The sequence below is a fragment of the Capsicum annuum genome, chromosome 5 (assembly GCF_002878395.1).
Source record: "Capsicum annuum cultivar UCD-10X-F1 chromosome 5, UCD10Xv1.1, whole genome shotgun sequence".
NCBI classification, from domain to species: Eukaryota; Viridiplantae; Streptophyta; class Magnoliopsida; order Solanales; family Solanaceae; genus Capsicum; species Capsicum annuum.
The window spans coordinates 99,505,379-99,577,467 of NC_061115.1; the positions used below are offsets into that span (position 1 = coordinate 99,505,379).

Consider the following 72,089-nt stretch of genomic DNA (forward strand, 5'->3'; position numbering starts at 1 on the left):
ATTGTTGGGTCGGGTTGACCCGCAATCCCCGACTTGGTAAGCTTAGGTATGACTCATGTGTACGAATCGTACCCAGGCTTATAGGTCTTTTCTTCTACTCTTAAAGACCTGGAACCTTACCTAGGTTCTGAATTCGATTCGACTCCATGTGATGAGTTGTACCTTAAGGGTACGACTCATTCTGAGAGTCATAAAGACTCTAGAAATTTTTACCTAATTTTAAATTATCTCCTAGGTCCTTATGAGTCTTACTCACGATTCATAACCTAAAGGTACGACTCGTGAAGAGTCTGTATGACCTACTTTCTTGAATTTTCTGGCTTTTTTCTGTAATCTTTAGCCCTGAACACTGAGCAAACATATTATCTTATAAATAAATAAGTACAAAAACATAGATTGCCTCCCATGTAGCACTTGATTTAACGTTGCAGCACGACATGGCTAAGATAGATACTCGGATTTCACCAACTAGCCTTATGGATTGCCTCCCATGCAGTGTTTGATTTAACGTCATGGCACGACGTAGTAGCCTTGGTTACTCAGACTTCACCAAGGTCCATTTTAAAAATCATATTTATTTACCTAGTTTTACCCATGTAGTGCTTTACTCTTTGCCCATTAACCTTGAATGGGGCTTCACCATCTTGCTTCAATTGCAAAACACAATATGGGAACACTCTTAGCATAGTAAAGGGACCATACTATCTAGACTTCAACTTACCTGGAAACAAGCAAAGTATTGAGTTGTAGAGTAATTCCTGGTTATCTTTTTCGAATATTCTCTTCTTAATATCATGATGCAGCTTCATATTTTCTTTGTAAAGTATAGAACTTTCATATGCCCAGAGTTGGAATTCATCCAACTCATTCAAACTATTCATCCTTAAATTGGCTACATCTTGCCACTAAAAATTCAGCTTCATCAAAACCCATAATGCTTTATATTCAAGTTAAACAGGCAAGTGACAAGCCTTACCATACACTAACTGACAAGGAGAAGCATCAATGGGTGTCTTGAAAGTTGTGTGGTAAGCCAATAATGCATCATCTAACTTTCGTGGCCAATCATTCCAATTGGCATTTACTGTCTTTGACTAGATGGACTTGATTTCTCTATTGGACGCCTCAGCTTATCCATAAGTCTCCGGATGATAAAGTGTTGCCACCTTGTGTTTCACTCCATACTTCTCAAGTAGACTTTTGGATAGATAGCTACAAAAATTTAGCCCATCATCACTAATAATAGCACGTGGTATGCCAAATCGAGAAAAAATATGTTTTTTTAAGAATGCAATGACACTATGTACTTCATTAATAGGGAGTGTAATTGTTTCTACCTATTTAGAAACATAATCCATAGTCTCAAGTATATATTTCATGCCAAACGAACTCATAAAAGGACCCATGAAGTCTATACCCCATACATCAAATAATTACTATAAGATAGGAGTCATAGGAAGTTCATGGCGTCTAGAGATGTTACCTTGATCACAAACAGAAGAAAAATCCTATGCATCTTTATAGATTGTTGGCCAATAATACCTATATTGTAAAATTTTATAGGTTGTGCGGGTTCCTCCATAATGAACCCCAACTGGCGGAAGAATGACAAGCCTCAAGTATACTTATTATCTCCACCTCAGGTATGTATCTACAAATAATCCCATCCACATAAATTCTGAATAAAAGAGGCTCATCCCAAAAAAATTTCCTTACTTCATGCATAAACTTCTTTTTCTACTATAAGGAAATATATTTCGAGATTAGATCACTTGCTAGATAATTTGCATAGTCTACAAATCATAGAATTAGATCTTGGGAAGCTGCTAATATTTGCTCATCTGGAAAACTGTCATCAATCTCTAATCTGCCTTCAACATTCTACATAGCTTCCTCCTCAAGTCTAGATAAATAATCTGCAACTTGATTCTTAGTGCCTTTTTCTGTCCTTGACCTAGAAATCAAATTCTTACAGCAATAGCACCCTTCAAATTTAGCAACTGGATCATAACACTGGTAATGTCAAATTTTACATTGGGGTGGAGCAGGGGGATGATAGATCTTGTCTCAGCAGGTTCAACATATCCTATGTGTTCCTCCTCATCATATGGTTGAAGATGCTGATAAGAGGAATCGTCAGAGCTTTGCCTCTTTGAACTATAACATGTTGTGCAGGCACTTGTCTTGCTCTGGCTAGCGCTGCTGGCTGGGCTGGCCTAGCCTCTTCATCTAACCGTGCTTCCTCAGCTAATCTAGCTTCCTTAGCTGTTGTTGCTAATAGTTGTTCCTTCTGTCTGTCAAAAATATTTTGTAGATCATCAGGTAGGGAGGAGAAACATTATGAGGGTCTTGAACCCCAATAGGAACACTATCACGAACTTGCTCTACCATTCTTTGTAGTGTTTGAAGGATTCTTTCCGGCTCTGGATCAAAATGGAGTAAGGGATTGCCTCTTCTCTTAGTATTTGACATACACCGGCATATGCCAAATCACAAACAGAAAATAAAACCTGTAAACTTCACCAAATTCAATCAACAAATCACACCATCTCCCCCAGCAATGATGCCAAAATTTGTTGTCGCCCAAAACTAACCTCCAAAGAACTATGTTGCGATCGATGCCAAAATATAGTAACCCAATTAGGTTAAGGTTGAACCCACCGGGAAAATGTTTAATAGTTGCTTAAATTGATGGAATTCACAAGAGCGCGGAAAAGTAAATGGGGGAATTTGGAAGTAATCAGCAAGTAGTAATCGGACTTGAATGCATTGGGTTGTAAGAAATAGAAGACAAACACTATGACTGTTTTCCCCCTGGCTTCTTAACTTTGTAAGTTTCTCCTGTTCAACCCACCTATTCTGCTGTGCTATATGTAAAGTCGACACGCAATGTATTATCAACAAACTTGTGAACGGGTTGATAAATCTCACCATTCACCTTGTGATTCTTAGGGCATCGCCTTATTGCTCCTTGTTTATGACTTCAATTCAACTCTCACCTTTTGAGTCTAGAGTTGATTAGATAAGATGGTGGAATAATAAGATGGAAGTGAATCTCAAATTACTGTCTTTATCCTCTTTTCCCAATCACAAACTCCCTTGTGAGGACGTTTACGAATACAGGTTATCCCCAAGCTTTTGCAGTAGCTTTAAGGTCAATTATGATGAAGATTACTAAGATACATGCAGCTACTTTAGAATAGATAGATCTCCCACTTCCCTTACGTGGTTAATCCACTAGGTTTCCCACAACCCTAGTCAGGGAAGTTAGCCACTCATGTTCATACAAGAATCCATGATTATCAATGAAGAAAACAAGTAATTAATTGCAAAAATAAGATGAATAGAATCTGAAGTCTTCAATTGAATAAAAACCCAAAATCTCAAGAATAATTGTAAAATATGTAATAGAGTATAATAACATGCAAAAAGATGTTAAAGAACATAACCTAATAAAAAATAAACCCTAGGGTATTTATAGTATCTCAAAAATACTTAGACCTAATAAAAATGAAAAAGGAAAAGTTATGTCGGCATATAGTACGACTCGCTCATTCACTCGTATGCTCTTCTTAGGAGTCGTACTGTGACTCCCGTATCCACTCTTGTGTCTTATCTCTCGAGGCTTTAACTTTTTGTTCTTCTTACGAATTCTACTTATGAGTCGTACCTTGACCATACGACTCATGGCCTTCACTCATATCCACCTGGGACTTCTGTCTTTCCAAGCTTATATACTGATCTGCTTGTTGTTTGATCATAAGGTCATTAGATATAAGCACCAAATTGTTATTCTAGTGATAGACAATGCATATCAATAAATGCAACATAAATCAATAGTAAACCATGTCCAATTCATGAGCCATAATGTAACAAGTGCATACACATCCTCTAGCTTAGTAGCTCGCTATGGAAGGAACTATGGAGACCACCTTCTCCAGCATTGTGGCTCATGAACCAAGGGCTCAATAGGGGACTCAAAATATCCGAATACTCTACCTAGTCCCCAACCAGGACTTTTAGTATTCATCATAACCAATCTACTTCATTCAGTATCGGAGGGATATAAATTTATAATAAATGCTCGAACTCGAACTAAGACTAAAAGAGTATAAATCTATAAATTCATTACCCGAGATCAAGTTCGGGACTAAATCAACAAACTAGCATTAAAAGGGTTGGGATCTCTATCCACTGAAGTAAAAAGTATGGTAAAAGAGTAGATTAATAATGGACCAGAATCAATCTCAGTCTAATTTCTAACATAGCACATTTAGTTCTAAAAGCTCATAATTCATTAAATAAGGTGGTATGATTTCCACTATAGAAGAAATCTATTTTTAAAGAGTAAAATTAGGATAAATCCCTTATTAGGAAATAGTAGCAAGTTCAAGGGTTTGGTGGAATCATACCACTAAGTGAGAATGAATGCGCCGAAAAGTTTGTATGCTATCACCAGTATCCAAATAATGCAACCATAAGAGCCTAATATGTATAAACTAGAACATGCCCTTTATAAGGATAGGATGCTAATTTGGAGTCCAATTGTTATTGTAACCTGGCCTCAAGCCCAAGAGTATATTATTAACATAATAAAGCCTTATAACTCGAGAAACTATGGTAAATAAGGGCGTAAAGTTACTAAAGTATCTAATAGGGGAAATATCGTCTAATTTAGTAAGTCAAATGGTAAATCTTATGCTAAAGGGATCCTTAACATCGAGCTATAGTTAACATACTTAAAATCAAGGATAGTAGGATTCTATGGCCATAATGAATAGCCAAACTAATGTTCGGGTCACATTGCTATACCAAATTTCCTAAATAAGCTATGTCATGATATACGAGTCATCAATCTATCCTATAATCCTTACCTAGCATGCAAATACTATACATAATTTCATAGAGAAAAGTAGACTAAAACCTACCTCGATGTCGAATCATAAATCTTGAGTCATTCATGAATCGTTATTTTTGTTCCACCAACTCAAAATATCACTACGCTATGAGAAATAATCTACACAGCAATAGGAGTAAAACGATATTCATATTGCTATATAAAACTCCAAGCCCAAAATCAAGTAAAAATGAGCCCGCAAGCCTCAATAACAAAATTTCAAAATTAAATTCATCACGAGGTCTCTCGAAGGACAAGGATTGTATGCTCAAAAGTTGAGCGCAAATGGAGTATAAATCGGGGCTCAAATCAGCCCTGAACGATAAGTAAAAAAGTGGGAAAAACAAGAATTAGATGGAAAATTTGGGCAGAAGACTTACAAAGAAATTAGTGGAAATGATCATCTCAACATCCTCTACACGTCCCGAATTCCAACTTATGATTTCTCATTCTTCTTTAAGACCTAGGGATTAATAATGATGGATTGGACATAGAAAATGAGAAGAGATTAGGAAAGGCAATAATACATAGGCAGAAGGGTTAGTCATTGCAAGCACGAGGATCCCTAGCCTTGATCGCGACATGCAGAAGGATTATTCATTGCGAATGCAAGGAACACGTCAAAAATGCAAAGGCTTAGTAAGGCAGACTATCGTGAATGTGATGAGAGGTGTTGTGAATGTGAAGAGGGAGAGAAATCTTGTCCTACATTATGAACGCGAAGAAGAAGGTCCGCAATTGCGAAGGTCAAGAGTTTGACCCTCCACAGACATGAGCAAAACTCGATGATCGCAAGGAACAATTAGAGTCTGCACCAAATCATGGAAACCAACAAAAATTTAAAGTCCTAAAAAACTCCAACAGGGTGATCAGGATTCATTTAAAACCCTGTATGCACAAATAAACTATGCTACTATGCCAAATTCAACATTCCAAACTCAACGTAACCATAAAAACTTTCATATGAGATTGTTTAAATTAAATGTGGATCCCACACCTAGTTCTATTTTAACCAAATTCTACCCAATAATTCAAAATGAGTCTGAAAGCCTCGAGATCAAAACTAAGGGTCCCCCAGCCTAAAATTAATATTTCGGAGCTGATGGGGCTGACAGATTTCTCATCTAACGACATTTATTAAGAGTTCTATTTTGAGGCCAATTCACTAACAATGAAATCTCTAAAATAGGAAATTGAGCCTAAAATCCAAATAAATTGTCCAATCACCAAACCAACAATTCTGGTAAGTCATAAATGACTTGTAGCTACTGGGGAAAGGCTAAAAAATGTCAAAAACACAAAAAAATCGAGAAATGACCCAGAGGGTAATTACACAGACCACACAAGGATTCCAATATATTACTAAGTAACTAGACCACACAAGGATCTCAAATATATGAAACAATATTATAACCTGGTTCACTCAAGGAACCCAAAACAACAACGATAATATAATTCAGTTCGCCCATGAAACCATCAAACTCATCAATACCTTGTACACACATGCTAAGGGTCTTATGGTCACCCACTAGCCATAAACTGTAGGAAACAAGCTCTTTTCCATGTACTAAAAATCCCAAACATCTAGTGTCTGCCAACCTTATATTAATTGATCACGTGAAGATGCCAAAATACCGATACATCCCACAATAATAAGTATAAATTCCATAACTCTAAATACTGGTACATCCAGTAATAATGAGTATAAATCTCGTGAATATGTCCAAATATTGGTACACTCTACAATAATAAGTATAAATCCCGTGAAGATGTCCAAATATCGATACATCCTACAATTAGCAACAAATATCACAACAATCATAACCACAATGAGAATAAAAGACCATACTTATACAACCAATAAACCTTTAATATAACCTTATTATATGTGATTAACACTTAGATATCATTCAACAATTACACCCTTTAAACATGCATTGTAAAAAGTAGACAAACACTCTAAGTACTTGTTAAAACTCAAGTTCATCATTTCATGTAAGCAATGATTATTCTTTAACACATGAAATCACAAGTATGCCCGAGGGTCAGCCAACAACTTATAATCCAGGCCTTATCAATCCATAATCTTCAATTACAACATGTACAGAGATCAATCCATGACTTATTAAAGTAAGCACTATCAAGCCATATTCATCAAATTCAAGTATTCACTTTAGGAGTGCACATTCAACCAAATGAAGTCTAACTACAGCTCAACATTTATAAATTCATTCTTATCTGGTCCTTTATTTTTGTAGAGACCGATAAATTCCACTATTATCTAGTAACCCTTAAATTCAAGTTATTAGTAGGTTCAAGAGCATACTTTATCAGCCAACCGTTCAATCATTCAACTAACCATTCTAACTTTAGTTATATACCATTACACATCTTACTTTTTAACTCTTACTCTAACTGACTATAGGTTCTTAAGCCACAACACATTCCGCTCATAGAAACACTACTCTTAATAATATTATGACAAAAATATCACATATTCAAGGCATGTCCAACCTCTGCTTCACACTTTTAATGGTATTTAGGCCTAACTATTGGATTATAAGATCACATGATTTCCTTATCTTCATTTATATTCATGACAAGACTCGAACCAAGGCCTTTTCATAATGGGCATCCCAAGTCTAACCAGGACCGGAGACCACCCCTGTTACCCAACCCAACTTCTAAATACGCATACTCTAAGTCGAATGAATCCCGAACGTATAACAAGATAGTGTTTATTACGATCCCAAACTCTGGGATAGGTCTATAACCGTGACTAACCCAAACAAGTCCAACCATGAATTACTAACCAACAACCATAACCAAACCAATATAGAAACAAAGTTCATGTCCATAACATAATATCAAAGGATAGAACAATCATAAATTCAGTCAAACGGTATCAGCTACTATACCAATACTAATACTAAGGTTGACACCAATACCGACACTGCCCATTCCAACACATAGTAGTCATACAAAACCTCTAACCAAAAGAAAAACAATATCTGGTTGGGACATGCCCCCAACCATAGATAAAATCAATATCCATAAAATGATAAAAATATGTCAGGACATCTATGATATAAAATAGAGCCTTCTGAAATATGGAAGCTCACCACTTCAATTCAATAGCTGATCCCAAATTCGATCACTAAGAATAAGGAGTAGTACAGCTGATTCCTGCATCGCGTGGGGATACAACCGCCCAAAAATGGGTTAGCGGGTGAATGCTAGTATGAACTTTGGATAAGGATAAAATAATGTCATCTAGTAAAACCAAGTAAACCATCTATATGCATAAAAACCGTGCATATATATAACCATACCAGGAAAGGGAACCGGGTTTATTATACCTTTAATACCATTAACCTGGGTATGTGTAGCTTAACCATTCTAGAACCCACATGGGCTACATGGGTCCAGTATAACCCCTGAACGGGCCCCGATACATATAGCCGCATGGATTAGAGATACTATAACAGTAGGGGATTCCCAAGTACCCTACGCTCTCCATGATACATATGTATAGTGTACTTAGAGGATTTTCGTGTACCTCATAGTATCATATATGGTCCCTATGACCAACCGCTATATCAGCAAATATGAGTTTCCAGTGTTCATTTATTGGACTCGCACCTTCACGGTTAGCTATCACACCCTTCCATTGTTGCTCAATTAAAACTATTACCATTCAACAAAACCATTATTTTATTATTATTAACCAAGGCTATAAGTAGTGGTATCGTCATACCGACTATAGCTTGCAAGCAATATCCTAAGCCAAGATTTTTATGTAAAGTGATTCCCATATACCCATAGATTAAATTAGCAAGTTAACTTGGGGGAATCTCATGTACTCCACAAGTGTTCCAATATTATATTTGCTTGGGGGAATCCCATGTACCCTATAAGTTGTTCATTAACATATTTATTTAGGGGATTCCCTTATACCCCACAAGAAAGTTTAATTAACTATAACCATGACCACCAAACCTTATCATTTAACCATTCTAAAATATTTAAACCATTTAGGGTTCCATTATCAAACCATACCATGGAATAGTTTCATTAAAAGTCCAATAATATAGTAAAAGCACTATCACAGGCATTTTATCAAACATGTTGGGGCATAGTGTTTCCAAAACCAATTCTTATATGAAAAAACCTATAATCACACAAAACAAGGAGAATACAACACTAAGAAACAAGACAACAAATGTCTTCAAGATAACAAGAGGCAATAATAACAATTACAATAAAGAAAAGATAGATAGTTTAACATAAATTACCAAAAACCCAAGAACCAAAGTGTGTCTTAAATACTAAGACCCCTAAATATTGTGATAACACTACTAAACTCTTACGTAGACACAAGAGGAACGTCATTCTCCTCAAACACCAATGTTTCTAAGCCAAAATGCAACACTAGTGATTCCACACTAAGTGCTACCCTAGTTTCAGTTCCACTCTCTCTCTCTCTTAAGAGATAATACTTGTTATTTCAACAATCCATATCAAACATCAACTAAAGAAATAAGCCCTAAAATATTCTACTTATAGTCTATTACAAAAGAAGACAAAATAACCAAACTAACCTTAATGAGAAGGGGTGTCTATGGAGTGTCTTTACAACAAGAGTAATCCCCAAAATACCCTTAATGAAGGGTGCTTCTTCAATGCTTCAAAACCGTAAGGTCATGCTTCAACATTTGTTGTCTCGAGTTGGCATCAAAGGTAAGCCCCCACGTAATCTTCCACATATGGGTTTGCTTTACTTCATGCTTAAAATGGGTCCTCCATGCATGTTCTTGTGTAATTGAGGTGACCAAGTCTTGAGTCTTTATGCGTTGCCCTCCAATGATGTCTTCAAAAGCATAGATGGCCATTTGGCTCGTATCATCCTCCCCTTCTTGAAAAGGATTCTACCTCCAAAACTAAAAAAAAAGGACAAACAAGCACAACTTCCTCATGGCATGAGGGTTAGGGTTAGTACAACAAATAACATTATCATGCCAAGGCGGTACATACTTGAGATATAACCATGAATCCTTTATCTTAGTCAAGAAAAGTTTAGTAAGAATGTTATAAAGGAAATGGCTATGACAAGTACTAAGAGATAAAGAAACTACAATGGCCATAATGGCATCACTAGAGACAAAAGGTAAGATTAACTTTACCTTAGGAGTCATAAGACATAATTGCTTCATCGCCTCTTTAAAAGACCACATCAAAAGTGGTGCCTCAATTGAAGTCAAAGTCCATAAAATACATATAGTAATGTCACTTAAACAAGTAGACCAACCAATAAATATCCTACCTCTGCACAAAGCCAATCCAAAACTATCATGGATGTCATTATAAGCAAAGAAGTAGTATAGAAAGGAATCAAGTGTAAAGGCACGGATGAAAACAAAGCATTCAAGCACATACGCATTCTTCCTTTTATTTAAATAGACAACTTGGCATCCACAAGTTGGGGTTCACTCAACCTAAGCACAAATGTGTCAAGAAAGAATGCACATTTAGAACCATTACCCCAAGGAGACTGACACTTTTGCTCTCGGGTCAATTTTCAAGAAACAATCACCTATTGGGTGTCTTAAATATTCAAGCAAATCAAAACTTTTATAAACCGATCGGTTATTCCTTTCCAAGACTAAACATCCCCTACCCTTAAGAGTACTCTCATCTTTCAATAAGAGATTTCTATCTTTAGGAGAAATGTTGTCATACTATAGAGGATTAGCATAGAGGCTATAGCCTTCAAGACAAGCTACACCTCCAACATCATTCTCATCACTAGGTTCATTAGGAGTGATTATACCATCTTCAAACAAGATATTATACCTAAAGAGAGAATAATTTATCTTGCGGGCAGATTTGGAACAAGTAAGTTATTCACTCTCTAAAAGATCATTATCAAGTTTCAAAGATATTTCAAGCACAATATTATCCCTATGAGCCAAGCAAACATTAGAATCTTTACCATAAGACAAGCTCATGGGTTCACTCTTATCCCTTGGACCAATATTTCATTTACATGATTTCTATGAGTAAAACTAATAATAAGGATTTCATCACACAATATGCTTAAAGAATCATCTCTAATCTCGTGATCAACTCTATCAACATCATCACTAACTTGAGCCTTATCAAATACACCATACACATGCTCAAGTGGTGAACTACGCTCATGAGTAAATTGATCATTATATACACCCTCACTAGTTGTCGGCAACTCACATAGCAACTTAGACTCACTTTGGTTTTCACAAGGGTCAACTAGTATGTGAATACTATCATTACCTAGCAATGAAACCTTATTCAAGTAACAAGTGCTAGCACTAGATGGACACAAATCATTCTTACGAGAAGAATCAAGTTTGTCATCTATAGGATCAACTAGTTCTTGCTTACTTACAACAAGAATTAGATCTTCTTTCAACCTAGCAATACTAAGAGTATCACAAAGGAAAGGCTCATGCAATCCTCCTTTAGTCAAACCACCAACTACATCCACTTGGCTACTACTAGCCATAATATTCTAAAATTATAGGAGTGTAAGAGATAGCATTTTTACCTTGTACCTCATATAGGGAGGACATTTGGTTTCCAACTCTTTTGCATGGCACCCACTCCATTTCTCATCTTTCAATGTCACGTGTGATAGCTTCAGGACGAGCCAAGTTGGTAGGACTAAATAGAGGAATTGGATTCGGGAACTAAAAATTTGGCGTAGCCTTTCAAGGTTCCATTTGAATTCTTCAAAAGGGTCCTTGAAAGCATTATTATCTAGGTACCTAATAAAAGACAGTAACAAAGATAACACACAAGTTAGCTCAAAAGTATCCTCACCATACTCTCACACCTTGACTACCTCACACTTGTCTTCACATGTGTTGAAATTTGGCTAGAAACTCATGAGAAGTTAAGGGATAAGTCTACTCTTATCCAAAATGAATTTTTATTTGAAAACTCAAAGAAATATTGTTCGGACTTGAGCCAAGAACTACAACGAATCACAAACGATAAAAAAACACACAAGGAACGCAAACACAAATAAAATGGACTTAAAACTAACTTACAATCTAGTAGGTGATTACTAGTTTGTCAATTAGTACTTAAAATCAATAAATTAAACTAAAGGAACAACAAAAAGGAACTAAGAATCTGAAAATTTGAGCCTTAGGTTGTTTTTTTTAAGGTGATGATGTGGCAGCCTTGGATTGGGTGTTGGAATGGTTGAAATTTGAACAATTTTTCTTGTCTTCAATTAGTACTGATCAATTTTTAATTTGGAATGGTGAAAAATCATATTTGGGAGGGAATACATAAGTCTTGAAGCCTTTTTCAATATTCAAAAAGAGTTGACCTTCCTTGCACCCTTTTGGCAAAATACCTTTTGGAAAGTCTTTTCCTCCTTTCCTCTTTTATTTGTCTTGGAAGATGCTCTTACTCCCTTTTGGTAAGCAAGACTTTTGAAAACCTTTTTGTTCCCTTTCTTCTTTTGTATCTTCTTGGGAATGTTTTCAAGACAAACATAAGACCACACTCTTCTTCACTTAGATTTTAGATCAAACACTACTTCCTTTTGAAGACTCTTCTTCAACAAGACATGAAGATGGTGAAGAACACCAAGAACAACACTTTGAATTTTGAAGTTCTAGGCTCACGTTGGGTTCACCACACATCAACAACACATTTTTAAACCCATAAAAGCACGTTCAAACTCAAATCCACAACAACAATAACAACATCAACAATATACGGCTAAGTTTGAATCTCCAGCACAACAACCTTCAAATTTCAAGAACAACTCGGAAATAGCTCAAACTTCGGATCTAGTCTCTATTAGTGTTAGCGAAGAAGGGGATAATACTAGAAACAACCAAAACACATAAAAATCTCCTAGATCTAAGATACAAATTTCGGCTAAGACACCAAAAAATGGGATAGATTTTTTTTTTTTGAGATTTTTTAGTTTTTCAATAATTCTTTTTTGTGATTTTCAAGCTAACAAACCCAAGATTGATCTCGTAGGAACGAAATCAATCCTTTCTTTGATACCAAATGATATGAAATAGTCCACAAACATATGAAATAAGGCAAATACAGTACTAAGAAACAAGACAACAAACGACTTTGAGATAACAAGAGGCAATAGCAATGATAACAATAAAGAAAAGATAGATAGTTTCACATAAATTACCACAAAAACCCAAGAACCAAAGTGTGTATCAAATACTAAGACCCCTAAATATTGTGATAACAATACTAAACTCTTACATAGACATAAAAGGAACGTCAATCTCCTTAAGCACCAATGTTTCTAAGCCAAAATACATTAGTGATTCCACACTAAGTGCTACCCTAGTTTCAGTTTCACTCTCTCTCTCTCTCTCGAAAACTTGTTCTTTCAATGATCCATATCAATCATCAACTAAGGAAATAAGCCCTAAAATATTCTACTTATAGTCTATTACAAAAGAAGACAAAATAATCAAACTACCCTTAATGAGAAGGGGCTCCTATAGAGTGTATTTTCAACAAGAGTAATCCCCCAAATACCCTTAATAAAGGATGTTTCTTCATTGCTCCAAATCGTGGGGTCATGATTCAACAATTATGGTCTCGGGTTGACATTAAAGGTAAGCCCCCACACAATTTTTCACACACGGGTTTGCTTTATTTTATGGTCAAAATAGGTCCTCCATGCATGTCCTTGTCTCCTCGAGGTGACCAAGTCTTGAGTCTTTATGAGTTGGCCTCTAATGATGTCTTCAAAAACATAGATGGACATTTGGCTCGTATCAAATTCCAATTACCAATTTACCATTCCCATGTAACCAATTGTACAAACCATCATTAAAGCATGTAAAAACATAATTAAAAGATGGAAAAAACCATAACCAAATATTTAATACCAAAACCCCAACATATAGTTGAAAATCCCAAACTATACAATAATTATGCAATAAACATTATTAAAACATGTCTTTAGTTGGAACTAACAATGAGAGAGGAGTACATGCCTTAGATTACGAAGATGATAGGGAGAAATTAGGACTGGGCATAGAATACCAAAAATTGAATTACCGAATCGAACTAAAAAATTTGGTAATTAGTATTCGGTAATTCGGTATTTGGTATGGTATTTGGGAGTAAAATTTTAAAATTTCGGTATTCAAGATTTGGTTTGGTACAAGATATTAATACCGTTTGGTATTCGGTATTTACCGAATATCGAATTTTATATAGATATATATATATATGTCTAATCAACTCAATAGACACTAGTATTAGTCATTCCAAAGAATCTCTTAGACCTTGGTAATATATTCATAAAAAGCAGCAAAAAGAATACTAAATAGGATTTCTGTTAAATATACCTTTGAAGTTTAGACGTACATTTGCATATCTCCAACTTTAATATGGTATTACCAAATACCGTACCAAACCGAAGTTTAATATACCGATTACCAAATTACCGAACCGATGTTTATAAGTATGGTATGTGGTATCAACTTTCAAATATTGATTACCAAATTATTGAATTTGAACTTTAAAAATACCAAACTGAATACTGAACGCCCACCCTTAAGAGAATTAGAGAGAGTTTCTAAGTATTTAAGATTAGAATAATCAGGTAAATGATGTCTTAATAGTGATATAAGTCGTAGGGCCTTAAGAGGTTAAGTGGGAAAATGTCCAGATTACCCCCAACCTAAATTGTTTAAAATTCCCGTTAGATGGTAAGACTCCCCTATACTAGTCGTACCCTTTCATACGAGTGGTACCCACCACTCGTACCCTAGGCCTCCCTATTTGACCCAACACTATCCAACATATGACTTACCCAAACTAAGTTATACCCAACCATACGATTAGTACCCCTAAACTGTATCCCTAACAAAATAGAATCAAAGGAAATTTGAACATTATTTACCATACGAGTCAATGGTACGACTCGTACCCTAACTTACGGCTCATGTTAAGCCACTCGTACTTAGATCCAAGTTAAGTTACTAAGTCTCAGACTAAGTGAAGGAGAAATTAAACCACACGAACTGTTACCCACCATATGACTCGTACCCACCCAAGCCATATCCATTTCAAAAACTAATCTAACCCACCAACCAACACTGGTTAACATACGTCCAAGAGCATACCAACCATACCACATTATACAACTGGTACCCACAAGTCGTATGATGTCCAAAATCCAGAAATCCAGGAAATTTTCTAAGGGTCCAAACCCAGGGTGTTTCAATTTAGATAATTCAAATTATAATACATCATAGAGTCATACAAACATAAAACACCCATCTATGATTCATATATTAACACATCAACATACAATTAGGTCTTTACTATATCAATTCTATATTTTACCTATTTAAACATCGTGCCTGCAGGCCTAAACATGATTCCTCCCATCAATTCTATATTATGAATATGATTTCTAACCACATTCTACTAGTCATAAATCATAATTTATTTGCGCGCTAAGCTGATGTAACAAGTAAGCTATACCATGAATAATATTCTATTTTTCTATATTTCAGAATGCTAAATCATCTAATAAACAAGCGATTGTAATAGAATTAATCAACTACTCTTTAAAAAAATACTTTGGGAATTCAAACTCACTAATTCTATCCTTATTTATGGTCTACAAGATTATCCAAAGGTAAATGAGTTATTAACTAGCTCTATCATATTCAACTTATCTCCATTAATAAGGCTTTAGAGCTATCCCATCTTTATTGAACTTTAGGTCCCCAACCATCAAAATTCATGTTCTTGAACCTCAATTTCATACTAGAAAAAGTTAATTTACAATTTAAAATCAATTCTAGGTGAAAATATACATACCTACAAGTTTTCCCACAATTTCATGAACTTACGATTCTAAACCACAAGAATTTCACCATAATTCTCTATTCTATTAATTCTAGATGAAGAACAGATTAATCGATCTTAAAAAGGAGTAAAAATCTTACCTCAACGAAGAATCTCCACCCCGATCATGAGCAATTGCCCCTCTAGAGATTAGGAATGAAAAATTTTAAGTTTATGAACTGAATTTCAGCAAAAACAAGCTTTTATCTGCCATCATGCCGCTATAGCGATCTTAACTTTTCAGCACAGACAATCTTTAGTAAAATAGTCGTAAATTTTACAGAGAAAATGGATTAATGAATGGTCGATTGTGTTGGAAAGAAGAATCAGAGATCCTTAATTTGATGGGTATTGAGCCCCATACCTCCTTATATTCTAGGTGGAGTGCTCGTTTGAAGTTAATTCTAGTTTAAACTTAGCTCGAAACTAAATCGGTAAGATACTTCCAACTTTACTTTGTGTTAAGGATATTGTAAGACCTTAATTCATATCTAATGCACTCCCATACCAAGAAGCGACACTAACACCTACGAAGAATGGGATTCTTATGCCTTTACTATAGATATTTTTAGTAACGACGAAATGGGTCATTACAAGTACATGAAATATACTGTATGTAAAATAGATAAATGAAACATGAGATAAAGGCATGACTACTGTAGAATTATGATGGATGTCCATAACTTCTACAAAGTTACTTCTATTACACTTCTCCACAATATATAGTTAATCATCCTCTACATCTTATCATTATAATATTAATACCCACACCTCCATGCTTCCTCCTGAACTTCTCCCATAGCCTTCTTAGTTAATGTCATACTTTTAACAACCTTTTGTATACCTTTGTGTAACACTATAAATTGAGGCATAATAGTTCATATATATATATACTTGAACACTTGATACTTAAAAAATTGAGAAAACTCTCTTCTCTCGTCTCCATAGTTTACATATATCCACATTCATAACACTTTTTTTCTTATTCTTTTATCTTTTAATTTACTACCGCCGACAATAGTTTAAAAAAAGAAAATGAAGACAGAAGAAGAAACTAGAAAACATGGGGCGAGAATGCCTTTTAAGTTTCCAATTAATTAAAAGGGATAAATGAGTCCGGTAATATTAATTAAGTTAGAAGGGATAAGTCCTTCAAATAACTACACATTATTGTTCGATAACTTCATTAGTTGTCCCAATAACTATTCAATTGTACAATTGTTGAACAACTTCTTTAGTTATTGAGATAAATTTTACCATTATTGAGGTAAAAATGTCAAAATAAAGCAGCTGAACTTTTTTTAATAACCTTTAGCCAATTTTTAAAATTTAAAGAACCATTAACAAATTCATTTGTCACTTCTAGCTGCATTTCTCAGGAACCTAGTTTGAAGTCGCGTGACATACGAGCCTTTTGCCAGAGCATAGGCGACTTCTCCCCTGACCCCACTTAACCAATAGCACCAAATGTTTCAATTGAACCTTTTCGTCACGCGTCTTATCAACGCGTCGGTTTCCTTCCCAAAATTATTCGCACAACACTTATTCACTGGCAAAACCGAAAAGGAGAGAGCGTATGTGCAAAGTATATATAAATATATATATATATAGAGAGAGAGACTACGGTGATTCTTCTTCTCACTCTATCTTCTTCAACCAAACCCTAGCAAATGTTGTGGATAGACACGGATGAGATAAAAATCACTGTCTTACCTGTTTGATGTCTCTTAGACTTCTATACTGAGCTCAGTGAATTCGTGTGCGTCTGTGTTTTTTTGCATTCAAAAGCTGCGATTCTGGAAATTTAGTAACTAATTAGTGTTTTGATGGAGCCTCGTGTTGGGAATAAGTATCGACTTGGTCGGAAAATTGGCAGTGGGTCTTTTGGAGAGATCTATCTAGGTTCGTTTTTTTCCAGACACTTCTCACTCTTTTTTTGTTTTTGCGTGTGTAGATTGATTGATGTTATCTCCACTTTTTTCCTTTTAATTGCGATTCTGTGGTGCAGGTACTAATATACAGACTAATGAGGAGGTAGCAATTAAGCTAGTGAGTGATCTCTTTGGCCAATTAATTCATTTTTTTTTTTCAGTTTATTGGAGGTCCTTTTTCATCCCCATTATGTTTTTTATTAGTTCTTTGGGTAAGTGTTAATTTTTTAAAAATTGATGGTTGACTTTGAAATTATCAATTATGTGATGAAGTTATCAAGAGGCCACATATTGAACTGCAGAGTCACATTTGAATCTCAGTGGTCATAACTGGGAATCTTCCTTTTAGGATAGAAGAGTGTAGTTGTTCATTTGGAAATAAGCTTATGTGCCGAAATTAGGTAGTTGATGACTTAATAGGGTAACTGAGTTACTGTGAGCATCAAGTCTATTTTTCTTAGTCTAGAATTGTTTGTTTAAGTACATGTGAATAAAGGCCTTCTGCCTCCTAGTGTTCCTTGTATAGTACAGATTTTCACTATTTGTGAATTTGAGTATGTTGCCTCTCTACTTCACCTCTAAGGTTGTGGTACATACTGCGTACACCTTACCCTCCTCAGACCTCACTTTGTGGGAATATACTGGGTATGTTGTTGTTGTTGTTGTGATGTTGAGCAGGTATCCTATGTTGATACTTCATTTTTCAGTGGGATAATCGAGATCCATCCAAATATGTTACAGTATTAAACTTGAATTTAATGTATTTCAAGAACATTAACTTTTTTTTGGAAAACAGTAGTTTTTCTTCCTTATTTATTTGCATTACTCCGCATTTGGTTCCCATATTATTTGATTGGGAACAGTTGACCCTCAACTGAACTTAGCGTACAATTCCAGCCCCTCATTGACCGAGGCTAACCAACATTTACTTATGTGAGCAAACAAAGACAACATAAATTTTTAGGCATACCTGAAATCATGTTGTTGGGGATTGTTATCTGCTCTTCCCGATAACAGAAACAAAAAACTCTTCCAGTATCTCCTCTCACCAATCAGCCATGAAAAATGTTATTTCCAACTGTAAAAGGGGATTTGGTTCAGCCTGTATCAGCTTCCATTAAAACTACTGCCAGTATTGTAATCCCCAAGAAATTCTTTAAGCTGCAGTCCGGAGAAGCTGTTGCTTGTTTATCTAGGGCTGTGTGACAAGGCAAGGAAATTCAAGGAAGGCGAGTACTATTATGTTGTTTGTGTATTGTGGTACTCAAGTCAATTTGGGCAATAAAAAGTTTTATTTATATAGGAGTGAGGACATCTTGTCATGCTGCATGACTTGGCATCTATTGATTGATTTCGTTATGGAAAGAACATTATGCATTGAGGTTAAATGTAGGGGGATACATTTTGGGAATATTCACAGTTTCTTTGTTCTCTAATCATGTAATGATATGATACTTGTACAACCAGTGGAGTTCTATACTTCAGTAATTGAGAGCTTCCAACTTGAGAACTTCTGTATTTCTGCAATTGAGGGAATTGTAGTTGTCCCATCACACTTTGTAGCAAATACCAGGGAATCAATTGACAAATGATGATTTTTTCCAAGCGTAACTATTAGGGAGCAGTTCATGAAGCCAATTATCAGTGAGTATGTGGAGACAATATACGCGAGATGGTTTTACCCAACAAGGGAAAGGAAAAAAGAAAAAGAAAACCACCAAAACTTGTGCATCGTACTATGAAGTTCTTAGGGGGGAGGTCTGTTACTTTGCAGTTGTTGCAACCCCATTGCCATTGTTATGTTAAAATTAGAAGCTTTCTTCCTTTCCCCCGGGATATTTCAATTACATCGGCAAGAATCTAGTTTTTTCTCGGTGACATCCTTGGGAGAGAACATCTACTAACCTCTATTGAAGTGTCTGGCTATCTAATCTAAAAGTTTTAAGTTATTAGAGAGAATATTTTATTTTCTCAAGTATTTCTTCAACCTTTGTGCTTAAGTATCACGTGTGGGCCTGGTTTATTTCATGACTAAGCATGTAATTTTGTTTTTATTAAATGGGTGGTGGTGAGGATGGAATCTAGAACATCTGTCTGATCTAATATGATGATAAGATAATGAACATTGGGCCTAACTTAATCCCCAAATCGAGCCATGAGGGTGTGTGTGCTAATATAAAGAGGCCAATTACACCATCCTGCAACAGTCTGAGACTTTCAACACCCTAGCGTTCCTGGTAAAAAACCTAATATATGCTCGACATTGTGTAATCAAAGAATTGAGATGACCTAGCCTTAAGGCCAAGATGAAGAAATAGACCCAGAGCTTAACTGTATGTTGCTCACTCTTCAAAAATGTTAATGGCTTATGTTGGATTCTCCAAAAGAAATGTATTTTTGGATAATCCGACATGGGTGCAACGTTGAATGTGAAGAGTCCACAACTTAGACCTAACTCAACTCCAAAAGCCATTTCGAGAGGTAAGGATTTCCCGAGATTATATAAGGCAACAAATTGTCATTCCATCCTTCAATGTGAGACTATTAACTCCCATGGTTGGTTAGTCTTGACAACTAAAGCATGGACGAGGTAATACACGAGGCGCGAACATAGGGTGAAATAAGAATTGAGTAGGCCTGATTCTGATACAATGATAAGAAAATGAACTGTATGTCTAACTCAAATAAAAAACTAGTTCAATAAGTGAGGATTGTCCTAGATTTTATAAATAGACCAATTACACCATCCCACACCAATGTGGAATTGTAACACCCAGCCCGCCCATGCCTGGTAACTAGAGCGTGAACAACATAATATGAAGGTGCAACCTATGATTCAACAACCCCATAAAAAGACACTTTCACGACCCCCATTCATGGTGCTAAAGTCCTCTTGATTTCAGAAACAACATCCATCAGTATTCTAAGTGGGTATCATTCATAGATTGTCACATGCATGCTATCCTCCTGATGACTCAAAATAAACTAGTTTTTTTTGAGAAAAACCCTAAAATACCCTAAGTACGAGCTTATTCCGGTTAACTTTAGGCAATAGGGGTTACATACTAGATTTACTTGAAGGTCAAATATACTTTGTGGAATAGCTTGGAAACCAAAATCTGTATGTAGCAATAACTTACGGACCATGGTTGTTGTTCTCCATAGTTTTGTAAGTTCTTACTCTCTCCATCTCATTTTATGTGAGACTATTTTCTTTGTAATTTGTTGTGATAAGAATGTCATGTTCCTGTATTTGGTAACTACTAGTTTTAGCGTACGCACATTACGTGTGTGCCTTGTCTCAAAAAATATATATTAGTTTTTAAGAAAAATTCACATAACATTATGTTAAAAATTGAGTTTGAATTGTAAAGTGAACTGTAGGTTATTAAAGATGCTAAATATTAATCCTAAAATATTAATTCAATAAATAAAGAAAATACAAATTAGAATTTCTCAACCATTAGTTATTATATCCGGCATATAATATTTTTCTAGTAACTTGGCTAACTAAACCCTAGTAACTTGGCTAACTAAAACCTAAACCCTATACCATAAAATTTTACTTACCAAAAAGTATTGCGGCAATAAGTCACTCTGATCCATACTGGCAGGCGTGCCACTTTAATCCATAAATATAACGTTAAGTAGGCGTGGCACTTTGATGCAAATGAAATGCAATTTATGATGTGCATATGTAAAGGCAATGCATTCATAACATCCCAATCCTACTATCATTGCAAGTTCTTCCTGCTACTTATAATAGTATGTCCTATAAATTCCATGAAAACATACATAAGGATAGATTTTGGAATATAAATGTACTATTCTTTCATTTGCAGTCATGAATAGATGAATAAATCACAAATTTGTTTGAATACTAAGGTACAAAATCACTTTGTTTCCAAAGACATGATAATCTATGAAATGACAATTCTAAAATCAAACCAGAATCTCAATTTTTTTTTAATATATTGAAAGGAGTAAATTTAATTCAACTTTCAAGGACCTTTTATATGACCAACAACAACAACATACCCAGTGTATTCTCACGTAGTGAGGTCTGAAGAGGGTAAAATGTACGCGGTTCATACCACTACCTCTGAAGAAGTAGAGAGATTGTTTCTGATGGACCCTCGACTCAATACAAGAAGACAGTAAACAAAGTTGTAACAAATAATGAAACAAGATGAAATAACAAAAATAAGACACCCACAAAGTAGTACTATGCACTATCAAACCGAAAGCACGCACCTCACCCAAACCCTCCTAACTAGAAACTCCAATCTATGTGTAAAGCCCTTTGACTACTAGCAGGCTACGCCAAAGCACTCCTGGCTACGACTCACCCACATGCACTAGCCCTCTAACCTAATTCGCGTTCTTCATACCTTCCTATCTAGGGTTATGTCCTCAGTAAGTTATAACTACTCCATGTCATCTCTAATCACCTCTATCCAATATTTCTTTGGACTACCTCTACCCCGCCTGAGACCATCCAAACCCAACCTTTGATACCTACAAACTAGGTCATCGGTGCCCCTCCTCGTCACATGCCCAAACCATCTCAACCCCACTTTTCGCGTATTGTCTTTCACCGAAGCCACTCCCACCTTCTTTCGAATAATCTCATTCCCAACCCTATCTCCCCTAGTAAGTCCACACATCCAATGCAATATCCTCATCTTTGCCACCTTTAATTTTTGGATGTGAGAGTTCTTGACTGACCAATACTCCGCTTCATACAACATTGCCGGACAGACTACCACTCGATAGAATTTGCCTTCAAGTTTGGGAGGCACTTTCGTATCACCCACAACACCCGAGGCGAGCCTCCATTTCATTCACCCTGCCCCAATATGGTCAGTGACATCCTCGTCAATGACTTACTTGCCGCTGGCGATACTAAGCTGCCGATGTCGACAGAGTGGGCACGGTCACGTCCAAATAGACGTTAGAGAGAAGGGGAGCTCGAGAGAGAAGAGAGAGAAGGGGAGCTCAACGATACATTATTCTAATTTTTGGGGTACTCAAAAGAGTGAACCCCTCCAAAAATTGGCGTATGCCACTAATTGTAGCTTGCATGTTATTAAAGGCGAAAGACCAGAAAAGAAAATATTCAAAAGATTGATTGGTTGATACAATGACGGAACTAATTGTTTTCCACTTTCTTTTATGATAAATAATGTGAAATAGTTGCTTATTTTATAGGTTAGGCTCCTCCTAAATGGATTCATGCAAAAAGTCTCGTCCAAATTACACTTTAGATTATTCCATTGTTTAGTATAGTTCAATCTATTAATATTTGTTTTAAACTTGAACTCCACCCAAAAAAAAAATATACATGAGCTTATTCAAGTCTCTTAATAAAGAAGTTTTTGATGAAATGAAGCAAAACTATTTACATGTATTAATTGTGACGACAAGTTAATGTTTGTTTTTCATTTGGCTCACGGAAATAAAATTACAGTATATTATTGTAATTATGTTAAATAAGGATTTAATACACTTAATTTAGTTGATCAGTAGGAAAATAATTAAATGACTATTTTTAATTACAACAACATATACCAGTGTAGTCCCACAGGTGGGTGTAGGAAGGGTTGGACGTAAACGAATTTTACCTCCTACCTTTGTGGGGGTATAGAGACCGTTTACCCTCTGCTCAAAAGAGAAGTTTCCAAAGCAAGGTAAATCTGATAGCAAAATAGTAATATACAAAGCAAACGAAACAACAAATAGTACCATATATTAAAGAATAAAAATAGGCGATCATTAACTAGTACTACTAATATAAGGGTTGTATGTGAGGCTGGCCCCTTGCCTCTCCTACATATGTTGTGACAATACTTGAGTTTTGACTACTACTAACCATCTACTCTTATTCTCGACCTCCATACTTTCTCATCTAGAGTCATACCCTTATTTAAGCTAGAGTTGAGTCATGTCCTATCTAATCACCTCCCCCTGTTTTTTTAGGGCATACCATTACCTCTTTGTACTACTGCTTTAGTCAACACCTCACACCTCATCGATGGATCCATGCTCTTTTTCTTCACATGCTTGAGCCATTCAGTCTCGCCTCTCTCATCTTGTATGCCATGGGGCAACTCCCACCTTGTCCCTCATAACTTTGTTCTAATCATATCTCTTAGTACATGCCCACTAGGGGTGTGCATCAGTTGGTTCGGTTCGGTTTTATATATTATTGGTTCGGTTTATCGATTTTCGATTTTTGAATATGTTAAACCAATAAGATATTTTTTATCTGTTTTCGGTTTATCGATTTTTAGTCTTTAGCAATTCGGTTTTCGATTTAACTGATAAGAAAATACTCATAAAATAGAACTAGTAGTAACTAACATGAAAAAAAATCGAATCTTAGTTGCAACCAAAAATCCTACACTTAAAAGTTTTTTATGAAAGGATTTGGACTAAATGTTGTTAAGGAGAAATTAAGAATTTGTGTAATTGAAATAATAGGTTTGTTAATTTGTAGAAATTAAAGAGAAATTGAGAGAAATATATAATAAGTCATAATGTGTGTGTATATATATATATATATATATATCGGTTATCCAATAACCCAATAATTTTTTTTATAAAATCATTAAAAGATCGTTAACCCAATAAACTAACATTTTTATCGGTTTGCTTTATTGGTCGGTTCGATTTTCGCACACCCCTAATGCCCACACATCTATTTGAGCATCCTCATCTCTACTACTCTATAAAATTTACCCTTAAGTTTTGGTAACACATTCTTATCTCATAGTACTCCATATGTGAGCCTACCCCGCGCCAATACGATGTGCGACATCATCATTAATCTCTTCATCTCCTTGGATTATAGACCTAAGATACTCGAAGCTCCATTTCTTATGTATGATTTGTGCATCAATCTTCACTTCCACCTCCGCCTTATGCATTACGTCACCAAATTTGCACTTTAAACACTGTTTTAATCCTACTTAACCTGAAACCTTTAGATTCTAGGCTCTCTCTCCAAACATTCAACCTATTGTTGGCTCCATTGCACATCTCATCAATCAATACTTTGTCATCAACTAATAACATACACTACATAACCTCTTCTTGAGTATGGCGAGTCAGTTCGTCCATTGTTAACTGATATCTAAATCAAATCACATCACATTACCACATCATCTCTCGAGTTTTGGCTTTAGTTAGGCCTTCCATTTAATCCTTGGCTGGTCATAAATGGTTTTTCTTCGTCATCTTAATATCTGAATCAATAAGCATGGCCCTATGACGAGCTGTAAGAGCCTCACTCGGGATAACCTTGCAGTCCTTGCAAACATCTCTATCGCACTTCCTGAGAAGTAGATAATCGACTATTTTTAATTAGTGGGAAAATAATTAAATGAATTAGTTTGTCGAATGTGAAACAAGTTTTTAAATGACAAAAGGCGATCGACATTTCTCTAAGGAGTTCCGTGCCTATAATATAACAAAAATTTATTAACAAGTGAGGGACCAAAAGTACTAGTATCAAATAATTAATTTTTTTGTTTTTTTTTTGCAATATTCTGAATAATTGCAGCAGTTTGTTTAAAAATTTGAAAGCTAAAGATACAATATAGAATACTGATATTAGTAACAGTCTGTGTACAACAATATACCCAATGTATTCCCACAAAGTGGGGTTTGAGAATGCGTACATAGTTCATTCTGTGGAGCACTAGTGCCACAAAGGCCTTTGGTGGTCTTATTGGTGCATACCACGAATGAATTCAAGAAATATTCGAAGAAATTTTGACTCCCGGTTGGGATAGTTTGTGGGTTCCGGACAACTATAGTGGCTGAACCTAATAAGATAGCAATTACAACCCAAGAAGACTTTTGAGGAAGAGGCCGCTAAGGAATTCCAAAAGGTTTAATGAATGGCTTTTTTATCTGCCCACCTACCCAATAGTGAAATCTTGCACATAAAGCAATACCGGCTCCCATAGAAAGTGCATAATGGAAATGTGCAACCACCCTTCCTTCTTCCTCCTTCGCGTCAAAACTTTAGGTAATTTTAGACAAGTTTCTTTTGAAGTAGATACCCGAATACCAAGTATAGCTCGTAACTATCCATCTTTCCAGCCCAGGCCGGGATATCATTCCTTTCTCCTTCTTTAGCTGCCGGTGAGCAAAGCTTATTGATTCACTAGTTTGCTAACCTACTTGTTGGCTACCCGCACTCTGTAACTACTACCTCAGATAAAGTAGAGAAACTATTTTCGATAGACCTCCAGCTCAGGATAAATAACATTATAACAAACCATTAACAGTATAACAAACAACAAAATGAGATAACACACCACAAGATAATAAAACAAACAAGACACCCACAGAGTGATACTATTAATTATTTATTCGAAATCACAAACATCACCACAACCACGAACGAGAAACTACAAGACATGCATAATACTATGACTACAGGCACAACCACAAGCACAACACTCCTCCCTACTAGTAAGGACGCGCTCCTACCCATTAATCCTCTATCCTAATTCACGTCCTCCACACCTTCCTATCAAGGTTCATGTCCACCATAAGTTGTAACAACTCCATGTCATGTCTAATCACCTCCCTCCAATATTTCTTTGGCATACCTCTACCCCGTCTAAAACCATCCATAGCTAGCCTCTACACCTCCGTACTGGGGCATCCGTGCACCTCCTTATCACATGTCCGGACCATCTCGACCTTACTTCCCGCATCTTGTCTTCCACCAAAGCCACTCCACCTCCTCTCGAATAATCTTATTTCTAACTTCATCTCTCAAGAATCACGTCCACACATCCATCTCAATATTCTCATCTCTGCCACCTTCAACTTTTGAATGTGGGAGTTGTTAACTGGCCAACACTCTGCTCCATAGTCGGTATGTTTTAAATCTTTTTCTAATCTTCAAATCCAAATTGATTCGATTTCAAATTTAATCCTTTTTGTTACTAATCAACCAAAGCATCTTTTTCAATTGTAAATCATCACAATAATAATGTAATCTTGATATGTCAAATATACTACTCCCTCCGTCCCAAATCATGTGTCATAATTTCTTTTTTAGTCTGTCTGAAAAAGAATGTCATCTTTTCTTATTTGGCAACTATTTAGTGGCATGATTTTTATTTTATCCTCATCGAGTCCCATTTACAAGAAAAGTCAACCAAAAAGTAGTACTAAAATGATTTTAATAAGGGTATATTAGTAAACATAATAAAGTCTTCTCTTATTTCTTAAACTCCGTGCTCAGGACAGAGGGAGTATCAGTTAATAGTCAGAGTTTGAAACCCAGTAGCCGGAGTAATTTTTTGTTTCACAAATGAATAGTCAACTAAACTGGGTGAACATTATCTATGATAATGGGGTTACTCACAAATCTCACAACTCCATATTCATAATTTACAGGAAATTAAGAACAAAGATAGATGAAATATACCTTCTGCCTTTGACCAAAATGAAATTGTTGAATATTGTATGTTAAAACAACTAATGCTTTTATCTTTCGAACAACCAAAGATGTGTGTTCAAGATTTTCATGACCTTGAAAATCTTGCGTTTCTTTTCACCAATCATAACTTCTTTGTGGCTGCTTTTGACCTTTTGTCAATGGCATGCCTTAATTTTGTTCTCTCGAAATTGGCTCTTTATATTGTGTTTTTCTTCTTTTGGTTCTCTTCCTATTCCGGTGTCAAGAATGTATGTACGTTATTGGCACCAGCAATTATTGTTTAGTAATTGAGTTGATATTCATTTCCCCTCTTTCCTTTTCCACTTGCATGATAAATTAGAGAACTGCAATGAAAGCTCTAATTTGAGTTTCATTAATTGAGCAATTCCTCTTTTAGTTTCCTTGTATTCCGGTACCTCCTCTTTCCTTCTTTCTTTTCTAACAAACTAAATATATCTTGAATTTAGCTTGGAATACAAAAAAGTTCCAGAAGTATTAAAGAATGACTTTTGAGAATTTTTATTGGAGTGAAAGGATGCAAAAAAAAAAGGGAGATAAAGAAGTAAAAAAGGAGGGATCCTTGGCCAAAGAACTATGCCGCATCCGCTGGTTATAGATCACAATTATAATATATATAGATAGATAGTAACTGTATTTTGAGACCTTGCATATATTGAGTTTACAGTCAAAAGTCTTCCTTTATTTCTCAAATTCCGCACACGGTCAAACGAAGTGGCATAAATATGATGGAGGGAGTATTGTTTCACTTCAAAAATGACTTTTTATAAAAGAAATTATCAGCTGACGTGTTTTGGGCTGAGACAACAATTACTGTAAAGAATGAAACTATCTCACAAGACTTGGGTTGTCCCTTGTATAGGGATCTTTCTATTTGCGTATCACTTGCTTTCTGAAATTTTACATCAGGAGAACAAGCAAACTATGACTGGATTTTGCTCTATTACAGTGGACATGGACATGTTTTTAGTTTGAGAGGTAAAATAAAAAAAAAGCTATCATGAAAGTATGTTGATGTTGAAGGTGATTACATTATAAAAAAAATTATGTATCTTCTGCCTGCCGAGCTCAGTAATGTGGGCTTGCAACCCAAATGGGGGCATCAATGTGGTGGGATGTTTGGCTGTCCCAGATGGTTGGACTTGTCGGGCTGGTGTCTGGCCTGCCCTCTCCAAGCACAGAGTTGGATCACGGGGTTTAATCGAAATAATAGGCTTCTTGATTCCTTAAGCGGGGTGAACTGCGTGAGGCTGGTTTCACAGAGCAACGAACAGATCCTGCTCTGTGCAGTGGAAGGACAACGGGTTGGTGCCTTTCAAGTCCAGTAACGCCTGATGGGCTGCTCCGATTAAACCATCACTTTTAAAAAGAGAGAAGGGGAGCCTTGGAGTAATTGGTAAAGTTGCTGCCATGTGACCAGGAGGTCATGGGTTCAAGCCTTGGAAACAACCTCTGGCAGAAATGCAAGGTAAGACTGCGTATGATACACCCTTGTGGTGGGTCCCTTCCCCGGACACCGCGCATGGCGGTAGCTTTAGTGCACGGGGCTGCCCTTTTTTTTTTTTTTTTATGTATCTTCAGCCGCCTTGTTCACTTGCTCACACAGATGAGGAATGTTAGGCCCAACAGAATAATTCTTTATGCCTGAGTTCAGGCAGGTATTGGAGAAGCTTGTGCTTCATTATTGCCCTTGGGAGTTGGCTCAATTGGCACAGGTTGAGGAATGTAGGTCACAAGTTTGAGCCTCGTGCCAAGCAAACTAAGTCCATTATTTTAGTAGAGAAGGGTAGAAGCGCAAACCTCATCCCCAAGCTTCAGAGTTTGCGGTTGGCCCAAAGAGTTAGGTCCAGGCGAATTTCTTAGTCAAAAAAAGAGAAGAAGTTTTGTTCTTCATTATTCAAGTCCAGAAGTGGTGAGTACGTATCTGGCCCTTCACCTTGCCCCCCTCCCTTATATGTCAATTTCTGATCTAATATTTCCTTTTGGACATAAGGCACAAAGTGAATTGGAATTGTTGTTACAGCTGCCTACATGCATACAACGTTACACTGTTGTTCGTAGCTTTGAAACACATCCATCACTTGATTCTTGGACTGGGAAAAAGATGGACAAAACCCCCATGTATAGCATTTTCCTGTATCACAAATACTTTCTAAAATTACATACTGGAAGTGGTCATCTTTTTTTTTTTTAAACTGATTTATCCTTTAGTGTCTGTTTATGTGTTCATCTCTCTCTTCTTCTTCTTTTTGTCCTTTTGGCCCCAACTATGTGAATAACTTGTGCATTATTTCTTCTATTATGTTTTTAGGATCTGATAAATGCTGCTGGTATATTGCAGGAAAATGTCAAAACAAAGCATCCTCAGTTGCTATACGAGTCAAAGTTGTATAGAATTTTGCAGGGAGGAAGTAATCGTTGTTTCTCTGTCTTTACACTCCTTTTGATTACATTTTCGTGAGTAATGATACTAATTCTGATGCTTCTGTTGTAGCTGGAATACCAAATGTGAGGTGGTTCGGTGTGGAAGGAGACTACAATGTTCTAGTCATGGATTTGCTTGGACCCAGTCTTGAAGATTTATTTAATTTTTGCAGTAGGAAACTTTCCCTGAAGACAGTTCTGATGCTTGCAGATCAAATGGTTAGAATAATGCTTCATATTTTGGCTTGGTAAGGCTACCTAAATTTGTTGGTTACATGGCTATTCCGGTTCTTACTGCAGATAAATCGCATTGAGTTTGTTCATTCTAAATCATTCTTGCATCGAGATATTAAACCAGACAATTTTCTTATGGGTTTGGGAAGGCGTGCAAATCAGGTCCAATAGTTTGATATTTTTTTTATTCTTTGTTATCACAATTTCCCAGGATTTATGTGTTAATATGGTTAATTTTGACTTAAAATGCAGGTCTACATAATAGACTTTGGTCTGGCCAAGAAGTACCGAGACACTTCAACTCACCAGCACATACCTTACAGGTAACTTGATAGTTCACATTTGTAAGGGCATAAGTTAGTCTTTGACCATAGATTCCTGAATATATTTGGAAAATCAGATTTATGAAGTTCGCATTGAGTTTCAAAATGTGTTTGGTCATAGTTATTCAAAACATATTTGACTTGTTTTGAAAAACGTGAAACATGACTTCTTCAAACATGCCTAATACCCATTAGTTCTAAAAAATATTAGAAATAACCAACCGTACCAAACAAATGTACTTGCTAATCGCAAATTATGCAGAAACTTTATGATTACGTTCATGATCATTATAACAAATTGTAATCCTATATAAAAATAAGTTTGGTACAGGATTGTTATTTTTATAATGAATTAGAGAATGCATTATCCTAAAGTCATAACATGATATTATAATAAAAACTTTAAAAACTATGTTACTTTTCTTGAAAAAATATTTTAATAGAAACTACTAATAACACAATTACTAGCTACTACCATTTGTGAAATCACAATTAGTTCCGAAGATCGATCAATAAAAAAAGTAATCATGATGACAATGGTTGGAGATGAGATACCTCATATAGGGGCAAGAATTTACAAATCTAAAGAAAGATTTATACATTACAAGCAAATATTATCAACGTCGGAAATGAGAGACCTCATATATTAGCCAGGGTTCACAAATCTGAAGAACAACTTAAAGAAATCAAGCAAAACAAATCTGAAGTAAATTCATACAAATAAAGCAAAGTAAATCTGAAGTAGGAGATGGGTTCTCTTTTTATAAAATGTAGAAGTTCGGGACAAGTTTTAAAATTTGAAAAGAAACCAATGGTTATAACATCTTTGGCCCAAAAATAGGTTTGAAGCAGATTTTGGGAGTTAAAAAAGTTTCCCCAAAACTAGATAATTTCTCTGACCAAACAGATAGTTGGCAAAAGAATTTCCGAAAAATGCTTCGAAAATCTATGGTCGAATGGGTCCTTAGTTTTGCAGTGACTTTGTTTTTCTTCGTTGAGAATATGTTACAGTATAGTCCGTGGGAATTTCTCACCTTCGCGAAATTGTTCTCCTTAATTTTAATAGGCGCAGAATCTTTTTTATGTTTGCTTTAGAACTCCCAGCTGAAGAGAAGAGAAAAGACTGGGCAGTCTATATACATGAATTCCCTACCTTTGGATATCATGATGCAATTTTAAGGAAGTTTTTATCAATTTACGACAGAAACAAATATAATGCTTTTGGGCTCTAATTAGGAAAATGTAACACTACGATTGGGGATATATGATAATTACAGATTGTAGGTAATACAATTCGAAGTCCATTTCTCTAAGATCTGTTATGTAACAAATGCATGTCTTGGTGCCGCAAGAAATCTTATGATGGGAATATGTGTATTCCATTTCAGAACACTGTTAAATGCCGTACATACCACTGCTTTCATCTTTGTTAAAAGTGTCACTGAATTCTTTTCTGTGTGCGCTACATGCATTTGTGTATTTGGCGTTTGTATTTTGTATTTTGTCTCTGCCTTATGAGATCTGGATTATTTGGCACTACAGAGAGAACAAAAACTTGACTGGCACTGCAAGATATGCTAGCATGAATACTCACCTTGGTATCGGTAAGTTTTCCTGTTGTTTGTATTTGTGTATTTTTTCTTTGTACAGTTCGGCAATGCTGTATTTCTCACGTAATATGCTATTACCGTTGTTATAGAACAAAGCAGGAGGGATGATTTGGAATCTCTTGGATATGTACTGATGTACTTCCTAAGAGGGAGGTAAAATTTGCTGCAATTTCTTTCCTCACTATTGTTTTATTCAGCTTGTGTATGACATCTAGTTATTGCAGTCTTCCTTGGCAGGGGCTGAAAGCAGGAACTAAGAAGCAGAAGTATGAGAAAATTAGTGAAAAGAAGGTGTCAACAACTATTGAGGTAATTTATTTGCACAATTGGTTGTTGGAGTTTCTTTAGACATATTTATGGATCATTGGTCTACAATTTTACAGGCTTTATGCCGGGGTTATCCTACTGAATTTGCATCCTATTTCCATTATTGTCGTTCACTACGCTTCGAGGATAAACCCGATTATGCTTATCTGAAGAGAATATTTCGTGACCTCTTCATCCGCGAAGGTGTAAATGAATTTGAAAGATTTTTTGTAAGCTTTATATGGTAATATGCAATCTAAGCTCCCTTTACACTTCTATTTGCATTGCAGGTTTTCAGTTTGACTATGTTTTTGATTGGACCATATTGAAATATCAGCAATCACAAATTGCAGCTCCTCCTTCCCGACTCCTTGTAAGTGATGAAATATCACTTTTTTTTTTTTCTACGTGTTCTGAGCTTATATCTTATGATGGCTGCTTTTATTAGGGCCCTGGTGCTGGAACCAGCTCAGGCATGCCTCCAGTTATCCCTAATGCAGAAAGGCAGTCAGGTAATCTTCCAGTGTTACTGTCCTTATTCTTGTATTCTAAGTTGAGAACGTTGGGGTTTATGTTTAATGTATGGCTTCGTCGCCTTCGGGTGAGTATTGGTCGTGACCTACCTGTCTCTTCCATTTGGGATTTTCATTGCGCCTACTTCAAGATTTTGCAGGTGAGGAAGAAGGAAGACAACCAGCAGATGCTTCTCGAAGAAGAAACTCTGGGCCGCTTATATATGCAGGAAGTTTGTCCAAGCAGAAGAGTCCTCTCAGAAATGATTCTACCAGCAAGGATGCTATGGTAAGTATGAGTTGGATTAAATCTGAACTTATTAGATATGATGGTAAGATTCTGAAATTCTGGAGCTCTCAAAGGGCATGTCTAGGATATAGATCAGTCCATAATCGAAACAGCCTCTCTACCCCACAATAGTGAAGTGCTCTGAAGTTCTCAAATAACTCTTGCTTCAGAATTCAGATACAAAGAATCTAGTTCTGTATTTCCTTAGTCCCAGGAAAAACATAAGAAGATGATAGAGATCATGTGTGTTTCAAAGTTGAAATGGAACTTGATATATGCTATATATGATGGTGATCTTTTTGTCACATTATGATGAATCGTCCAATTTCTCAGTTGTCAAGCTCCACTTTCCTGGGACGATCAAGTGGATCATTGCGACGAGGTCTTGTTTCTGGTAGCCGTGAGACTTTCACTACGGGAAATGACTCTGATCCTACACGTTCTAGAATGCCTGAGGCAAGTCCAGCGACCATGCACAAAATATCAAGTGGACAGAGAATCTCCCCACTCGTTGGAGCACCAGATCCTAAACATGCTTCATCTGGCAGGAGTACTTCTGGTATGAAGAACTATGAATCCACACTCAAAGGAATTGAGAGTCTACATTTCGATGAGGAAGACACGGATCACTAATGTTTGGAAACCCTTTCATCACATTCTTGTAAATTTCTGACTTGTGTGATCCTCAAGTAGAATTGAGGCTTTGAAAGTTATTTTTTTAATGAGTTCCAGTTAGAAATTAGGGATCTGCGGGTGTGTTAGTGCAAGCAAGGTCTATTAATAGATGGATCTAAATGATGCTAAGCAGGATGTCAGGTGGTTTCAATACAAGCTCATTGTCGTGCATGCCTCTTTATGTTTCAAAGTTGTGCAATCAGACATCTTCCATACTCTTTAAACCTTGTCCAGATGATGGGGACTAGTGAAACTGTATATTGGTCATTGTAATATTTAAATGGTCCCCACTAATATTCTAGTTGAATGTCGGATGAGTGCAACAGCAGTTCCGTAAATTTTGGGTCCTGGTTCTTTTTCAAGTATGTGCAAAATGTTGTTTGCCAAGTTTATTTTGTAACAAGCTCAGGTTTACACCCATTGTATGGGAGAGATTTGGTTTATAAACCAATCGTACCCTTTGGGAAACACGTGGAAGATTGCGTCTTGAAACAACTGTATGAGCAACAAGCCCGGCATGAACATGGAAGATGACAATGGAGCCCAGACTAATAAAATGCTGTCTCAGGAAAATAATGACCAAGGAGTTTACCCTACAACTAGTTCGGTCCCTTTGAGTCCCAAGGTATCTGAACTCATTTTGGGCTATTGGTTGGATATTGATAAAAATGGAACATTGAATGTGGGATTCACTTTTTATTGAAAAAACCTCTGATAAATTTTTTTATAATTTTGTCGAGTCTAGAATGTCGAATTTGATAGGGTAGCATAGTTTATTTGCATGCATGAAGTTCCGAACGAATTCTGAGCACCTGATAGGAGTCTGTTGGGACTTTGGATTTTGTTGGTGCTACATCACCTGGTGCAGGCTATATTTAGTCTTTGCATTCACGAGGTTTTGACCATGTTCGCAAAGAGTTACGTCTTTGACCTTCGCGGTCGCGAGCCTCCTCCACGGTCGCAGTGAAGGGTTGATTCGACCCGGTCTAATTTCTTCTTTGCATTCGTGAAGGCTTCATGGTGTTCACCATGGTCTTCCCAATTGCGGCCATTCCCTACATTGGTGATGGGTGATTTTGTTGTTCCTTGCAATCGCGATCATGGGTCCTCACAATCACGAAGGGTAAGCCCCGATAGTTTAAAACCTTGTGTTCCTTCATCATTTTCCTTGTTAATTCTGCCCTTTTTCCTTATAAATTTCTAGAATTTAATTCTTGATTTCCTTAATGATTGATTCAAGCTCATATTGTGCTCAAATTTTTGAGCACATATTCGTTATTCTTAGAGGTACCTCGTGATAGATTCAATTTTGAGTTCCGATAATGGGTCCCACGAGCCTAGTTTTGACCCAATTCTTGGCTCAGGGTTTATTATTGCAATATGGGTCTGGTTTTACTGATAGTAACATTTAGATTATAATATTCATAGTGCGACGTAATTCAGAGTTTGAGGAGTTGAGACGAGCAATTCGTGGATGGTTTGACACTGTTGTTTAGCTATGAGATAGGCTATTGTCAACTTTTCTCTATGACATTGTGTATTGTATAGATTGCATGTGCGGTGGGGTTTTATAGGATAGGTTTAAGGCCATTCGTGCCTTCTTGTTGATATTTGACTTGTTAGGGCAATTTTAGTAGGGGCGTGCAAAAACCGAATCATCGATAAATCGAACAGATAAAAATGTTATTGAGCTAACGATTTTTTATTGATTTTATAAAATCTTTTTATTGGGTATATGGTTCGGGTTTGGTTTTAGCTTATTGGGTTATCGATTAAACCGATAAACCCAGTAAGGATATACTAAAATACTGTTTTACCCTAATTTATGTTATATATATGAATAATTATATTACTTATATATATAATATTTTAGACAATTCAGTAATTCACAAAGTATTAACCTATTCAAGGCAAAGACACAATACAAAGCGTGAGTATTGCCATATTGGAAAGTTTGAAACATTCAGTATAGCTTACAACAACTAGGATTTTTTTTTTCAAACTAACATTCAGTTCAAGTTTGAAGATTCTTGTTAATGAAAACATGTAGGAGTTTGGCGGCAACTAAGATTCTATTTTTTTTTATGTTAGTTGTTACTATTTTTATTTTATGAGTATTTTCTTATTGGTTTAACTGAAAATCGAACCGTTAAGGATAAAAAATCGATAAATCGAAAAACGATAAAAAATCTTATTGGTTGATTATTGGTTTTGCATATTTTAAAATTGAAAACCGATAAACCGAACCAATAACGCATAAAACCGAACTGAATCGATCCATGCACACCCCTAAATTTTAGAATAGAATTGTAGTTTGAGCCTTAGCCTATAATACTAGCTATATCTATAGGGTTATGTTAAGCATGCTACTTTCTTGGATCATAGGTTAACATTAGGGATTCCTAGTTTAGGACTTGTAGTTGTACATATTATTGTGGGTCATATTCTTAGATAAACCCTCCCAATAGCATGATGCCCTTATTTACCTTAGCATTCTATGCAATGATCTCGATATCCTTTTACCTTGTATATTATTAGACCCGATACCTTGGTTGCGATATTAGTTGGACACCAGGTTAGTTTCATGTGTCTGATAGAGCTATGATTTCAGTTTATAGATGCTTGAGTGCTTGCACTTCTATTGTTTGGATACTAGTGATGGCATGTATAAATTTATATGCACCCGCATTTATTTTATGGTATGATTCCAAATAAAACTTTGGTTTCTTATTAATATTCCCCAAAAGGATTTATTCTCACTTTTCACTTGTAAAGCATATTTTTTAAAATGGAAGTTGTACTATTCGTATTGTTGGTTTATGGCTTGTACTATTCGTATTATTGGTTTATGTCCTTTTATACTAAGCATACTACTTTTGAAACTCAAACTGATGTAGTTTCTGGTCCATTATCAAGCTACTCATTTATCATTATTTACTTATTTCGGTTGAGGAAGATTTCAACTCTTTTTACACTATTCTACCATTTTTCATTCTCACTTTGATCTTAACAATGGATTTTCTGCTTATTTAGCCTTTGATCAATTTCGAGCACTTATTATACTCTTATTTATCCCCGATACTTAATGGAGTAGAATTATTACAGTTGATTAACAGACCCCTGTCTAGGAACCATGTGCCAGAAGATTAGATACCCCAAAAGTCCTGCTTTGTGAGCCGGCGAGCCAAATAAGATGTATACATTTCGTATGATATGACACTTGGTATAGTAGTACTAGATTTACTTTCCATTCATTTATTGATATGCATTGCCTATCACCAGTATAGTTGTTTGGCGTTTATACCTACCGATCTTATGGAGGGATAAATAGGTATAGGTTATGTTTGTTGTTTGCTGTATGATTGTAACTATCTTTTGACGGTCCGGTTAGGTTATTGTTTTTCCGATTTTAAATTCTTATATTGTTGTTTGTACATTATTGTATAGTTTATGGCATGATGGTTATGGACTTGCACACGACCTGTAGGTATGCTTCTGGGTTCTTTTCCTTTTTGATATTATGAACCTTGTGATTATTCATATTTCGGGTTATACATTCAGATTGTGCTAGAGTTAGATCCTTTCTTGTATATAACACTCATGATATCTAGGCGGTTAGTCTAGCTCCCCCAGGGTTGTCTAGCTACCTGCATAATACTGTCTAATATCCATTTCTTCTCTAGCTAATTTTATTGTATATCACCTTCTTTCCTCATACTATAATTGTATATCCCCTCTTCACTCTACTATTGTATACTGTTTAGCTCTTTATTGTATCACTCATTCATCCCTAGTTACTTGTAGAATATGGTAGTTTATCCTTGCTTCTCTACTATCCTTATTGTACTCTATTTCCTAGTTAGTTGCCTATAATGTATATTCTTGTTGTACGTATTATTCACACTTGCATTATTGTTAGAGTTCAATCAGCTAATGCCTACTGATTACCTTATGTTTGGTACTCATACTACACTTCTGGACTTTACTAATCATAATATGAGTTCTTGTCGCTGATGTGTCCATCGTGCAAAGCTGTCATGGATCAAGGATTTATGTTGAGCTTTTGGCATCTAGAGGTGATCCTTCTCACTCTCATTTGTTGGACTAATCTTTATTTTGTAATTTGGAGATGATTCTCTCTGTGTGTGTGTGTGTGTGTATTGTATTCTTGTTTTGTTAGTGGCTCTTGTACAGGCTTCACCAGGTCTTAGGGTATAATTACTTTCTTCTGGTTCTCTTTTTCCTTGTATTTAGTTTTGGTTATATTTTTCTCTTAGCTCATTACTCGCTATTCTAGGCTATGGGTTGACTTGTCTACTGATGGGTTATACAGGTGCTATCATGACCTAAGAAATCAGATTTTGATAATTTGGTACTAGAGCCTTGGCTCACTAATGTTGTTAGTACAAGAGCAAAGTTCCTAGTGGAGTCTTACGGATCAGTACAATGATGTTCTTATCCCTTCCGGAGGATTGGTACAATGATGTTCATATCCTATCTTTGGGAGGCTATAATGCATTCTTTGAAAATTTCATTTCTTGATTCTTGATCGTGTCTTCTTACTTCTGTCAACTTTTTAGTACTTTTTTGGACCCCCTTCTTCTTAGATAGATAGTACGAGGTTTTCATTAGCTGCAAATGAGATTACTACACGCGTTACCAGAGTTTCAGTTTCGGGTTAGACTAGAGAGTCAAAGCTTAATATTGAGGATCTTCAACTCAGCTAGAGGGTTTGGGGCTGTCCCAGGCTCTGGTGGAGTTTGTAAATGTAATACCCTATATCTTTTCTAGTCTCTGGACAACATCCGACTCAGCCTACGAGTTGTAAGCCAGCATACGAGTTGTATGTTGGACTCATACCTAAGCCAGTGTAGTATGGTAAACATTCTTTTACAAGTATGACTTGACCCCCATGAGTCGTCAAGAGGGGTATGAGTCGTATAAATCCAATCGTAAGGATATCAGTCTAGATCCCTTGAGGTTCTATTCAGGATATGAAACGATGGGTACCAGTCGTATTCTAGGGTACGAGTCGTAAACTCAAATCATATGATGACCAATGTATACCATTTCCATTCTGCCCAGCTTACGAGTCAAGCAGTCCAGTCGCACCCTAGTATACGAGTCGTACGGTCGACTCATACTGACTAGGAACACGTTTTCTGCATGTTTTCTCTGGGGCTTTGATGTCTTTCCCCACTTCTTTAAAAGCAAAATCCATGTCGTTTTGGCTTTACAAGGGGTGGTGTAAAAGGCCCCAAATCCCCAATTCACAACATTAAACATCAATTCATCAGAAATAAATCAAAAGAGCGGTTTCTTCCTCTCCCCTAAGCAATTAGGGTTTTCTCAAGAACAAGAACAACTTCAAGAAATTTCTCCAAAGCTTCTACATCAGGTATGTAGGGTATTCATCAATAGGTTCCTTTCACCCATTGAGCCCAAAAACCCTATATTAATTTAAAAGTATGAATCTTATCATATTTTATGAAATTATCCATGAATCTCATGAAATTAATCTATGAATTTCTTACTAAATTACTTACAAGCCATATCTACAAGTGTTTCCAAGTGAATTAAGCTATTTCATGTTTTGGGTTGTAAATTTCCATGTCATATTCCATTGATTTCATGTTAAATCCCCAAATTATGAATTTAGCCATGTAATCATGTTGTTTTCTCATGTTTATCACATTCCCATGTTCAAGTTCATGATCCTCACTTATTTGGTGAAATGCTTATGTTTTGGGTCTTTGAATCATGATTCCATATTACAGTCCTAAGTTTTGATATCATATTTTATGACCATTTAGTGCTGGCGGGTTATGAACACCCGATACCTATGTGTTTTACATGATTTCAGACTTTCAAGTAATAAGTCAGTTAAGCCATGAATCTTCTCAATATACTCAGTTATTTATGAACATGATGAGCACTATCAGAAATAATGTTCAGTTGAATTTATTTCAGTTTAGTACCAGTGTCAGTTCAGTTGGGGGTAGAATTTAGGACCGAGCGCATCCAGGGATAGGGGCTTACCTGCCAGTAGAGGGTGTGACCTTTAGTAGCAGTCCCTGAGTCCCAGAACTATGTAGCCAGCGTAGGTTTGAGATGTCTTCCTGCCAGTTTAGGGATCGACACATATCTCATGAGGGCACCTGCTAGTAGAGGATGACTCCTTAGTTCTTCAGGACGCCAGTTTTATAGATACACATTACTAGTGTTAGTACCCGTGGAAAGGTACTGACATCTTTCCAACTGGGGTTACAGGTTGGACCCTGATTAGCTTAGACTGGGGCATGTCGGTTACATGATACCTCCCACAGTTTTAGTCAGTATTCAGTGTACCTCAGCTCAGGTTTGCTTGACTAAGCATACAGATTTTCAGTTATTCATTTATACAGGTTTCAGTCTTTCAGATTACAGATTATCTCAGAAACATGTTTATGCTTGGTCTTACATTCCCAGACCTTACATGTTTATGCATTCATGTTCAGTTATCTCATGCATTTCAGTTAGTCCCTATCTCGCGTACCATTATATTCAAAGTACTGATCATACTTTTTCTTTGCGCTATGTTTTCTTATAACATAGGTTCGGACGCTCAATTTTCTGAACGTTCTTAGATAATTCAGCGTTATCCAGCAGCAGTAGTGGTGAGTCCTCATCCATCGAGGACATGATGTGCTTTTGCAGTTATTTCAGTATTCCCTTATGTTCAGTCAGTCAGAGTTAGTTAGGGGGTTTATCCTATCAACACCTTACGATGTTTAGAGGTTTTTAGAGAGTCAGTTAGACAATCATTCAGTTTTCAGTATTATCAGTTATTTTAGACAGACAGTTTGATTTCCAGTACTTGTCAGATATTTCAGACATGACATTTTTTTTATGTATTTTAATATTTCATTTGACAGTATGTTATTAGTTTATCTTTCGTGCATGTGGTTTTATTATTATTTTATTCAGTGCTCACAACAGGTTCCATCTCATAAGTTAGCTTGTGGTCACTTGTGTCCATAAGAATCATTGTTGCGACTAGGGTAGCCTCGGGTCGTGACAAAACTTAGTTTCATAGCCTAAGGTTTTAAAGTGTCCTAAGGTCCCATATAGACCTTGGTCCCGTCTTCCTCAAGTTTGGGCACTAGAGTAAGAAAAACAAGATGTAGTACTCTTAGATTTTGAAGATGCACACTATTTTGGTCCCATGGAGCAACCCCTACTATAATTATTAGTATAACCATTTATACCACTTTGACTTTGATAAGAAGTACCATAAGATGATGAATATGAAACTTCACAATCCTCACATATATTTCCATCATGATCCTCATAAGTTTTGTAAATGAATGGGTTATACCTTACACTACCTCTAGGCTCAGAGTGGGAAGTGTAATACTCCTCACATGCCCCATCATTCTTATAATAGCCATCACAAGGCTCTTCATCATCTCCATATTTGCTATAAGTACTAGGATCATCATTTATCTCACATTCTCTTTCAGAATAGTAACCCTTATTCTCATCCATATATTGATCTTGGCCATATTCATAGCCCCCATAATCTCCATATTTCTCATAGCCATAACTCTCTTCACCACAATCATAGTCTCCTATGTCGTAGTCACAATTATCCGAGGCTATCAAAGACATACTTCCTTACATCACCTTGTACCTACAAAATGAACAAACAAGATTAGTAGTAAAGCACCCCACCAACACTCATATGAAACTCACCTATGTGATCCTCACAATTTTGAGTTGTGAAGGTTTAGAGTTGCTTATACTTCAATGGACAATAAAGTGTCAATCTATACCTTGCAGTCGGAGTGGATTCTTGTTTGAATGACTTAAAGAAATAAAAATCTACTTATGAACTAGAATCAAAGAAGTTATAACGAATTAAAAATAGAAAAGAACACAAAAACATAGGACAAAGAAAGAAAACAAAATCAAATACTAATTCACAACTAAGTAGAATGATTAGTAGTTGATAATTAGCATTTAGAATCAAGAAAAGAAGTCTAAGAAACAAAGAATCTAAAAGTGAGCTTACAAAATTTTGTCCAAGTTGATGGCTAGGTTGATAACTAGGATGGTAGTCGTCACTTGGTTTGACAACTTGTCACTCTTGTCGTCAACCTTAGGCAGAATAGGGGTTTGGGCTGTCTTTAGGTGATGACTTTGTTGATAGGTCATCACTTAGTTGATGACTTGGTTTACAAGTTGTCACTTAGCTGATGGCTTGTCACTCTTATTGTCAACCTTAGGCAGAATAAGAGTTTGGGACTATTTTTACCTGACGACATGGTTGATAGTTCATCACTTTGTTGATGAATAGGTTGATAAATTATCACCTAGTTTACGACAAGGTTGACGACTAATCAGTAAGTTGACAGCTTATCAACAAAGTCATCACCCTTAACCAATGTGCACCCAATTCTTTAATGTGTGAATAACAAGGTGTGGAGGGTCTTCAAATGTTTTCTCATTCTTTGGATGATGTTAATAGCTTTCTTGAATATTATTCAAGGCTTTGAATACTTCAACACTGGATCCTTCAACTCTTGATAACCTTGAATTTCTTGTGGTCCCCCCTCTGTACTCTCTTTTGTTCTCTTCCTTTAGAATCTTCTTTTTTGTATCACTTGATCCTTTTCTCTCTTTGGAAGAGTGAAATATTATTTGGAATAAGTACAACAACATTTCTCTTACTTCCTTTTTAGATCAAACACACACCTTTTGAATGTTCTTCAATAATATTTGAAGAACATGAAGAACACCAAGAACATTCAAAATTTACCCTTTTGAAATGAACCTGAAATTAGATAAAATTCAAAACCCAAGCTCATTTCAACTTTCTAAACACAATGCCATCAATTTTAAGCTCAAAATCCAACCAACAAATCTTCAATTTGAGAACCCACCTCCAAGTTTTTTCAACTCAAGGTCCAACAATGGTGGATGATTTAAATCAACCCGGAATAAGCTCAACTCTCGATTTTAACTCAAGTAGTGCTAGGAAACATAAATCTAGCACTAGAAACTCAAAATGACACAAAAATAAAAACTCAAAATAAGAAAAACACCAAAAACATTTTGGGACTATTTTTCTTTTTTACTTTTTTTTATTCTCAAGATAACAAATCCAAGACTAGATCGTGGGAATGATCCTAAGCTCAACTATGATACCAAATGATACGATCCAATTCATGAAGACTCGAATATAAGATATGAAAAGTAAATATAGAGGGATAAGATAACGATGATAGAAAGATAGACAAAAATTGATAACAAAAGGGCAATCAAAGGGCGTTTCAAACCCTAAAACCTCCCTTAATGAATTACCAATTAGCACCTAACTCTTACGTGACCATAAAGGGGATTAATTCTCCCATACAACCATCGTTTCTAGTCAAGGTTCAATATCATATTTTCTAAGCTCTCAAGACACTCTCAAAAGAGTTCATCATAATCAATATTCAAAATAAGCTAATGAATAAAATACCTAAAACTATCTATTTATAGTCTATTACAAGTCCTAAAAGTGACCCATGAGTGAATTTACCAAAATAACCTTAATTGATGATTTTTCAATTGACAACTTGTCATAGTCGTTGCTATAGTCGTCAACCAGGTGACAGCTCGTCACTCTAGTCGTCAACTAGGTGATAACTTGTCAACCTAGTTGTCACTTAGGTCGTCACTTAAGTGATAACTTGTCAACATAGTTAACACTTAGGTGACAACTTATCAACCTTAGTCGTCACCCTTAACAAAATATTATTTTCTCACTTTTTTTCTCCTAAGAAATCAACCACACATGATATTATCGGTTAGGAGCTCAAAAAAGGTCCCCTAAGTGTATTATTGAGTCCTTTCGATGATCATGGCTTGGACCTCCTTATGTTGGCCTCGAATAATGTGATCAAAAGCTTTCATGTCTATTTAGCTTGTATCATGGGTACCAATCACACCCTAGGATATGAATGAGGGAAGGGGAAAAGAGTGGTTATACCCTCTTATGGGTAATTAATACGTTTAAGTTGGGAGTAATCAAGACATTTCCCCTTATAAACCCTTAGGACCTCCAACTTAAAACACCTTTTTGGGGCTTCAGTAACCTATTTGCATTCAATCAAACACTATAAACTCTCTCAAAATCTCTCAAGGCTCTTGTGTTAAGCAAAAGCTAGGGTTTCTTTCAAGGCGGTCAATTGAGGCTCATAGAAGTGATTTTTTCTCACTTTCTTCTTAATCTAAGGAAATATACTTCTCCTTCATTGTTAGTTTCAACTAAAGGCATGTTTTATGAATTATTTTCATGGCATGAGTATTGTATGGTTTTAGGTTTGCAAATATATATAGGGGATTTTGGTTATAAATGCTTGGTTAAGGTTTTCCAATGTTTTAATTATGGAAATACTTGTTTTAATGGTGGTTTAGACATTTGGTTGTATGGGAAGGCTCAATTGGTACTTATTTTTGGTTTGGGAAACAATATGCCCCCAATATGTTCGACAAAATGTCTATGAGAATGTTCTTACTACATTGTTGAACTTTTAATGGAGCTATTGCATGGTATAGCTTGGTAATGAAACCCTAAACTATATAAATAGTATAAATGGTTTAAATGGTTAAATGGTAAGGTCTTAGAAGTCATAGTTGGTCTAATAAAAAGCCTTATGGGGGTACAAGAAAATCCCCCAAGCAAACATAATAATGATCACTTGTGGGGTATATGGGATTCCTCCAAGTCAACTTAATAATGTAATATATGGGTACATAGTAATCCTTTTTTCTCTAAAAGGTTGGATAAGAGCATTACTTGCAAGCTATAGTCGGTATAATAATACCACTACGTGTAGCCTTATTTTGTAACAAATGGAATGGTGGTCTTGGTTATGTGGTAATGGTTTTAATTGGGCAGTAATGGCGGGATGTGATAGCTAATCGTGAAGGTGTAACTCTAATGGACGGACACTAGAAACTCATGTCTGCCGATATGAGGATTTGGTTATGATGACTATGTGGGGTACATGGGAATCCCCTAAGTTACAATTGTATATATGTATCATAGAGAGCAAAGGGTACTTGGGAATCCCCTACTCCTATGGTATCTCTGGTTTGTGTGGATACACATATCGAGGCTCGTTCAGGGGGTTACAATGGACCCATATAGCCCATGGGTGGTTCTAGGATGATTAAGCTACATATACCCAGGTTAATGTTTTTAATGCTAAACTCGATTCCCTCTTTTCAGCATGGTTATATATATGTATGTATGGTTGTGAATGCATATAGTTGGTTTGCTTGGTTTTAAAGATTGACATTATTTTATCCTTATCCTGATTACTTATTAGTGTTCACCCGCTAACTCATCTTGGGGCGTCTGTATCCCTACGCAATGTAGGAACTAGCCATTCTACTACTTCTGCTTAGTAATCAGATTCAAGATTAGCTATTTGATTGAAGTGGTAAGCTTTCATACTTCAGAAGGCTCTATTTCATGTCATGAATGTCTTTACATATTTAGTTATTTCATAGACATTGGTTTTGTCTATGGTTGGGGGCATGTACTAATTGGATATTGTTTTTCTTTCGGTTAAAGGCTTTGTGGAACTACTATAGGTCGGAATGGATGATGTTGGTAATGGTGTCATCCTTAGTATTAGCATTGGTATTGGAGATAATACCGCTTGACTGAATTTATGATTGTTCCATCTTTTTATGTTATATTTTGGATAGGAACTTACTTATTATATAGGTTTGGTTATGGTTGTTGGTTGGTATTGGATGGTTGGACTTACTTGGGTTGGTCACAATTATAGACCTATCCCAGAGTCTGAAATTGTAATAAATTCTATATTCTTATATATTCAAAATTTATTCGACTTAGAGTACGCATTTGGAGGTTGGGTTGTGTAACGGGGGTGGTCCCCGATCCTGGTTGGACCTGGGATGCCCATTACGACAAGGCCCTGGTTTGGGTCATGTCAATTCCATCATTACAGGTATGGTTTTGATTTTTAATCTTTCATTTTCTATTTGATTTGATTTGGGGTTTTCATACCTATTTGTGTCCATATGCCTTGTTATTATTTTTTCATTTTTATGAGTCTTTATATAGGTTTATGCATATATGACTACCCTCGTAAACATTTTCTTTTAGTAGTGTAGTGACAGGATCAATTTTGTGATTTACTTGGGGCATAGTGCTTGGGTAAATTCTTTTTTTTGGCATAGTGACCTTGATTAAATCCTAGTGTGGGACTTGTTGTTTTACTTTCATGTCTCTGGTATTGTATGACATTAGTATTTTTATTGCATTAATTTTTATTTGATCCTTATTTTATAGATGGGTAGACTACCATTAATTGACTAGTGTTTCTTTTATGTGATCCTTGTTCGCTTGGCCTAGACAATTTCCATTTTTCCTTAGCATTCTTATGTTAGTAAGGTTAAAAGTTAGTAAGTTGGGGTTTGTTCTTCTGACTTATTTGGTTCATCTCCTGGTAGTGTCCTTGATCGTAGGTATTGATGTTTAGAGTGCTCAGTTATTTTGGGGATAATGTTTATGGTTCAGTTGAGTTACAGGATGTTTAAATAGGTGATTTTAATTACTTCTTATTTCATAATTCATTTGGCCTAATGTGACTTTGCGAAATGCTTCTACTTAGTGTATGGTGATTATGTATTCTTGTGTAATAGTTATTGGTAACCAAAGTGGGTGCCTATTGGGAGTGAGTATTCATTGCCGTGTATTGAGTATATATATGACCAGGTTCAAGATACGAACTTGTTTTGTAAGTTACTCAAGGTCCAACTATCACTAGGACTCTTTGCAGTCCCCATGAGTTTTTTGTTATGTTATTACTTTATAGATGCCCCATAGCAGGTGCGAAGTTATGTAATTGTATGTTTTGCTCGAGGTATGACTAATTTGTGATCGAGTACATTAGAAACACCATGGCTTCAACTTTTTGGGTATATGCTTGGTTTCTAAAGGTGAGATTAGATTGGGTATTTAACATTCTTGAAGACTTACCAATTCTAGTATTGATTTTAACTCTTTTTAGAAGGTGGCCTAAGAGATATATTAGATTTGATGCTCAGGTTCTCGTATGTTTGAGGCTTGATTTAGTTGAGACATCATCGACAGGCCAACTAGGCCTACTTAATACCCATTGGTTCAATTTTCTTTAGTTCTGAGAGATTGGCTTAGATGGATGTTTGAGGGATGGTTAGTTGGCACATGGTGTCAGTTTCTACAACTTCTAACCTTGGTTCTTAGTTTTTGTTAGACTTTTAGAAGTCTACTTAGTCGAAGAAGTATATCAAGTTGGGCATATCATAGTTTCACTTATAGTTGAAGGGGGCATTCTCGAATAGATCATCTAGTTGTGAAAGGTTGTGCAAACTCATGAATATTGGTTTTGAGATTTAAAGAGACCAATTATTAACATTGGACGATATCACAGACTTTATTCACCACCATTTGGCTATCCAAGTTGAACTTAATGAGGCATTGTTCTTATGTTAGTCCGTGTAGATATTTAGGTCAAATTCATTCTTTTGAGCTTAGATGCGTATGATTATGCATACATGACTTAGATGATGTCGGAGGAATTCTGTAAAGTTTAGAGTAGATAGAAGGATTGGAAATACAAGAGGATGTTGGATTTGGAGTTTGGAGTTGGTTGTATGGTCTATACATTGGGATATCTTTAGCCTAGTCAAGTGTCTGCTTAGTTATACTTGCATTAGTGTGATGTCAGTAAGCTTCAGTTTAGGTCTTGTATACTTCAATCTATCTCAGTTTAGTTGGAGTCTAGTAGGCTCTTGAGGATGATTTTGTCATTGTATGGAAAAGTGTAGTAAGGAAGGGAGTGAAAAAAGGATACCTTAAGAAAAATCCCTTGGAAGTGTTGTTAGTCATGGAGGTTATCTAGGGAGGCTTGCAGGGGCATGGAAGCCTAGTACCTCATCCTTTCGAGCTTTGGGGCTCTATCAAAATCTTTACTTTTCAAGGATGATCGTCCTTTAAGAAGTGGATATTGTAATGGCCTTCCAGTATATTTCTTCCATTTCTGAATGGTTTCTATATTTTGTCCCTTTTCATAGAAGATACAAGTCATTTAAGACTTAGAAGGACTGTCGGTTTGGTTCCTGGATAGCTTGTTTGGGTTTTAAGCCTATTTCCCTATCTTTGGGCTTTGAAAGTAGAGAAATTGGTTTTCAGCCAACATATTTAGTAAACAACCTCAAATGAGAATTTTGACAATTTTGTTAGCTCTGAAACATAGAATTTAGGCTAGTAGGACCCTTGGTTCATGTCCCAAGGAATATGAGCTCATTTTGGGCTATTGTTTAGATTTTGGTAAAATTAGAACATTAGGTGTGGGACCCACTTTTTCTTGAAACAACCTCTGATAGAAATTTTGATGGTTCCATTTAGTCTGAAATACCAAATATAGTAGGGTACCATAGTTTGTTTACATGCACGGGATTTTGAATGAATCCCAAGCACCCGATCAGAGTCTGTTGGGACTTAGGATTTTGTTGCTACAACAACACCTAGTGTAAGTATTTCCTCTTTGCGTTTGAATAGAGTTGACCGCATTTCTAAAGGGTTAAGTCTTTGACCATCACGATCGCAAGCCTACTCGCATTTCGTGATGAAGGGTTTTTCAACCTAATCTAATTTTTTCTTAAAATTAAAAAAGGCATCATTTCTTTGCGATGGTCTTCCCATCTAGCCTCTGCGGCCGCAGCTAGTCCCTGTAATAACGATGTGTGATTTTGTTGTTCTTTGAGATCGTGACTAGGGGTGCTCACGATCGCGATGGGTAAACTCCTAGAAGTATAAAACCTTGTCTTCCCTAAATTTCCTTTATTTTTATAGCCTTATGTCCCAATTTTTAGAGCTTGAAGTGAGGGAAACTTTGGTAAAGCGTCAATTAAGGCCAAGGTAGGTTAATTCAACACCTTTTGATAAGTTTCCATCACTCTTCCCCATTGATTCCGCCCTTATTCCTTTTAAATTCCTAGAATTTAATTATTATTTCCTTAACTTTGTGAGCTGATTTGGGATTTGATTTGAGCTGCAGTTGTGATCAAAATTTTTAGCATGCATTCCTTCCCTTTGAGGGACATCGTGATGGATTCAATTTTTGAGTTCCTATAACGAGTCCCACAAGCCTAGTTTTTAACTGATTAGATTTTATTATTGCAATATGTGTCTTGTTTTACTCATATTAATGTGTAGATTATGATTTTACTCTTATTAATGTGTAGATTATGATTTTAATAGAAACACATCATTTAGAGTTTGAGAAGTGGAGATGAGCAATTTGTGAAGGGTTCAAGACTTCTGTTCGGCTATGAGGTAACGTATAGTCAACTTTTCTCAATGTGATTACATATTATATAGATTACATGTGAGGTAGATAATTACAGGATAGGTTTAAAACCATTTGTACCTTCTTGTCAATATTTGACCTATTCAGAGAAATTTTAGAATAGAATTGACGTCTGAGCCTTAGCTTAGAATACTCGCTCTAGCTATAGGGTCATGCTATGGTTACATACCTACTTCCATGGACCTTAGTTTGACATTAGGAATTCCTAGTATAAGATTTGTAATAGTACAAATTGATGCGGGCGATATCATGATGCCCTTATTTACCTTAGCTTTCTATGTTAGGATCTCAATATCCTTTTACCTTGTATATTGTTGGGCCCAAGGCCTTAGTTACGAGGCAGTTAGACACCAAGTTAATTTCTTATGCTTTAAATGTCATGACTCGAATTACGAGTGATGGCACCTACTAAATCCTGCCAGTAGGTAAGCCAAATCATAACCCGAAACTAAAGCAATGGGTTAAATTGGTAGGAATTGCCCAACATAGGCTAAATTCAAGAACACAATATATAAATAACAAAGGTTCTAGATAAAATAAATAGTTAATAAAATATACCAATCCCACGACCTGGTAGAGCTAGTACAAGAGCATCTAATAGTATCAGTATAACTCAAAGTCTAGAATAGTCAACACATTTGTCTCGAAACAAAATACTGAAAGTAGAGGTAGAGGGAATTGGGCAACTCGAACTCCAAGGACTCACCTTATCTTCGGAAATCAATCACCACATGAATGTGAATCAATGGCGGCAACTAGTACTTGGATATGCACCAAAAAGGTACAGAAGTGTAGTATGAGTACCAAAATGATGGGTACTTAGTAAGCATCATCGGCCTACTGAGCTAGATCATGATATAAGTATGATAAAATGCAAGATAACATAACTAAGTCAAGGTACAAAACAAACCTGAATCATCTCCAACATTGCTGTACACAATAAGTAATTAAACTGAAATAACATGATAACATAGGGCATCAACACATGCCAATATCACCATACATAATAAGTAAACAATTCAAAATAATAACATATCATAAAGTATCATCACAAGCAAATATAAGTACAAAATTGGCTCCCATACTCCAATTGGTGCAAAAAACTAAAAAGCTCGTCTCAGCCTTTCATACGACTGGAGAGTACACTTAAGAGAAGAATGAAGCAATCAACTAACATTATTGCTAACTTTCATCATCATTTAACCATAATTACACAATTATCATAAATATTCCATTTACCAATATTATCATAATTTTACCATATTTCATAATACTACCATTATTTAACAAAATCATTATCAATAATCACTAGTTGCTAGTTTATGAGCTAACCATATCTTATCAACTAATCCCTTTGATTACTAGTTAACACATAACCTTTAGTCATCATCATACAAATATTCTCCATATAACCACTAATCAACATATATTAGACAATCCTCACTTAACAACTAACACCTTTTATCAACTAACATAATTTATTAACTAATCACCATTTACCAACTATTCCTCGTTTATCAACTTGTCATTATTAGTCACTTGACAATATCCACCACCATTACATATTTATCTCTAGTCATCAACTATATCACTTTATAAAAATTTATCACATACAAACTATAATCCGTATCATTAATATCAACAACATACCCAAATTTTATATAATTATCCATAAGAATATAGTTGCCATACATAGAGCATAGCTGGACTCAAACCGGTATATGTACACATAAGTACATTAATATAATCATCCTCCGGTCTTGCCAGGTATCAATATCATCATAATTGTCCTCCTACCTTATCGGGTATCAATATATCATCACAATATCCTTCGGCCTTAACGGGTATCAATATCATCGTAGTATCTTTCGACCTTGCTAGGTATCAATATCATCATAGTATCCTCTGGCCTTGCCAAGTATAATCAATATCAACATCATGTTCCAGAATTTAATCGGGTATTTAATAAATGCCATAAATGCCAATATAGTAAAGCATCAAGATTTATAACATAATTTATGACACAATATAATTAAATAAATCAAAATAACAATATAACACAGATAATAACACAATTTCTAACATCATCGACAAAGATGCTTTCTAACATGATTACTAGCATAATTGTTTAGCATGATCATAGTCATAAGAATTAACTTACAAATAGTATAATCCATGACTTATCATTATCATAAAAGGTAGCTTATCAATAGCTTGAGAAATAGCTAATCCAAAGCATAATCTATAGGTTATTCATAATATAGTCAATAACATAATTGGCTTAGACAATATCATAGTCAAGGGCTCTCTCAATGGTAGTTTTGTAGCCCAATCAATAGACAAGGAAATAGCATAATTAGTAGCTCGTCATAAGTTTAACCAATAACTCATACTTATGGCATAGCCGTCTAGGCATTTATTTAAATTCCATCCATCATAACCAACATGTATCAAGGTTCGTCAATATTGCTTCAAAAGGGCATTCTCTAATCATATAATAAGCGTATAAGGGTCTTAAGATAACTATTCATCAATCTTGGCTTATAGTGGGTCAAAAAGACCTATTCTAAATCCCCCAAAATACATTTTAGGTCAAACACTACCCCATACTAGGCTATAATATCTAAATCCATACTTAGATGTATAACAAACCACTACTAGTCCTAAGTAGAGATTTTACTCAAGAGCTTTAACTAAGTCCAAAGGAAACTAAGACAACCTTCATTACTGTAGGAAACTAAGGCCAAAATTACTCTAAGCATGATTAACTAGGGTATTTTACTTAATTTGGAGTAAACTAAGGCATTCTCATGCTAAACATGAGTAATGAATCTAATTCTCTTAAGGCATAAGGAACAAGTCAAGTGTTATCAATTCTACAATTTCAATTTATCCTAAACGATCCTACTAACCCAAGTATTTCATTTCATTAATCCAACACCTAAAATTCATCCCATTCTAAAAAGATATCATAAATATACTATGACATAACTCAATCAAATAAGGATAAACCTAGCCTACCTCGATGTTGAAGAAAGCTCAACGAATGCGAAACCTTTAATTTTCCCTTAATAGAAGCCTCCTAGAGATGTTAAGCTATCAAAAACACATTTTACTCGTTAATATGAGAATAATGATGCCCATATTTCACTATTGTGATTTAGATCCAAAAATTACCTTAAAAACTCCATGTGGGTCTTACTTACAAAAATCACATTTCTGAGACCAACCCAACATAATATCAAGCTTAAGGAATCATTACCCTAAAAAATGGGTGAAAACCAAGCTAAATTGGGGCTAAAATCAAGCCCTAAAGGTTTTGGAGTTTTGAGCAATTAATCAAGAAATTCACCTAGAAAAAGGTGAATTCTTCCTTAATCGGATGATAATTATGAAAATAGGTGTTATCCAAGATTCTCAATCACCAACAAGCTTCCATTTTAAGAGTTGTCACTCTTTAAGGTATTTGCTTTCAAGTGATGGAGAAAAAATATACAAAATCACGACATGAGGGGTCCTTTTATACCCAGACCATGTAACTGAGAGTCGCTATTGTGATTGGCAGATCGCGAACGCAATATCTTATGGTCTGAATGACTTGTTGTGATCACGATACCTATGTCGCAGCTGCATCAGTTGGCATCTGAAAACTTAGAAATTTTCCAAGTCTCCTCCATGGCCTTAGGATTCATCCGAAATACCGTACATAAATGAACTATGTAACCATACCGAGTTTAAAGTTTTGGATGCGATGGCACACTCGTATTTTCCATTCAAGGTTGTTTTGAACAAATGTGGGTCCCACACCCATATTTCTAATTTCTCAACTTTCTGACCATAGGTTCAAATGAGCCAGGGGGCCTCAGGACCCAAACCAAAGGTCTACCTAGCCTAAAATTGACATTTAGGAGCTACCGACGTAGTTAGAATTTGAATACGTGGTTTTTTAACTGAAGTTTTCACCCGATGGCCATTTGGAACTAGTGAAGACTTCTATTCATGGAATTGGCTCTAAAAATCGAACGAACCACTTGGTAATCGAGCTGTTAGCCCCAACAAGTCATAAATGACTTGAGGAAACTATAGAAAAGCTCTAATAAGGAAAATTTGGTGAAGATATAGAAAATGAATTGAAGGGTCATTATAATATCCACTACTAAAGAAACCTTCATCCTTGAAAGTTAAGAGTTAGGATGTACCCAAAGTCTCAAATAGGTGAGGATACTGGGTCCGCATCTTGCTCTCAATCACCAAAGTGGCCTCCTCTACTGGGTGGTGCCTCCACTAAACCTTAACTACTGGAGTCTCTCTAGTACGTAACAACTTGCCATCACTAGCCAAAATGAGCACCGACTCTTATACACAGGTCAAACGCTCATCCAACTGGACTGAGTCCTATCTAAGCATATAAGACAAATTAGGAATATATCGCCACAACATAGAAATATGGAAAACTGAATGAACAGTGACAATATCTGAAGGTGGAGCTAACTCATAAGCCGCCTCACCAACGGCACGAAGAATCTTAAAAGGTCCAATATATCTAGGACTGATCTTGTCCTTCCACCTGAACCTCATCACACCCTTCATGGGTGATACACGGAGGAATACACGATTACCAATTCCAAATCTCAAGGCAGAAAGCTACAGTCCATATAAGCCTTATGCCTACTCTAAGTTGCTCTCAACCTATCCTGAATAAAGCAAATCAGTACCATCCATACAATGCCTTAAAAGTCTCAAACTATCTAGGAGAATGACATCTCCTACCATATAAAGCCTCAAAAGTCTCCATCTCAATACTCAAGTGATAATTGTTATTATAAGCAAACTCTGCCAAGCCTAAGTGTTGCTCCCATTGGCCTTCAAAATCCATAACACAAGCTCAGAGCATATTCTCGAGAACCTTAATAGTCCGCTCTGAGTGACTATCTATCTGTGGATGAAAGGTTGTACTAAGACCCACCAAAGTGACCAACTCCTCCTGGAATGCTCTCTAAAATCTCAAAGTAAACACAAAACCACGGTCTGAAATAATAGAAATGGGCACGCCAAGGAAAGAGACTATCTCCCAAACATAGATATGGGCTAACCTCTAAGTACTGAAGGACATCTGAATAGGAATACAATGTGCTAACTTGGTCAAACAATCTACAATGAAGCAAATACCATTGGAACCATGGGAAATATGAGGCAAACCACTAACAAAATCCATGGTAATCCATTCCCCTTTCCACTCGACAATGGGTAATTTTTGAGTCAATCCACCTAGTTGTTGATGCTTGGCCTTTACCTGTTAGCAACAAAGTCAACAAGCTACAAAGTCTTCTATATCTCTTTTCATACCACTCTATTATTAATGTCTCAAATCTTTATACATCTTGGCAGTGCCGGGGTGAATGAAATATCTAGAGTTGTTAGCCACATGAAAAATCAACTAAATCGAATCATCGATATATAAAACATAAATGCGGCCATCAAATTATAAAACACCCTCAGAATCTATTGTGCTCCTCTCAGACCCACCACTTAATACCTAATCACGAAGGAAGAGAAGCTTGTTATCCTCAAACTGACGATCCCGAATCTGTTCAAATAATAAATACCTCACACCTCAACACTAGTAAGAATTTTTCTAGGATCTAAAATATCAAGGATAACCATCAAATTGGATAAGGACAAAATGTCATGTGCTAACAGCCTCTGAGAAACTGAAGTGAAAGCCAAGCTACCCATACTCACTACCTTTTGGCTCAATGAATTTGCTACCTTTACCTTTCCCTTCCGAGAAGTCTCTTCAAGATGCCAAGCTATCAAAAATACATTCTACTCATCAATACAAGAATAACAAAACCCATATTGCACTATTGTACTTTGGGTCCAAAAATTACCTTAAAAACCCCATGTGGGTCCTACTTAAGAAAATCATATTTTGGAGATCAACCCAACATAATATCAAACTCAGGGAATCATTACCCTAAAAATAGGTGAAAACTAAGCTAAATTGGGGCTAAAATAAAGCTCTAAAGGTTTTGGAGTTTTGAGTAATTGATCAAGAAATTTCACTAAGAAAAGGGTGATTTCTTATCTTAAATTGGATGATAATTGCAAAAATAGATGTTACCCAAGCTTCCCAATCACCAATGATCTTTAATTTTAAGAGATCTCACTCTGGGTTTTTTTCTCTCAAGTGATGGATGAAAATGTGCAAAATCACAACATAAGGGGTCATTTTATACCCAGACCAGTTAATCAAGAGTAGCTATCACGACTGGAAAATTGTGATTGAGGCATCTTGTCGTCTGCATGACTTGTCACAATTGAGACACCTATGTGTGATCACATACCAAGGATGGATTTTGCATGATTGCATTAGTTGGTAGCTGAAAACTTGGAAATCTTCCAAGTCTCTTCCAAGGTCTCGGGATTCATCTGGAATCTCGTATACAGAAATGAACTATGTAACCACCCAAAATTTAATATTTTGAATGCGATTACACTCTTAGATTTTCCATTTGAGGTCGTTTTGATCAAATATGGCCCCCACACCTATATTTCTAATTTCTCAACTTTCCAACTAATTGGTCAAAATAAGCCCGGGTGCCTCGGGACCCAAGCCAAAGGTATACCTAGCCTAAAATCAATATTTTAGAGCTGCTATCTCCATAAAAATTTACATGCGAGGTCCTTTAACTGAAGATTTTTCCCAATGGACTTTTGGAACCAACAAAGACTTTTAAATAGAGAATTGACTCTAAAAACCAAAAGAACTGCTCGGTCACCAAACTGTCAGTTTCAACAAGTCATAAATGACTTGCAGAAGCTATATAAGAGCTCTAACAACAAAAATATGTGAAAATATGGAAAAATACCCGAAGGGTCATTACACTAAAAGAGTTGTGATTTCAATTTATAGATGCTTCTATGCGTGCGATTTTGGATATAGGTGTTGGCATGCATACATTTATATGCACATGTTTATTTTATAGGAAGATTTTTACAAAAAATGTAGTTATTTTACTACTATTTTCCAACAACAATAACAACATACCTACTATATTCCCACTAAGTGGGGTCTGGGGGGTAAAGTGTACACAATCCATACTACTACCTCAGATGATTGCAGTATAACAAACAAAAAACATAAAAGCAAATAACAAAAAGGGATGTCACACTGCTAGATAATAGAAGAAACAACACACCTATAAGGAAATATTACAAACTTGCTATTTGATATCATAGACATCACCAAAACACCATGAATAAGGGACTATAAGAAACTATTAGATAAGATAAAAACAAATCATCTTCCCTACTATTACAGCTGTACTCTTACGGACTATGCCTTTAATCTAATCTGCGTCCTCTATACCTTCTTATCAAGGGTCATGTCCTCAAAATTATAACTGATCTTGTCATGCCTAATCACCTTTCTCTAATATTTCATCAACCTACTCTACCCCACCTAAAACTATCTATAGCCAACCTCTCACACCTTCGTACTAGAGCATCCGTGCCCCTCCTTATCGTATTCCTAAACCATTGAAACCTCACTTCTCAAATTTTGTCCTTTACCAAAGCCACTCCTACCTTCTATTGAAAAATCTTATTTCTAACCTTATCCCTCCTGGTATGTCCACACACCAGACTACCACTCTATAGATCTTACTATTAAGCTTAGAAAGCACCTTCTTATCACACAAGACTCTTAAAATGAGCCTCAATTTCAACCACCTTGCACTAATATAGTGCGTGATATCCTCGTTAATCTTACCATTCCTTTGAACATAGACCTAAGATACTTAAAACCCTTTCTTTTTTGAATGACATAAGAATTCAGCTTCACTACCATGTTAACTTCATGCAACAAATCACTAAAATTATACTCCAAGCACTCCATCTTGGCCCTGCTGAACCTAAATATTTTAGAGTCAAGGGTCTATCTCTATTCCTCTAAGTTATTATTAACTTTCCCCAAGTCTCATTAATAATACAACATATCAGCAAATAACTACACCAAGGAACCTCCTCTTGAATACACCATATCAAAACATCCATCACCAATGCAAATAAAAATGGGCTAAGATTCAATCCCTAGTTCAAGCCTATCAAAATAGAAAAGTGCTCCAAATTTCCTCCTACCATCTTTACAAGAGTCTTTATATCATCATACTTGTCTTGAATTGACCTAGCGTACACCATGAGCACCCTTCTATCCTCTAAGCACCCCCAAAAAATCTTAGGGACTTTGTAATACGCCTTTGAAATATCAATGAACACCATGTAAAATTCCTTCTTCCTCTCCTTAAACTGCTCCACTAATCTCCTCACGAGGTAAATAGCCTCTGTAGTCAAGTGACTTGCACAAACTACTTTTTACTTTTAAAACTATTTTTTTAAATGGAAGTGATACCACCCTTATTATTGGTTATGGTCTTTTAACTAAACATACTACTTTGGAAACTTAAATCGAGGTAGTTTTTGACCAATTCTCGATCTACTCATTTATCATTATTTACTTGTTCTGACTCTTTATACACTATTCTACTATTTTTAGTCTCGGCTTTGATCTAAGATAGATTTTATGGATTTTCTACTTATCTAGCCTTAAATTGATTTTGAGCATTTATTATACTCTTATTGATTAATGAAAGCCCTAGTTTTGGACTAGGCAATATATACATACATCTCTAGTCCTTTATGGGTCTCTCTATTTAGGAACCACATACTAGAAGGAAGGATACCCTATTTGACCTGCCTTGCGATTCAGTGAGCTGAAGAAGGTGTATATACTTGGTACGATATGGCACTCAACTGTTACAATAGTATTTTATTTACTTTGCATTAATTCATTCTTATGAATTTCTATCACCTATATAATTATTTAGTGCTTGTACGTGCAAATCTTATGAGGGATTGGATAGGTATAGATTATGTTTGTTGTTTGCTCCATGATTGTTTGTACCTTTCTAGCTTATGGGGTCTAGTTAGGTTATTATTTGTCTAGTCTTATTTAGTGATATTGTTTTTTTTGTACATTATTGCTTAGTTTGGGGTAAGATAGTTATGGATTTATACTTGAAGCTGTAGGTACACTTTTGGGTTTTTTTCCTCTTTAATTTTATAAACCATGTGATTATTCATATTTTGGGTTACACATTTTTATTGTGCTAGATCTACCTTTGTTTTTGTTTATAACCCTCATGATATCTAGGTGGTTGGATAGCTCCCTCAGATTAATACCTTCGTCTTTAGCTACCTGTATAGTATTGCCATATATCTTTTTATTCTCTGGATATACTTATTATATATCACCTTATTTCCTCATACTACTATTGTATATCCTTTCTTTACTGTATTATTGTATATTGTCTATGTAATGACCCTTTAGGTCATTTTTTAAAATCGGTTTCCTTTTAGAGATTTCCTATAGCTTCCCCAAGTCATTTATAGCTTGCTAAAGCTAATAATTCAGTTATCAATAAGTTTATTTTTTAGAGCCAATTTCCCATTTTAAAGTTTTCGTTATTAAGGATTGACTATAAGGTGTAAACTTCAGGTTAACAATCTTGTATGCTAATTTTGATAGTTTCATCAACTCTAAAACATTAATTTTAGTCTAGGGGGACATTTGGTTTGGGTCTTAAGCCTCCCAAACTCATTTTGGGCTACAAGGTGGATTTTGAGAAAAGTGGCCCCTAGGTGTAAGGTCCATATTTCATTGACACAACCCCAATGAATATTTCAATGGCACTATTGAGTCTTGAATGTCAAATTTGATACTATAGCATAGATTGTTTACAGTCACGAGATTCCAAACAAATCTCGAGGGGTCAAAAGCTTCACTTTAGAAGCCAAGCTAGGTTCCCACCATTCGCTTTAAAAGTAGCCCAATTGCTTTAGCAGACAATTCTTAAGTGACATACTCTCCACTTTAGTGGAGGTTAGTTAGAACATGGGTCTGCTAAGTGACCATATGCCACTTAAGCGATGACTGCTTAAGTAATTGGATGGCAACTTAAGCGAAAACTACAGGGGCATTAAGTTCACCTTTTACTAGCTTTGCTCTCATTTCCTTCAAGTTTCAAAAGGAATTAAACCCTAGAAAGCTTAAAAATTAAAATATTGATCCTTGGGTGATCTTGGGGTGTCGATAAACTCAAGAGAGTCATTCCTCATAATAATCCTTGTAATTTTTTGTCTAATTCTTTATTTAATTCTCCGATTTAGTCTCAAATCCCCAATTTTGTGATGGGTTGATTTTAGTGTCATTTGCACTCAGAATTTACTCATTCTTGAGGATATATAATCCTTGATAATAGAAGAATGTGTTGACAATTTCAAAATTATTATTTTGCAAGCAGGCCCCACATTGAATTTTGACTTAATTTTGGACCCAAACCATTATAATGGAATATGGGTATCAATATTTTCATATTGATGTGTAGATCACTATTTTGATAGCATGGCATCATGTAGAGACTTCTCAGAAGAGAAAATCTTTAATTTACAAGATTTATTGGGTATTTTTCAGCGTCTAGGTAGGCTGGGCTTACTCTCCCTATAGATTGAGATTTATTATAATATTGGTATGCTATTATGCTAGTTTTGGGTTGAGAAGTTACAATTTGATTGCATATTTAGTGAAATTTGGATTATTTAGCCGGTTAGTGAGCCGTATTTAGAAAAATTTGACCTAATTGTCCGTTCCTTGGGTGGAATTACTATCTTAGGACTTAATGAGATTTATTTAGCACCTTGTACTAGGACTTGGGAACCTTAGTCAAGCTTGGGGTAGAAAATCCCTTAGAATGGACTTTCAGGGTTAGAAGAGAGCCCCTCTAGCCCTCTTTAGGTTAATATTATAATTAGCTCCTTGTAGACCTAAGAAACCTTCTTCTATCACCCTATTTATATTCTTGAGCCGGGGGGATGATTTAGACATTTTTTGACTTTTGACTAGACTTATACCTTGGATTTACTTAAAGACTGGCTTGAGTCCAACAATTATAATATTAAGACCGATTTGAGTCCGACATCTATGAAACTAATTCAGGTTTAAGTCTGATGTTTAAGATACTATTTCTTATTTGAGACCAACATTGATGGGTTATGATAATGAAGAATCCGATTTGAATTTGGTGTTTATGGTATGGAAGGATCCACAATTATGGTTATGTGGTTCAGATACTTCGTGATTAGTACTGTCGATATTTCTTTTGTAGTTGCATCAATTGGGCTTAAGAGGGCTTGATTGAATTATTTATTCTTGTTTGCGCCTTCAGGGCTTATGGGAGCCTAATTAGGCTATAGTTAGTTACATTCTCTTGGGTATTATTTACTTAGTTATTTATTTTTTAGTAATTGGAGCACTATTCTAGATTTTCCCTTTTTCTTGACATTAGTTCACTATCTCGCATCTTATTATACTCTTATTATAATTTAGCTCAGCCGGCCGATGATGCCTACTAAGTACCCATTGCTTTGGTACTCATGCTACACTTCTACATATTTTTGATATAGATCTGAGACTAGTTATCGTTGTTAATGTTCGTACTAGTAGTGATCGATGTTTGAAGATATGGTGATCTTTCAAAGCCTGAATTGACTTTCTCTTCATCTTTTATTTTTGGATGGTTATTCTATTCAAGACTATTACTACTCTTATTATTTTGCTAGAGACTCTTGTACCAACCGTACTGGGTCTTGGGATACTTTACTTTTTTTCTTATTTATCTCTAGTTGTGTTATCATTATTTTACTTCATTGCTTGTAATCTAATTACTTGTATAATTTTGGTATTTATTCTACTTTTCTCCAACTAGCCCATTACTTATCATTTCGGGCTACAATTTGGCTTACCTATTAGTGGGTTAAAGTAGGTGCCATCATGACTCTTGAAATTAGGACATGACAAATTTGTATTGGAGCCTAGGTTCACTAGTATTGTTGGTATAACAGCAAGTGTCTAGTAGAGTATTGCAGATCAGAATGATGACGTCTATTTGATATCTTTGGGAGGATATAGGACATTCTTTGGAGATCTTTACTTTCTTCATTCATTTCGTGTTCTGAGCCTGATTCAATTCATAAAAATTCACCTTGTTTTGCTTTTTATAGATTTCCAGGATACGTGTTACTATTATTGGAGATGAGGACCTCGAGTCCGCTACTAGGGATTCTGTCAAAGGTCATGGCCAATGTAGAGTTTGGGGATAGGCGAGACCTGCAACCCCAGCTAAAGGTTTGGATATGGTTCCTTTATCAAGTTTTATTTCTGCTCCTGCTCTAGAGATTCCTCCACCCCAGCTAGTGATTGGTCAAGGGCAGCCTAGGCTCCACCAAGGTTTGTTTCTTTATTGCTTCTTAAAGATTATTAGGTTCAGTTATTGTATTTGGTTAGTGGTGCACTTTTTTATAGTTCTCAGTTTACAGATCAAATTGGTACAAATAGAGGGGCACAACCTATATCTGTGGCCCTCATATTTGAGATTTCTTCAGCTTCTGTAGTTGCTCAATCGATAGTTGCCCAGAATGCCATGTCCATTGAGGAGCAAAAATTGTTGTGTAGATTTATGAGATTGACTCTATCGAGGTTTTTTGGGCCATCGAGTGAGGATGAATTCAAGTTCTTGATTGTCTGTAAGGATAAACTCCGTAACTATGGCCTTGTTGAGACTCATGGGGCTGGCTATGCTACTTTTCAGCTAGACACGACAACTTGACATTAGTAGAGAGGTTATTTAGATTCCAGGCTAGCTAGATCTCCTCAGTTGACATGGACTCAATTTTTAAAGGTTTACTTAGAGAAGTATATGCCTTGTAGCCTTAGAAAACATCTGAGAAAGAATTTACCAAGATTGGATCAGGGTTCTATTACAGTCCTAGATATGAGGCTGATTCCATAAGTTAGCTAGATATGCTACAACTATTTTATCGACTGAGTATGAGCAGATTTGGTGTTTTGTTTTGAGAATGAGACGTTCTCTTTTCACGACTACCCAAAATTGGTTGCCACTGGCAAGTGTTTTATTGAGGTCTTATGTTTCACGACCCGAGACTTCCCTCTAGTCGTAACTGGGTGCTTAGAACCACAAGTGGTCCCAAGCTAACCTATGTAATGGCAATACTTGAGTAATTGATTTAAATTGTATAAAAGCTAAATATACTGAGTGGAAACATAATCATGATAAAGTATGAATAAATGTAATACTAATAAACTTTACAACATGATACAACTGAAGAAAGAAACTTGAATTACATGTAATGACTCTAACTGAAAATCTATGAAGCCTCTATTATACTGACTATAGATAGTTGGGACATGCCTCCAACTACCATAAACTAATACATATGAATAATAACAATATAGTACATAAACTATAACTGAATGAAATCCTCGAAATAAGAGAACTCATCACCTACTGACTGAAAGTTGCAAACTGTCTGAGTATGATGTGTGGGCTACAACTAGTACCTACATTATGAGACAATGTAGCACATAGACATATATATGGATTAGTACTTTGGAATGTATTAAGTGGGGTGAATGCAATAAGTAAAACTAATTAGATACACAAGCATGCATGCTAAGTGCAAGTAGACTTACCAAGAGACTGAAATCAACTGAAAGCTGAAGTATCTTAAAACATGAGTAACAAACATAATATGATAAGTTGGTGAATCATGACACTTAGTTTCTTAAATCTTTACTTTTGTAGAATAAGTAGAACTGAAGCTTAGAAGTAGTAAAACATGTATATTGTATGTAAATATCATGTAAAGCTTACACATCTTGTAAAACTGAACTGAGGGTCATGTATGGATACTGAGCATAAAAACATGAACATGTAAAACTAAGAATTCAGGACCAAGCATAAACATGTACTGACGTGATCTGAATAACTGATATCTAAAATAATTGAATAACTAATGTCTGAATACTTGGTCATGGAAACTTGAACTAACACACTCTGAATACTGTACTGAGACTGTGGGCGCTAGATATAACTGACATGCCCCAATCTGAGTTATCAGGGTCCAACCTGTAACCCCAGTTGAAAGGGTTTTGGCACCTTGATAGGGGTACCAACACATGAATAACGATGTGGATCCATAAGACTGATGTCCCAAAGTATGAGGGTGTAAAGTCTATGATATCATTAGATTTTTACCTACTTTATTACCCTTAACCTATACTGAATCCCCCTGATTCTATTCAACAAATCTTGAAGCAATTCAGTACCATGGGGCCTAATCTCAGAAGTCTCAAACCATCCTATCAGAGAATGACATCGCCTACCTTACAAAGTCTCAAAAGGCGCCATCTCAATTCTCAAATGGTAACAATTATTATATATGAACTCTAACAAGGCTAAGTGTTGCTCCCATGACCTCCTGTCATAGCTGAATTTCTTAGGTCATGATGGCGCTTACTATAACCCACCAATAGGCAAGCCAAAACCCATAGTCTGGAATGGCTAGTAGTGGACTACTAAATATATAAGGAAAATAATTATGAACTAGATGAAATAATGAAGCAATTACATATAATCCCAAAACCTGGTGCTATCAGTAAAAGAGCTGCTAATAATACCAGAGTACAAAGTGAAGTTCAACTAAAATACACTGATATAACTTATCTTTGAATACAACATAGAGACTAGACTAATACTGAGAGATAGGAAATGCTTTGAACATCAGGATCTCACTCTAAGTCTCTGAACCACAGTTGCTCCGCACGACGCACACATATCTACAGCGATAACCCATACTATAATTTGCAGGTCATAGAAGTGTAGTATGAGCAAAAAAACAACGTGTACTGAATAGGAATCATCAGCCGACTGATCTAAGTCATGATATAAAGATGAAATAATGCAAGACAATCATAACTAAGTCAAGGTATAAAATCAAACTTGAATTATCTCTATCATCAGTGTATATAATAAGTAATCAAAATTGAATAACAGTATAACGTAAGGCATCCACACATGCCAATATCGTTGTACATAACAAGTAATAAATATCATAATAATAATATAACATAAGGCACAAACGCCTGCCAATATCGCTAGACATAAGAATTGGACAATTCGGAATAATAATGTATCATAAAGCATCAACACATGCAATCACAAGTACAAAGTTGGCTCCCATACACCAACTAGTGCATAAAGTAAAGAACTCATCACAGTGTTTCATACCACTAGAGAGTACACCCAAGAGAAATGTAAAGGAATCTTATCAATAATATATCTAAATTCCATTGTTATTCAACCATCAATACACTCTTACCATCAATCGGTCAATTTATAAATTTTCCACAATTATCATCAATATTAAAAAATAAACGTGTGAAAATATATGCATAACTATAACAATATCATTATTTAGATACCTGTATCCTCGATACACACTAATAGCTATTTTATTAGCTAGCCAATGCTTATTTACTAATCCAATTACTCACTAGTCATCGTATACCTTCTAATTGTTATTTATACAATATTCACCATATAATTACTATTTATAGGTCAAAAACTAGTCATTATTCACCAACTAATCAATAACTAGCACATAGCCAAAATTCATTACTAAGTTATGTTTATCAGCAAATAGCTATTTGTTTCCAGCAATAATAAACTCACTAATCACCATTGATCCAATAACCTCTAATCATCAATTATTCACTATTCAATTTATTGACTAAATGCAATTTAGTAACTAGGATAACTAATACACAAATCCTAGTTTGGAAACTAGTCATTATCATCGACTAAATCATTACTATCAACTAAACATCATTATTACAAGTCCTCATTTACTCTAAACATCATTATAGCTTAATCATCATAATTACTAGTCGTCAATACCACTAGTCCTTATTATTGCTAAGGTTCAACTATCCATAAGTCATTATTAACTTCTTGATTACTATTCACCTCTAATCATCTTTTCAACCTTAAATCAATAACTATACCACTTTATACCTTGATCAATAGAAAACTAGGCTCGACATCTCTAATATCAATATTATGCCCAAATGCACATGAGCATAAATAATATATAGTTTCCATACATAGGGATAGCTAGACTCGAAGCGATAGATGTACCCATAGGCACATCAATAATCAACCTCCAGCCTTGTCAGGTATCATCATATAATCATAGTATCCTCCGGTCTTATCGGGTATCATCAAATCATCATAATATCCTCCAATCATACCGGATATCATCACATCATCATAATATCCTCCAGCATTACTGGATATTGTCACATCATCATAATATTCTCTGACCTTGCCGGGTATCATCATATCATCATAATATCCTTCGGCTTTACCGGGTATTATCATATTATCATAATATCCTCTGGCTTTGCCGGGCATCATCATATCATCATAGTATCATTCGTCCTTGCTAGGAATCATCATAATATACACATTAATATCACTAATAAAGAGAAAAACCTATGAGGGCTAAAGTAAATGACAAGCCCCACGAGGGCTAAAGTAAAGAACAATCCCCACGAGGGCTAAAGTAAATAAACATAAAAGGAGAATCAAGAAGAGAATACCTATATATTTTCTCTTTCATCATAAATATCACATTATTAATAAGTATATATATATGTAACATGAATGTTTTAAGTGATAAGTCAATAATCTAGTCCATTAGACCATGAGCATAACAATAAGAATTATCATGAGTAATGGCCTACAAGTAATCAATTCAATGGCCCACCATTAACTTAAAGAAAGTTTATCACTAACTTGAGCAATATCAAATCCATGAAATAATCTATAGCTCATTCATAGCATGGTCGATATCGTGATTTATGGATTAAGCCATCCTATAGTCAAGGGCCCATTCAATAAGGTGTTCATTGGTCCAATCAATAGCCAAGAAATGGCCTAATCAATAGCCCAAGTAATAGCCACACCCATGGCTTAATAAATAACATGGTCATGGGCTTTTTAATAGCATAAGAAATAGCAAATTATGGCATCATCAATAAATTTACTTCCAAGGTTCCTCAATATTTCCTTAAAGGGCATTTTATAGGAATTTTATAAGCAGCTATGGGTCTCACGAGGACTACCTCAATATTGACTTAAGGTGGGTCACGACCCACTTCTAAATCTCCTAATATACCTTCTAAGTTTATTTCTACCCCGGTCTAGGCTAAGGTATCTAATTTAACCCTTAGATATATAGAAAGCCACCATTAAGTCCAAGGTAAGGATCCTACTCAAATATTGTCACTACGTCTATTGGAACTAAAGAAACTTCATTAAAGTAAGCATCTAAGAAAAATATTGCTCTAAGTATGAGGGATAAGGTCACTCCTATCTTACTAGATTAGTTCTAAGCATTACCATATTAAGCATGAGACATTAAGTCTAATCTATTAAGGTTTGAGACAACAAACCAGGCATTTTCTATATGGGTTGAAATGACCTTAAAGATCCAACTATCCACAAGTCTTGGAAAATTATCAACCAACACCAAAAACCCCTTCCAATCTAACAAGATATCACAATTATACTATGACAAAGCTCATTCTAACAAAGGATAAACCTAACCTACCTAAAATATAAAAAATTCTCATCAATCCGCTAAACCTTCATTTCCCCTTTCGAGAAGCCTTTTAAAGATGCCAAGCTATCAAAAACATAATCTATTCATCAATATGAGCGTAATGATATTAATATTGCACCATAGTGCTTTAGGTATAAAAATGACACAAAAACCCTACTTACAAAAAACACATTTCGGGGGCCAACCCAAAGTTCATATACCATTAAGGAATCATAACCCTCAAGAAATAGGTGAAAACTAAGCTTATTTGGGACTAAAATCAAGCCCTCAAGCTATTTGTGGTTTTGTTCAAATAATCAAGAAATTCAAGCTTAGAATTAAAGGATTCTTACTTAAGTCCGATGTTAATCATGAAAATATATGATAATGAAGCTTCCAAATCACCCATAAAACTCAATTTGTGTTACCACACTTATTTTGAGGTTTTAGGTCTTAAAGATGAAGGGAAAATGCCCCCAAATACCTTTTGGGGTCCATATATAGCCCTCACAGGTAAGAAGATATCACTATCGCGATCCTAGGGGTCACTATCGTTCTAGGGTGATCTCCATAAGGCTTATTGCAATCGCCATGTACCAGCACCAATAAAGTCAAAACTTGTTTTTGACCCTTAAAACTCATTCAGACTTCGATTTTCACAAATAAACTATGTAAACCCACTAAATTCGATGTTATGGACTCGTTGGTGAAGTTTTATTCTCCATTAGAGATTATTTAGACCAAATATGATTCACACACCCATACTTGCCATTTTTCCACTTTCCAATCAATAAGTCAAAATGAGTTCGGGTGCATTGGGACCCAAACCAAAGGTCTACCTAGTCTAAAATTGATATTTTGAATCGACTAACATAGTAGAAATTTGTATCCAAGATTGTTTTACTGAATTTTGTACCTGATGTCCATTTGGTGCCAACAAGACTTCCAAATAGGGAATTGGTTCTAAAAAGTAAACAAACTATCCGATAACCAAACAATAATTCCCAGCAATTCACAAATGAATTGAAAAGATATAGAGAATCCCTAACGGTGGAAATAAGTAGAAATATGAAAAATAATTGGAAGGGTTATTACAATATCCACTACTAAAAAGACTTTTGTCCTCGAAAGTTAACAAATAGAAAGAATCTCAAAATCATGAAGGTACGAGGTACTAGGCTCCTATACTTTGAGCATGACTTTCCAGATACCCTCAAGAAAGAAAAAAAACTTCTAAATTTAATGAGTACTCTCACTTAACTTCCAAACAACCAAAACTTAACTTCAACCACTAAATGGCCTCCAATTGAATTGAAAAGGTAAATGCACACAAACAAAACTATAACATACCGATACCATCTCAATACCATCACAAATAAAAAAGATAATCAAATCCAAAGGCAAACTAAGACATGAGTCATACCCTTTCAATACCCCAAACTTTGTCCCTTATAAAATTTCTTGAGTCTTAAACATTCTGTGCATCATATGACTTACCATACCACTTCTATAGTGTGGATATGGGTCAAGGACCCTATTTGTATGTTGGTCAGTGTCACATTAGCCATGTTCTGTTCTTGATATAAAAAGGCATCATACGAGTCGTATGATCATGATACGAGAAGTAAGGTCTAAATCATATGATCTAGGGGAGTAAAGACCAAATTCTTTTTGTAAATCTTGTTAACTTAGGCATGTGACTCTTTCTCCATAGTTAGTTCATGAAAATCATATGTTTAAAACTTTGTTTACGAATCAGTGATGGTGGTGTTGAAAACCAATGTTGAGGGTTTTGTTACATATTGTTGAGTATTGTTTACTCTTGGTTTAAGTTGTGAATATACATGTTTTAGTGATATTTTTACATAAATGAGTGCTTGGTAATTCTGGTTTAACTAATGGGGTCATGTTTAACCCTAAACTTGATAGTTCTTATGTTGGTTTTGGTCTTGGTAATAGTATGCCCTCAACCTATTTGTGAAAATACTTTATCATATGGTGACTTGCGTTATGAACTAATACTTGGCCTAAGGATATTAATTAAGGATGAATGGTTTGTAAAGGTCTTGATGACCATAAATTAAATTAAATTATGATTTAAACTAATGCATTGGACTATTGATGTAATTGGTTGGTAAATAGAGTCATGAAGGCCTTTCTTGTCATAAATTAATTTGAATTATAACCATGGTGGTTTAATTGACTAAGAGAGTTTGAGTCCCTAAATATTAAATTAAATTGATGTCCTTGTTTAGACAATGGGTTCGAGTCCTAAAGTTGAATTATAATGGTTATGGCATATTGTACGCTTACAAGTGGGGTTAGTATGATGATACCAACGGGATGCCTTTGGTAAGTAATTTGACTAATGATTGTATGTATGTGTGAATAATGTTGTAATTAGGATTTAAAGAGCGATATTTAGGTAAGCCATGAAAGTGGAGTCTAAAGGACTAATACTGGAACTACGCTAGCTAGTGCGGGTATCTATATGACCAGGAGGTTCGAGTTCCCTGAATGAATATATGAATAGGATGTTCAAGTCCCCCATGTTGTATACATCAGTGCTAAGTCCCTTGATTATGCCAGGAGGTTTGAGTCCCCCATAAAGGCATATAAAGTTATGGATATTCTCTAGTTCATACGGCTACACGTACTGGGGTCTTTCTAGATAGGGGAGAGCTGAGCCTATATAGCCCGTGGGTGCCTTGATATATGATTGTTATGCTACATACCTAGGTTAATGTTTTCAAAGTTCATTCTAAGCCTTGTTCCCTATTCATTCATGATATTATATACATATGTGTATACATGTGATAATTTAACTTAGCTTTGAATGATGAAATTATTTTATTCCTCTATCCCTGAGTTACATGTTAGCATTTTCCTGGTAACCATCTTTAGACTTGTATCCCTACGTGATGTAGGAATTAGAAATATCCCTTCTCCTCCCACTCAGTGATTCAGATTTAGGATCAGCTTTCAAGTCAGATTAAAGTGATGAGCTTGCATAATTTGAAAGACCCCATTTTATGTTTTTTACTTCTTTACATTCTGATATTACATTTGGACTTGGTTTTTGGTTATGGTCAGGGTCATGTCTTGATTGAATATTTTATAGCTTTAATTAGAGGTTTTGTCAGACCACTATTGGTATGGCCGATGTTGGTAATAGTGTCAGTATTGGTATTATTATTGGCATTAATGCCGATACCAGTTGGCACTAAACCCAGATGCATTTTGATATTTTTCTTATTAATAAAATCTTATCTTATTATATTTTTGAATCTCATCCGATACTTGAGGTGGTTATGTCGACTAAGTTAGGTAAATGGGGTGATCTTTGGTATGGGACTTGAGATACCTATCATGGCCTGGCCCTGGTTTTGATCATGAAAAAGTTGGTATCAGACCCTAGGCTCGCTGTCATGGGGTGTTTGACAAAATCGTATCAAGTAGAGTCTCTTTTGTGGGTGTGTATCACACCAAACTTTTAAGGGAGAGGCTATTAGATACTTAGGAATGTTTCCCTTTCTTGTTGTCTTACTTTGAGCTATAGAGTCTAATATCTTCGATTCCTCTAATTCCCGTTTGATTGTTTTTTTAGATCATGCCTCCTCGATGATCTAAAGCTCATGGAAACTCCTTTGTCCTACTTGATGACAATGATGATGGGACACACCATGCTTATCGGGTATAGCCCAGTCTAGGGGTCCAGTTCTCGATTTCCCTCTTAGAGTTCCACCGATTTCCTCTAGCCTTCCTCAAGCTCGTTAGGCAGATATGATAAATATTGAGTTTCATTAGTTTATTCATATATTGGCAAGTTGGTAGCTTCTCAGTCTAAGAGTGGTGCTTCTATTACTCTATCTTTTGAGGCTACATGGGTTGGCCCATTCATGAGGTTGAACCCTCCGGTGTTTACTGGTGTTAAGATTGAGGAGGATCCTCAAGCTTTTGTTGATGAGATAGAGAAGATCTTTTGGATTATGCATGCATCAGATATTGAAGGTGTGGAGTTTTCTGCCTATGAATTAAAGGATATGGCATACCAATAGTATAAAGAGTGGGAGCAGTCTAGGGGGAGTGATGTCGACTCTGTATTGTGGGATGATTTCTCTATTGCCTTTTTGGAATGCTTCTTTTCTTAGAAGTTGAGGGAGACAATAATTGAGGAATTTATAAATCTGAAGCAAGGTAAGATGTTAGTCAAGGAGTATGCCTTGAAATTCCACTAGTTATCCAGGTATGCTCTTGAGTTAGTGTCTAGCATGAGAACTAGGATGCATAAGTTTGGTTCTGGGTTGTCCCATATGTTGATTCTGGAGAGCAAGGCTGCATTATTGAACAAGGATATGGACATTTCTTGACTTGTGGTTTGTATGCAGTAGGTTGAGAAAAATAAGAAGAAGTAGGTTAATATTGGTGAGAGGTAGAGTAAGAAACTTAGATTTGCTGATTAGGGTGGAGGCCAGCAACAGAGTTGTAGAGATGGTAGAAAGTAGCCTAAGAAGAAGTGGGTGAGTTTTGGTTCATTCTCTACGGCTAGTACTCTATACCTGAAGCCATCGGGTGATTATTTATCTCAGCATAGTGAAGGGTATAGGGCATAGAATGCCTAATCTTAGACTGGTGAGGCTCAATCCACTCTATTATATCCTCTTTGCAGGTTTTATAGTCAGCCACACCGTGGTTAGTGTGAGAATAGGAGAAATCGATGTTTCAGTTATGGTCAGATTGGGCATATGCTATGTGATTACCTCTCTAAATTTGCTTTTAGGGCCAACAAGGTCTCTATTGCTACCTTATTAGCTCTTGCACCGAAAGGTGCTATTTCTACTTCTACTTTTATTTCTGGATCCAGCACTGGCCAAAATTGCTTATATGCTCTTGCTTCTCATTAGGACTTAGAGGAATCTCCCGATGTCGTCAATGGCATGTTGAAAATCTTTTCCCATGATGTGTACTATTTACTTGATCTGGAGTCCACTCTCTCTTACATGACCTTATTTGTAAGTGTGTATTATGGTTTTGGTCCTGAGTCTTTGTTGGACCATTTTTCTATTTCTACCTCGATAGGAGACTCTGTGGTTGTCAAAATAGTCTATAGGGTATGTGTGGTAGCTGTTGGCAGTAGAGAAACTCTGGTGGAGTTGATAGAGTTAGACATGGTTGACTTTGATGTTATTCTGAGAATGGGTTGGTTTCACTCGTGCTATGCTTCCTTAGATTATCTGACCTGTAAGGTCATGTTTAAATTCCATAATGAGCCAATTGTTAAGTGGGAGGGTGGTTCTCTAGCTCTAAAGGGAAAGTTTATATCATATCTTAGAGCTCAAAGATTAATCTTCTAGGGGTATCTCTATTATCTAGTCTGGGTTAAAGATTCTTACTTGAAGGGTCTTTCTTTGTATTCAATCCTGGTGGTAAATGAGTTCTCGAGGTGTTTCTTGATGACCTTCTTGGTGTTCCTCCTGATAGGAAGATTGATTTT

The 72,089-nt window shown here is 35.8% G+C and overlaps 1 protein-coding gene across 1 annotated transcript; it reads left to right on the plus strand.

The window, feature by feature from the left end:
* The first annotated feature begins 17,298 nt into the window (after positions 1-17,298).
* On the plus strand, positions 17,299-33,931 carry LOC107870725 (casein kinase 1-like protein 2). Its single transcript, XM_016717333.2, has 14 exons — positions 17,299-17,707; positions 17,814-17,854; positions 29,562-29,631; positions 29,715-29,863; positions 29,945-30,040; positions 30,131-30,201; positions 31,744-31,805; positions 31,901-31,964; positions 32,036-32,120; positions 32,195-32,321; positions 32,408-32,490; positions 32,566-32,629; positions 32,791-32,918; positions 33,252-33,931. Exons 1-14 carry the CDS (start codon positions 17,632-17,634, stop codon positions 33,549-33,551), a joined length of 1,416 nt encoding a protein of 471 aa, XP_016572819.1. The 5' UTR covers positions 17,299-17,631; the 3' UTR covers positions 33,552-33,931.
* Positions 33,932-72,089: the final 38,158 nt, after the last annotated feature.

Bases quoted from the DNA above. Each gene is read 5' to 3' on its own strand.
- LOC107870725 (XM_016717333.2), top strand. From the start codon at position 17,632: ATGGAGCCTCGTGTTGGGAATAAGTATCGACTTGGTCGGAAAATTGGC. The intron at 29,632-29,714 runs GTAATCGTTGTT...CTTCTGTTGTAG, and splicing joins TAGAATTTTGCAGGGAGGAA to CTGGAATACCAAATGTGAGG. The intron at 32,121-32,194 runs GTAATTTATTTG...ACAATTTTACAG, and splicing joins AGGTGTCAACAACTATTGAG to GCTTTATGCCGGGGTTATCC.